This window comes from Microcebus murinus, chromosome 9 (assembly GCF_040939455.1).
Source record: "Microcebus murinus isolate Inina chromosome 9, M.murinus_Inina_mat1.0, whole genome shotgun sequence".
NCBI lineage: Eukaryota > Metazoa > Chordata > Mammalia > Primates > Cheirogaleidae > Microcebus > Microcebus murinus.
This window is the reverse complement of record NC_134112.1, coordinates 63,672,992-63,745,080: the sequence shown is the minus strand read 5'-3', so window position 1 is coordinate 63,745,080 and position 72,089 is coordinate 63,672,992. Positions and strand designations below refer to the sequence as shown.

At 38.4% G+C, this 72,089-nt stretch overlaps 2 protein-coding genes and 1 long non-coding RNA gene across 3 annotated transcripts; 2 read left to right on the top strand and 1 right to left on the bottom strand.

Annotated features, from left to right (window-relative positions):
* Positions 1–1,079: 1,079 nt before the first annotated feature.
* Positions 1,080–27,863, top strand: SLC26A3 (solute carrier family 26 member 3). Its single transcript, XM_012746065.3, has 20 exons — positions 1,080–1,280; positions 1,778–1,917; positions 3,245–3,355; positions 3,608–3,780; positions 5,093–5,257; positions 6,469–6,621; positions 7,300–7,382; positions 10,791–10,938; positions 11,050–11,163; positions 11,270–11,347; positions 15,025–15,120; positions 16,154–16,260; positions 17,380–17,449; positions 17,539–17,631; positions 18,906–19,001; positions 19,325–19,558; positions 20,974–21,028; positions 25,442–25,584; positions 25,716–25,781; positions 27,840–27,863. Exons 1-20 carry the CDS (start codon positions 1,150–1,152, stop codon positions 27,861–27,863), a joined length of 2,280 nt encoding a protein of 759 aa, XP_012601519.2. The 5' UTR covers positions 1,080–1,149.
* Positions 27,864–32,277: 4,414 nt separating this feature from the next.
* Positions 32,278–50,771, bottom strand: CBLL1 (Cbl proto-oncogene like 1). The gene is made up of 6 exons (XM_012746097.3): positions 50,657–50,771; positions 45,318–45,485; positions 41,422–41,522; positions 40,926–41,009; positions 39,711–39,784; positions 32,278–36,553 (listed from the first exon to the last, which is right to left on the bottom strand). Exons 1-6 carry the CDS (start codon positions 50,667–50,669, stop codon positions 35,518–35,520), a joined length of 1,476 nt encoding a protein of 491 aa, XP_012601551.1. The 5' UTR covers positions 50,670–50,771; the 3' UTR covers positions 32,278–35,517.
* A 99-nt stretch (positions 50,772–50,870) lies between these two features.
* On the top strand, positions 50,871–71,248 carry LOC105860948 (uncharacterized). Its single transcript, XR_001149289.3, has 3 exons — positions 50,871–51,004; positions 69,936–70,019; positions 70,949–71,248. It is a non-coding gene; the product is annotated as an uncharacterized LOC105860948 (long non-coding RNA).
* The last annotated feature ends 841 nt before the right edge of the window (positions 71,249–72,089 follow it).

Genomic DNA, 72,089 nt, shown 5'->3' with positions numbered 1-72,089 from the left:
AAAAAATAGCAAAGAAGTCTGAAAATGCAGGTCCCATTTCAGACACTTTACTAGCTATATGACCTGAGAAAAAGTACTTGGATTTTGCTGGGGGCTGGGGGTGTGCATGATTATTTTCTCATTTGTAAGAAGAAAATAATAGTAATAATAGTAATAATATAGTAACAGTAAGTACATCAAAGAATTATAAAGACTAAATTGGCAACATGCATAAAAATGTTTTGTAAAATTGATCCTTTAAGTATAATAGAAGCAGGATTGAGATAAGAATAAAAAATTAAACATCTTGTGCAGAAAACACTAATAGTTAAAGTAATAAGTACCATTTATGAAGTGCCTATTGTGTGCTAGACACAATGCTAGATGCTTTGAAAACATCGCCATTTAATCTTCATATTCACCTTGAAACTTGGGTATCTTTACCCCGATTATACAGGTGAGGCTAACAGAGGTGAAGTAACTCGCCCAAGATTTTTCCTTACAAAAGACCTTATCACTTATGAACTAAGTAACCAAATAATATCCAGTTTGTGCCACAGTTTTTCCAACTATAAATTGTAAAACAATCTAACTCCCAGAAATAATAAGAAAATAACTGAAACAGACAGTATTTCTGAATTTCACAAATTAAAAGCATTTTATAAGATATTATAAAAATTCTAATAGATAAATTGGAACAGCCTTGACTGAAGTTAGAGGCAATAAATAGACTTAAAACTTAAACTGTCTCTGGATTCCAATGCTGTAACTTTAGAAATGTTTCTAGGAAAAACATTGATGAGAAGATCTTACTTCACAAGTAAAAAATGGACTCACTGATTAGTAAATTGAGTTGATTTTTGTTACTTTTTGGCAACCTTTTAAAAAAATTAAAGTCCTTCTTTACTTATCCAGCTCATTGGAGTAAAAAGTGGTATCACTGTCGCAAAACACAATCTAGGTCCCTTAATCCTGCCTTTTTTGATCTCAAACGGTGGTAACGTTCAGTTCAGAGCTCACTCATCTGTAAATTGCATCACATTATCTCTGAGTTATTTAAGAAGCAAGCTCTGTTTGGTTTCAGGCATTTTAACCTGCTAAAGCCAAGAAGAAGGGTTCACCACATAGTTCCAAAGGTCTTCAACTTGCCACAGCCCCAGAGAAAGCAAAATGATCGAACCCATTGGGAATCAGTACGTTGTGGCCAGGCCAGTGTATTCTTCAAATACTTTTGGGGAAGAACATAAGAAGAAAGACAGACATCATAAGACACTTCTGGATCATCTCAAATCATGTTGTAGGTAAGATATATCTTAAAGTGCTGGCATTAGGAATAAATGAAGCACTTTCTCCTAAATTTTCTAGCTTTCAAGCTCTCCTTTCTATAGAGTCTTTCATCCTTGATTTCCGAACCTCCTACTCTCTGCCAGAGTTGGAAAGGTAGTGTCTAAAACGAACACCATCTCAGCTCTCAACACAGTCTTTCCAAATCAGACAGCTAACAGATGGGAACAGAGGTAAATTCTCCAGTGGAATATTGCACAGTTCAAGCTGACCATGACAGACAGGCTTTATTAGGGTTAAGTAAAGCAGGTATTTTTTATTTTATTTATTTTGTATTCCTTTGGTGGTGACCAGGGAGCGGCTGATACAGGTAAAGAGGGGAATGATAGTGAAAGTGAAATTACTAATTTCATCTTTAATATATTATCATCTTTACCAATCTCCCACCTACAATTAAGTACTGAACTTAAAGTCTGATGTGAATTGACTGACCTGTGGTTTCCCATGTTTTCAGCTGTTCCACACGAAAGGCCAAGGGAATTGTCGTCTCTTTGTTCCCCATATTATCTTGGTTACCTACATATCGGCTAAAGGAATGGCTGCTCAGTGACATCGTTTCTGGTATCAGCACAGGGCTGGTGTCTGTACTACAAGGTAACTTTTTAAAGATATAGTCCTTGTACCATACAATTCATCCTTTTAATGTGTACAATTCAGTGGTTTTTATATATCTGCTAGGCTGTACCTCTAATATCTATTAATAATCCCAGAACATTTTCACCACCACCACTCCACGGTAATCTGTAACCCATTAACAGTCACTTCATGTCCCCCCCTCCACCCACCCCTCTGGCAATGACTTTCTGCCTCTATGGATTTGCCTATTCTGGGTATTTTATATAGAAGGAATTGTACAATCTGTGTCACGTGTCCAGTTTCTTTCACTTAGCATTATATTTTCAAGGTGGATGCATATTGTAGCATATATGGTACTTCATTCCATTTTATGGACAAATAACATTCCATTGTATGGGTAGACCACATTCTGTTTATCCATTCATCAGTTGATGGACATTCGAGTTGTTTCCACTTGGAGGCTATTATAAATAATGCTATTTTGAACATTTGTATGAAAGTTTTTGTGTGAATATGTTTCAGTTTTCTTGAATATATCCCTAGAAGTGTAATTGCTGGGTCATATGGTAACTCTATGTTTAATTATTTGTAGAACTGCTAAATTATTTTCTAAAGTAGCTGCACCATTTTACATTTTAACTAGGAATATAAGGGAGTTTGAATATCTCTGCATCCTCAACACTTGTTATTGTCCATCTTTTTTATTTTAGCTATCCTAGTGGGTGTGAAGTGGTATCCCATTGTACTTTTGATTTGTATTTCTATAATGGCTAATGATGTCGAGCACTTTTTTTTCATGTGCTCTTTGGCCATTTGTATACCTTTGGAGAAATGTCTATGAAAATCTTTACTCACTTTTAAATTGGGTTATTTGTCTTTTTATTGTGGAATTGCATGTGTTATTTTTGTATTCTAAGTACTAGACCCTCATGAGATATGCGATTTGCAAATAATTTCTTCCATTCTGCCAGTTATCAGTTCACTTTCTTGATAGTATCTTTTAAACTTTAAATGTGATCTTTTAGTATCACATTTTTTAATTGTGATGAAGTCCAATTTGTCTGTTTTTTCTTTGATTGCTTATACTCTAGGTGTCATTTCTAAGAAACCATTGTCTAATCCAAAGTCACAAAGACTAGTACCTATGTTTTATTTTCTAAGGCTTTTTATAGTTTCAGTTCTTACAGTTCCATCTTTGATACATTTTGAGTTAATAAAGAAACTTATTGTTAAAGGTCCAATCTTAAATACCAGAACCTAAAAAAAAAAAAATACCAGAACCTGATGAAAACTTCTATGGTTCCTCCTGTACAAAATAAGGACCCTGCTGCTTGTGTGTTTACAGGGTTAGCATTTGCTCTGCTGGTCAACATCTCTCCAATCTACGGGTTGTATGCGGCCTTTTTCCCAGGCATAGTCTACTTTTTCTTGGGTACTTCAAGACACTTATCTGTGGGTAAGTCAGTTACTGGGCTGATTAATGCTCACATTGCTTTTTCTCTATGAATTGTATTAGCCATACATTGTATCAATTCCAAACTGCATAACCCAGGAGAAGAGTCATAGTCTCCTGTAAGAATTAGGACTGGGGGTTTGGGAAAGAGGGCAGGGCCGGAGATGGCAGCCTTTTTATATGCCACTCTGTGGTTGAAAGACAATATACTTTAGGGAGGCACTTGTTGACTACGATTCACCTGCTGTTAATCAGGTCCATTTCCAATTCTGAGTACGATGTTGGGAGCAGTAGTTTCGAGACTAGCCATAGATGCCACTACAACTACTATGGACTCCTCGAATAGTTCAGCAAGTAATAGTTCGTCATCGATGGAGCACAAGGTGATGGTGGCTGCAACAGTCACAGTGCTTTCTGGAATCATCCAGGTGAGCAGTTTCTCATGTAACCTGTCGCCCCAATCTGCTGGTACACATCTTTCTGTTTTTTCTACCTCCTGCTTCCCCTCTCCATCTTCCCTTTGGTTTGTGACCCTCTTTCAGTGGCCCATAGGAAATCATTTAAGAAGGGTCACTCATCACAACCAAATGGAGAATGGTGGATACACGTTGCAAATAGGAGTGAATGTCAGTCTAGATAGAAAGAAAAATGGGAACAGGAGATACAAGTGGTGAGAAATGAAATTATTATTGCTTAATTCAATAAAATGCCTGGGAATTGATAGAGTCAAGAAACATAACCATGTGCAAGTAATAGTGACATTTATGGCTTTGAAATTTTTTTCTTTCTAATTCCTCAGAGGCTATAATCTAGTTGGGAGGGGTGGGGGCTTTGCACTTCAAGCTGTTCACATCAAAGATGTGAGGAAAGCTGAAGAAGATTATAGTGAGGCCCAAAGCCTCACTCCTAAGCCATACCCTGACACCATTGCTGAATGGACTTTTCAAGATGTTGCCTAAGCTTACAATTAATGATATTATGGGTTAAGACCATTTCTTAAAGAAAGGAAAGTCAATTTCTACAAGGATGTATGTGTGTGTCTTATTGACAACTTCATTAGTTCCTAATACATTTCTACACCTAGTATAGGAATGGAACCCAGCTGGACTTTGTGTACCCACAGCTCTGGCTGCATTCTGGAGACATAAGTGGAAAGTCAGACAAAATATTCAAGAGAAGGAGAATACATCCAATTCAGTTTATTGAATTGGATGGATTCAATGATGCTTTGGGGAAGGAATTAACAACCCTTAACCCCCAGCTAAAATTGAGCACTTCTGATGTCCAATGTGCACTTAGGTATTTCTTAATCAAGTTGAGTAATTTTTTGATGAAATGTGAATAGACATTCGTACAGCAACTAGAAAGTGTAACTTAAAATTACATCTACAATTTTATGAGGGCTGATGCTAGATAGGATTCTGCTGTAAAAGGTATATGAGTGATTCTTTCCTAAAAATATGGGTGGGGGGATAAAAAGGCATACTAGACTTGGGGACATACTAGACTTAACATCCTATTTGAACACGATGTAACAGTCAACTTGGGGGTGGGGTGGAAGGGAAGGAGAGGGAGGAACCCAGGGTGGGAGGCATTCAGGAGGCAGGGACATCTGCTTCTCAAAGGCATATACCTACAGGTTGAGCCTTTACATTTTGAATCATTTCAATGCTGATCCTTTAGTTTGCTGAGGTATACTCCTATCTGCACTAACAAAGGCTTTTGTTCTTCTTTTTCCAGTTGATCCTGGGGGTTCTGCGGATAGGATTTGTAGTGATATACTTATCTGAGTCCCTAATCAGTGGCTTCACCACTGCTGCTGCCATTCATGTTTTGGTTTCCCAGCTCAAATTCATTCTTCAGCTGTCAGTCCCACCACACACGGATCCATTTTCACTTTTCAAAGTAAGTATTTCTTTTGCTTAAAAAATATTGAAATGCATGAAACTTACTATTGTGTTTCTTGGAGAACTTTCCTTTAGTGCCTTTGCCATCAACTACAGGTTGTAAAATTTATTCCCATTAAGAAAAAGTAGCAAAGAGAATGACACCAAAAATTGACCACATCTACCATATAAGTAACATTAACAATAAAAATTAAATAATACTTTGCTTAGATTTGACTCAAGTATTTTCAAAAAGAAAAAAAAAAGTCTATTATCAAAAGCTTTACTATTTTGTCCCAAATTTTTTAAATGTTTTCAAAATCTTACTTTGAGAGAAATTTGCTAATTGAGTTATAATGTTTTCTTATTTCTCAAAAAGTAGGTCTTGTTGTTTTAGAATTGCAGCTCTTCGGCCTTTGATGCATCCATTTTTAGAAAGCAAAAGGAAATTGACCAATATGTCATTAGGACAGTGTTTCTCCCCTCCTCCAGAGATGCAAAGTAGAACAGATAGTGTTCTTAGTTCTTCTATCAAGACAGTCCTTGGGAATCTGAGACAGAACTTGCTCCAAATTGGAACCAATGCTCTCTCATTCCCCTCTAGAACTATTCCAAAAGTGGAATGTTCTAGATGCAACTTGGGATCCAGCTGGGGCCTGCTCGACCTGTCTTGGGCTCATAGATATGGAACCCAACTGGCTTCAAGAAGTAAGACCATGCACAGGGTACGGTTTCCTAGTTAGCCAGGAAACAGTTTTCCAAAAGTGACATGGAGAGTCAGCTAAGAAATGTGAGATGTCTAAGCCCCTCAAAAAGGCCAGGAATTAAGGTGATACATTCTAAGAAAAAATATCAAAGATTAGAAGTTATTCCCTGGACACAATAGTAGGAATGATTGTGAAATAAAAAAACAATGGCCAAAGAGTCCTAGACACAGAAAAGACCTGTTGTATCCAACAAAATTTGACACTAGCCAGAGATTCACAGCAAAAATGCTGGAAGCCTCCCCAAACCGGTGTGTCACCTACACTATGCTAACTTCTCCCTCTCATATCTCCCCGCTAGTCTCTACAATTTCATATTCATGGTTAACATGAACAGAACTGCAAACCGCCATCACTCTATGTCAGTCCTTTTGCTCCAATGTTTATTACCTATTTGCAGATAAGTGTTGTAGCCAAATTATACATTAATACAGGACTTCGGCTTTTTCTGTTTTTATAACTATAGGTACTAGAGTCCATATTCACACAAATAGAAAATACTAATATTGCTGACCTTGTGACATCCCTGCTTGTCCTGTTTATCGTATTTGTGGCTAAAGAAATAAATCAGCGCTTCCGAGACAAACTTCCAGTGCCTATCCCAATTGAATTCATCGTGGTAAATGATCATTTTAAGAATTTCTTTTCTTTTCTTTTCTTTTCTTTTCTTTTCTTTCTTTTTTTCTTTCTTTTTTTTTTTTTTTTTTAGACAGACTCTTACTCTGTCGCCCAGGCCAGGCTACAGTGCCATGGTGTCAGCCTAGCTCACAGCAAACTCAAACTCCTGACCTCAAGTGATCCTCCCTCTTTCGCTGCCCAGAGTGCTAAGATTACAGGCATGAGCCACCTTGTCCGGCCCATTTTACAATTTTCCTTCATAGCTAGTCTAGTGTTTATATGTTGCATCCCCTTCACCACCTGTAGATCAGGAGGTTTGGGTGGGGCAGAGGCCACCTCTGCAGTTTCTGGACATAATGTTTAGTATGATTTTCTATTCATTCAGAATTTAATAACTTCCTCTTGTGATTTGGGGTTTATTCTTTTCACGTAAGACAAGGAGAGTGCAGAGTGCAAGACCTTTAGCAAGATGTGGCGATAGACCTATTTGAATTACAGCTGTGATTCCCACCCCTGGTGGCATGTTAGAATTCCTCAGAACTTCTTTAAAAGTAACAGAGCCTGGGCTGGAGATTCTTAGTTAACAGGTCCAAGGTTGGGTTTTGGCGATTGTTTGTTTGTTTTCCCCAAAGCAAGTTGCATCTCATATTTCTAACTTGGGCAATTTATAACTTTGCAGACTGTGATTGCAACGGGTGTATCCTATGGCTGTGACTTCCAAACCAGGTTTAATGTGTCCGTAGTTGGGGACATGCAAGTAGGGTAAGTGGATCTCCTACAATGGTATTTTTCAAGCACTAAGCAGAGAGTAAGCAGTAGCTACAGGAGATGTACAATCTGAAATGCATTAGCCCTCGTCAGAACCCTGCCTGCACACTGCACCCGTGAGGAAGGCTAGCTGCTCTCCTTCTAGGAAGGTGCTACAGAGAACGTCAAGGTCCACAGTTCTTAATATCAGAAAGTTTCTTCCTGTAGAAGATCTCACAAACCAGACAAGCAGGGACTGAGAGCAGCAGGAACTCACAGGAAAGTAAAAGTTAGCAAAGTAGTGAGAGTAGAAAAATAGGCAAACTAAACCACTTCTCCTCATTAAGAAGCACCAAGTGAAACCAGATTTCCTTGTCCATAAATTACTATAAACAATATGTAGTGCTTTGTTTGAGGTTCCTGGAGCCAAGTTTCAAAAGTTCAAAAGAGACACCGAAGGAATACCGGCATGCCGCTTGAGCAATCCAGATAGGCACACTCTGTCCTTTATCGTGATCAAATTCAAAACAAGGCCAGAGCAACTTTTACCTCTGCAAAAGGAGGGGAAGTCCAGATTGTACAAGGAATTTTAAATATATTTCATTTAGTAGATTGAGAAAGAAGATCCAGTTTTGTGCTCTCTTTCCCCTAACCGTAATATCAGCTTCTTCCAACTTACTTACCAAGGAAACGTTGTTTTCCTGTTTGTTTTTTTAAAAAAAATACCTCTCTCCCTCTCCATGCTTAATAAGTATTTGAGAATTCCAGAAATCAGTTATATGTATTACTGACTTAAAAACAGCCAAATTCTTCTAAAGCCAAATATACATATATCTTTTTTAAAGCAAAAGAAATTTTCTTATTACCAGATCTTCATGTGTTATGCTTAATGACTCTCAAACATCACTTTTACTTTAAAAACTTTTAAAGTGGAAATTAGGCTGAAACTGAAAGACCAGTTCTATGGGTTCCTTCCATCCTGCACCTTTTAAGTGATTATACTTTATTTAAATGTCTTGATAGACAAAAACCAATATAGAAAAATAAATAAATGCAAAATCAAAGAGAATCTTGACAGAAGGGTTTGTTTTTGTTTTTGTTTTTGTTTTAGGAGACAGAGTTTCACTCTGTTGCCCAGGCTGATATAGTATGATCATAGCTCACTGGAGCCTCAAACTCCTGGGCTCAAGTGATCCTCTTGCCTCAGCCTCCCTCAGCTACTACATTATGGCAGCTGGAACTATAAGTGTTAGTTAGCCACCACACCCGGTTTCTTAGAAGTATTTTCAAAATAGAAGATAAATTTAAGATCACTGAATTAAATCTTACAGACCTAAATAATAAGCTTCTTTAGTAAATACATTTTAAATGTCAATGGTTTAAACACCACAAGGCATGTGGGGTAGGGGAGGGGGCACCCCAAATTTATTAAGCATTACACTTAAGTGAGAGGCAGCATAACCTGCCTGTTCTAGAGGCAGAGTGCCTGAGATTTGATTCTGACTCGCTCCTGGAACTTGGACAAATTTCTAAACTCTGTGGCTCAATGTCTTTGGCTGTAAAAATCGGGCTAAAGATAATAGCAATCACATAGTATTCTTTAAGAGTTAAGTGAGTCAAGAGTGTGGCTTCCTTAAGCATCTGGCTTACATTGAGTATTCAAACTACACCACCCTTATTATAACTTAACACCTAAGAAGTGAGGTACTAGGCATTTAACATGCTTTTCACGCTTTCATTTTTTTCTGGGTGATGATTGAGCAGGCCTCTTAGATTCCTGTTGATTGCAAATAGAATATAATTGGAAGGTATGGTTCTTAATTATTGCTAATCTGTTGTTAATGAGTATGTCACCTTCGAAGTTATTTTGTGAAGTCTCACACACTAAATGCAAATAACGTGGCTGAAGAGAAGTGCTCCTTGAAACGGGAGAGGAAACACAAACGTTGTATTCAGAGTCCGCAGGGATCCTATAATCATAGCTAACGGACACTTTGTGCTTTACGGTGTATAAATAGTATTCACATGTATTATTATATTTGAGCCTACAACAAAACTATGAAGGAGAAAGAACAAGTATTCTTATCCTCACTTTACAAATGGGAAAACTGTGGCTCAGAGAAGAGGATAAGTGGCAGAGCCAGGAAATGAACCCTGAATTTGATAAAAGATTGCAAATTCAATCCAATGATAGTCATTGATTCGATGTGATTTTGCCAGTGTAACCACATTATAATGTGCGTGTATATTCCTGTAAACTTCATGCAAAGTGTCTTAGATTCTACTTGTATTGTTACACTGGGTTGCAAAGCATCACTTACAATGCCTCCAGCAGTTATCCATGGATGGAGGCTCTTTGAGCAAACACAATTCTGACACAAGGAAAGCAAAAAAGTCTTTTTTTTTTTTTGCTGATTTACAGTCAGGCTGTACATCTCCATCACATCACTCTGTCTATGGTGTTGAGAGGCCAGACCAAAAGAATAATAGGGTCCCAGTTATTAAGAAATAAAGCAAGATTCTCAGCTAACTTTTGGATTTATAATGGCAACAGAGTGTGATATAATAGTACTTCTTCAAAATTAGAGCTGAAAATGTACTACCGTAGATATTCACAAAACATGGGGGCAGCAATTCAGAAAAAGTTGATTGGCTCCAATGAACCCACTTGCAGTAAGTTGAAGGTCAGAAACAGATGTCCATAGCAGCTGAGTGTCTCAGTAAATTGATACTGACTTTGAGATACATGAACCTGGCAATTAGTAAATGTAATTTAACTGCTCTGAGTTCATGAGGCATAAGCACAGAAGACTTCTGTGTTGAAAGTTGAAAGTTTCTCTGACACTGTATCACTTTAAAGTGAAACCCACTCCCCATTGGGGCCACGGTCGGCTCTAGCAGTTCTGAGGCGTGCAGGGCAGAGTCCAGGGCCCATCTGTTTGCCAGGGGTGTTCCAGGAAAGGTTATTGTTATCAATGGGGAGAAGACTTTTTTGCTTTCCTTGTGTCAGAATTGTGTTTGCTCAAAGAGCCTCCATCCATGGATAACTGTTGGAGGCATTGTAAGTGATGCTTTGCAACCCAGTGTAACAATACAAGTAGAATCTAAGACACTTTGCGTGAAGTTTACAGGAATATACACACACATTATAACGTGGTTACACTGGCAAAATCACATCGAATCAATGACTATCATTGGATTGAATTTGCAATCTTTTATCAAATTCAGGCAGTATTGCTTTTCAACAAGATAGCAGATTCCAAAGTTTTCAGTGGGGCTAAATTCTTGTAAATCATACTTCAAAGTGAGGCACAGCTCAGCCTAGATTGCCTTCATTCATTGATTTAACCAACAATTTTAATATATGAGTTTCTAAGCAGGTTGGTGATATTCAGATCTAAAATTGTTTAATTTCAATTTTAGATTTCAGGCCCCTATTACACCTGACCCGACGATTTTCCCATCAACCATAGGAGATAGCTTCGGCATTGCAATCGTTGCCTTTGCAGTGGCATTTTCGGTTGCCAGCGTCTACTCCCTCAAACACGATTACCAGCTTGATGGCAGTCAGGCAAGTATATGACCTACCCTGGGTTTAATTAGGCAATTTTAAATAATATTTTGTGCACATAATATCGATGGTGCCATTTCTAACAAAGGTTCCTCTTTCTTCTGCTGTCAGGAGTTAATAGCCTTGGGACTAGGGAACATAGTCAGCGGAGCATTCAGAGGGTTTGCGGGCAGTACCGCCCTCTCCAGATCAGCGATTCAGGAGAGCACAGGAGGCAAAACGCAGGTATTTCAAGATCTCTGCTGCAAGGGCCATCCTAGCATCAGTAACTGAGAAATCCAAGCCAGGGGAAAAGTCGAGTTTGTGATGAGAATTTTTTTTATCTTTACAGATTGCTGGACTTGTCTCTATTATTGTTGTGCTGATAGTCGTTGTAGGCATTGGATTTCTTCTGGAGCCACTACAAAAGGTAACACTACTGTCTCCTTGGATAACATCTCTCCTTTGGGTGATGATCAAGGACTTGGTTCTTAAACTCTGAAAGCACAAACTAAACTAGGGAAAAATGAGGTAACTACAAACTCTTCCATACTCTTCTTAGCCAGTACGCTGCGGATCAAAAATGTTTCTTTTCCCCTGGCAGCATGTTATGAACGTTAGGAATGCAAATGCCAGACTGGTCTTATCTACTCTGCTCGTTGCATGGGTGTAGCCCCGAGTATAATTAATGTTGAAACAGGAAGGCACCCTGGCACTCCGGCGTCAACAGGGATGGACTGAAGTGAAGATTTTCTTGCAGGTCAAGATAATCAGGTCCCCTCTATCTAATTCAGAGAGTGGTGCTGCCAGCCACACAAACTGTTCTTAGGAATACGCCCTACAGCTCCTAGAGCTTTGGTTTGACTCCAAGACCAACCCCGTCAGATTGTCGGATGGGGTGAACAGCCAGACACAGACCTCCCATCCTCTTCCTCATACTCCTCTGGCCATCATTTTAAGGGTTTGGTTTAAAGCTTTGTAAACTGCTGCCGCACCCGAATTTAAAAAGCACTGGACCCTGGAAAATATAGGATCTCTAGGAAACAAGATGATGGTAGTAAATACATCGTCCACTGAGGCTTTTATATGATTTTGAGGTGGTACTTGGAGCATTGGTGCTGGAGCTGTGTTGACCTACTTCTAATCCTGGCTCTGCCACTTTTTATCTGTGTGTTTTGGGGCAAATTAGTTTATCTCTCTGAGCCTCAAGAGCACCTTTTATAAAAACCGGAGGGGATCTGGGCTCCTGAGGTATACAATAAAATAAATAAATAAATAAATAAATAAATAAATAAATAAATAAAATTTAAAAAAATAAAAAGGAGAAGGAAATAGTACCTGCCACACAGTGGCTGTGAAAATTAAATGAGATAATGATGTGAAGTACTTAGCCAGGGGCCCGGCAGATGATAAGCACTTGATAAATGATGGGCATTATTGTTAATATTATCATTGTTATTATCATTCTACAAACTGTTACACTTCTGACTACAAAGGACTTAGAGGCATGATACAGCCCACCAGTGTCTATTGGCTGTTGTCTAGGACTTTTCTCTCTGTTGGTTGGTAGCCAAAATGTGAATTTGGCCCCAAGTTTCTGGACTGTCAGCATGGTCATCCCAAAGAGCCTCACATCTGTCTTCCAGCAGGCAGAATACTGTTTGCAAAAAAGATGCTAATCTACTGATTTCAAAATGAATGGCATAAAGGAGTCAAGAAGTCACCACTAAAGAAACAGAAGCATGTATATCTCAATAAGAATAAACACACACACTCACCCCTATATAGAGGAGAATTCTGCCCTACTGTGCTGCTGCCGAAGCAGGTATGGGCTCCACCTCCCCACAAGAATTTGAAGACACTGCAGAAATAATTACCACGTAAAATCCCTGTCTCTTTCTCCTGAATAAACCACACTCCAGTACATTGTCCAAGATGTTAATTCAAGTCCCTTCTATAAAGGATCATATGAGAAGTTCTCTTTAGGCCACTGTGTCAGGAATGTCTTTATTTCACCTGAAGAACTACTTTGCTTCTTCTTATCATGTGAAAGCAAAATAATGCATAATAATAGCTAACAATAAATATCTGTTGAGTGTTTCTAAGCATCAGCAGAGTTCTAAGCATTTTATAAATACTTAATTATTTATATTAAATGCAGGATGAATACCAAGTTCCTGGGAAAATTATCCTCCTTTACTTTTTATGGTTTCTCAACTTTCTGTAGTCTTTGCTTTAAAAAGTACTCTATAGGCTGGGTGCGGTGGCTCACGCCTGTAATCCTAGGACTCTGGGAGGCCAAGGGGAGGATCCTTGAGCTCAGGAATTTGAGACCAGCCTGAGCAAGAGTGAGACTCGTCTCTACTAAAAATAGAAAAAATTAGCTGGGCTTGGTGACATATGCCTATAGTCCCAGCTTCTTGGGAGGCTGAGGCAGGAGGATTGCTTGAGCCCAGGAGTTTGAGGTTGCTGTGAGCTAGGCTGATACCACGGCACTCTAACCAGGCTGACGCCACGGCACTCTACCCCAGGCAACAGAGTGAGCCTCTGTTTCAAAATAAATAAATAAATAAAAATAAAAAGTACTCTATTGTGTATGTAAATTATTTCAAATTATTTTTCCATGGAGTACTGATCAGGTAGGAAATAATGCCTAATAATGCCTCTATGAAACAAATATGAGTATGTCTCTTTTGAAAGGTGTCCCTTGATATATTTTATACTTACATAAGAGTCCTGCAAAAGGGGAGCCTATTGTATAGAATCCTCTGAACCCTTCATTCAGCTACTGCAATGGTGACATCTTATATAGCTATAGTACAAAATCAAGACCACTACACTGACATTTGTATGGTATGGTTAAGTAAATGACAGACTTTAGACAGTTTTCACCATTTTTTAACTGTCATTCACTAGTGTGCCATTTCTTTTTTAAAGTCACTTCAGACCACATTTCTTCTAAACAATGACCTCTATTCTCAGTGAGTGAAACTAACTGCTTTGATATAAAATTATAAAAGTTACTTGTAAAAATTAAAAATACCCAGATTAGTGCAACTGTCTTCAAGACATGAAAATAAAAACTATATTTGGCTTTTCTTTGTACACTGTACTTTCATGGTATGAAAGTAGTCAGTGTACAAACTCCATACTCATTTAGAATGAACAGCTCAAACTGGGGGTGTTCGGGAGAAGGGCATGATCCTACCACTGTGTTAAAATCCAAAGAAGGAAGAGAGTACACTTAACTATTCAGCATTTTTCACCATAACTACCATCATTCCCTCAAGACAAACAGTCACATTCTGGTGTGTGAAGAATCAGAAGCCGGAAACGTGGCTATGGCAGAGCCAGGTTTACAGCCCGCAGAGCACTCAGTGACTCCACCGTGGTGGAGGGTGTTGACACCAGGGCTGCTTAAAAGATTCTGTGTTCTGAGTGGCTAGTACTGGCTTGGGCAATATTAATTCATTAGTTCATTGACTAATTATTAAGCCCTTCCTATGTGCATTTGCCCCCGTGGGTTCTGGGGATACAGCAGGTAACAAGATGGATATGGTTCATGCTGTCCTAGAGAGTCCGTCACAAGTCATTGTCAACCTTTGTGATCTTAGGCTTCCTCTTTACAAAATGGCATGATTGCTAGTAATCATAAAAGGTTTGAATTCTCATTTTGGGACCTCAAGATCCCCAAGCTATTTTGTTTTATAAAGAGCAACCCCCATCTCCTGGACTCCAATAAACAGACACACATGAGACTGTCTCTGCCTGGGAAGAATTGTTACAGTGATTTTCTGTCATAGATCTGAAGATCTGCCTTTCTTTGTCCCAAGGTGCAGGTTAAGTGCCATCAGATCATCCATGGCATAATCACAAAGAGCAGTCTAGCCCTTGTCACTTTGGTGTGGACAAAGTCATGAATGAGGATAAGTAGTAGGCCCAGTTCCGGAGTGTCTAGCATGATGGCATCACACACCGGAAGAGGGTGTATCCCTTGATATGCTTTGAGGCCCTTTAAAGCACCCACTTATCTACAGCCTTCACCTTTGCTTCTACATGGTTTATTTGATTAACTTAAAGTACATCTGGTTTTTATGTTTTTCACAGTCCGTCCTGGCAGCTTTGGCACTCGGAAACTTAAAGGGAATGCTGATGCAGTTTGCTGAAATAGGCAGATTGTGGAAAAAGGATAAATATGATTGTGTAAGTAGACAAAATGGTATTTGAAAGAGCAATAAATCACAATGACATTTTAATGCTGATGTGGAATGCATATTTATAATGTAAACTAGGTGAAATTTTGTTTTTAGATATCTATTCAAACTAACATTAGTTTATTTGCTATCTTTAAATTGCATACTGTAATGATTGTTCTCTGGGATTTTAACTTTAAAAGATGGGCTATTGCAAGCAGGAAGTGCTCCATGAAACACTAATGCGGAACTTCCTTAGATCTGATCTAAAAGTTCATGCAGCCATCCCAAATGCTGCAGAAACTCTCTGAATTTTAGGGTATGCATGGTTTCTGTTCTTCATTACATAATGCATTAGTTTCTAGAGAATCTGCGAAGAATTTAAATTCTTAACATTTCTTTTGGAAATACTCTTTTTTGGGGGAAAGGCTCCCCTTGTTCTCAACCTGCCTTGCTGTGAGAAGCAGAGTTCATAATTTTTTCAGGGTCAAAGTCTGTGGTGTAAAATGCTTGTTAACATACTCTATGGTATGGTAAGAGCATAAACCAGCAAACTACACTGGTTCACTTTTGTTCCCGATAGATAATTGTGGGGAATTTTAATACCCTTTTGGCATGCTAAAATTCTTATAGAGATAGTAGCCATTAACTAAATCAATAGACCAAGAGTAAAAGATTAGTATGGGCTCTCCTAGTTCATTTGCTACTTTTAACGAATAGCAGCTGGTTCTGAAATTTTTCTTGGGGTAGAGAGACATAATCCCACTTCCTTGACTGGTTCAGGGATGGGATTAGAAATGGATACAGTCTCTTTGGATTTTTTTATATTTACTCATGTTTCTGTGGCCCAGAACCTGAGCCAACAGAAATGACCCCTTTGGGACAAGTGTCTTCTCCTGTGCTCTTTGCTGCCTGGCCCAAGATGACAACTTCCCACCTCCGATTTTGGCCCTAGAAGTTCATGCTTTCTCATAGCTCTGAATCTAAGCCATTGTACTTTAATCAAAGTAAATTGTAATATATGTGTTGCTTTCTTTTCACAGCTAATTTGGATCGTAACCTTCATCCTTGTCATCGTCCTAGGACTCGGGTTGGGTCTGGCAGCTAGCATAGCATTTCAGCTGCTAACCATCGTGTTCAGGACCCAATTGTGAGTGCTTGTCATGCATTCTGGTGGGCTTTGACCTCCCCAAATCAGAAAAGAAAAAAAAAATCAACACTGGTTAAGAGAAGATAGGCGTGCATATCTACCAGGATTAGCCTGTACATCCTTCTTCAGGTTGCTCCCTAGGGCCGGAAGGGCAATAGAATGGCCCAGTTTTAGTGTATCAGCCCAGGGAGGGAGCCTGCTGTTGGTTTGCTCCTTGCTTTGAGGCCAATTCAAAGAAATCATATAAATCTCTAAGTCTGTTTGCCCAGCTGTAAACCAAAAGTAATTCTATTCTTAGCAGGTTTAATGTCTTTGCCTTAGACTTGTTAAACATGGGAATGTGTTAGTGGAGGGCTCGCCCTTTCCATGGATTGTTAGATTGTACTCCCACCTTAAAAGCATGGAGCTGAATCAGAGAACATCTTAAAATCCCCTCTCCCCCTAAAATTCCACAAAAGTCATTTGGAATCCTTGATTCTTAAGAGTCATCCAGTCCAAGCATCATTCTGATTTTTAAATCTCTGCCATATAATAATATCACCACCATGGGGTCACTCAGCCTATTTCGGATTACATGGCGTGACAGAGGAATAAAGCTCCTTGGGAACTAAGCCGTTCTGGAGCAGGAGTTGTTGTCATAGTTAAAGTTAATCCCAGACTGATGGAATACCTCGGTATTGAAATGCTGCCTCACTCTTTCATTTATATTTTCACTCGATTCTTTACTGAGGACCCAACAAACACAGAGACAAACTGAATGGTCATAGGCGAGTCATGTTGCTTCTCCTCGTCCTCATCCATTCCCTGGGTGGTCCTATCTGCCTTTCCTCACCAAAGAATCGTGATATTCAGAATCAAAGTAGCAAAATCATATGGAAGTGATTTGTAAACTGTGATACGGCAACTGACAGGCACAGTTTTAGCAGCTTTGGGAAGACACAAAGATAAGTAAAACAAGGTGTTTGCCTTCCAGGGTCTCTGATGGCATGATGCTTCCCCAACCTTTTAAATTCTGAAAAGTGAGCCTGCTTTGGTGTGCTAGAAGAAAATCAGTGTTAGCCTTATAGGGCTAATAGACATGCAGAGTGATTTCCTTGGTGTTGTTTGTTTTCTCTACAGTCCCAAATGCAGCACACTGGCTAATGTTGGAAGGAGCAACATCTATAAGAATAGAAAAGATTATTCTGACGTAAGGAAGATTCATTTTTCCTTGACTTGCTAAATGATATTAGTATCAATCTAATGGGCACCATCTGATATTATTTCTCTGCCTTATAGATGTATGAGCCAGAAGGAGTGAAAATTTTCAGATGTCCATCTCCCATCTACTTTGCGAACATTGGTTTCTTTAAGCAGAAACTTCTCGATGCTGTAAGGTTTGGGGTTATTTGACTTTTTAAAAAATAATCTACTGAGTATCTGGGGATCGAATGTTTCTTCTTTAATAAGAAGGCCATTGACTTTATGTATGGTGTCGAATCTGGGTTGTCTTAGTGTTTTTGTTCCCCATGTCCCAGAGGAGGTGAAACTACCTTATAGGGGGTCTCTTACTATGTGGGGAAAATAAGCCTCTTTGAATGAGTTCCAATATAGAATCCTTTTATCAAATCTATTATACAGTACAAAGATTTACCATAAGGTTTTTGGGCTACTGATTTTGAATAGATATCACCCTGCAGATTTTCTTTGGGCATCAACTTCAGAAACAAGGAGCATTTACTATTTAACTGCATAATTAAAGAGATTCATGATAGCAGTAGTGAATGAATATTTAACACTAAATAACAGTAAATACTGAGGGTCCCTGGAAAATTGGAGTGAAGATGACAAGGAAGCAGTCTTTAAGGGTAAGAAACAAAAAAGCTCAGTATTCACTTTTAAATGCCTTTTGATCTACTCTATATCTTGCATAGAACTTCTGCCTTTAGGACCTATTATTATCAGTTGATATGCATCAGATATTTTTCTATTCAACAGGGTTTTTTTTACAAAAATTGGATCATATTGTATATATGGCTTTCTACACTACCCTTTTCACTTAATCTAGTATTTTTCCATCTAACTATAATTTTTTGTCAAAGATTTTTTTTATTACATAACTTGATCCTCCTTTCTTATTACTGGGGAGCTAAATATTGCAGTAATATGAACACATTTATGTTGAAAAGAGGAACATAAGGCTTAGCCCCAAATATAGTGCTAAAATTATAAAATAAAATTATATAATAATAAATATCATAAAATCATATAAATTTTAATAACATAAAAATTGTATAGAAGCAGAATACCATGTAGGTGCTACCCACACTCAACAGATAGAAAACATAAAATAAAATCCCCTAAGTTATGTAGGCTCAAAACACAAAAAGATTCAAATAGGGTTTATATCCATTCATGGAGGATTTATGGATAAATTCTGGACTATACAGAGGTTTTTGAATGTTGATAACTGCATACAGACTGAGCAGACCATGGGTATGACACAACATCGTTGCTGATTTAGTTTAAACCACTTCTAAATTATATCACAAATATCTTAATTTTCTGTCCCAATCCCTCAATTCATCCCAGTGAACGATATTAGAATCATGCTATATAACCAGCAGAATATTCAGTGCTCTTGTAACACAGCAATGGTTTCTCAGGTTGGCTTTAGTCCACTTCGCATCCTACGCAAGCGCAACAAAGCTTTGAAGAAAATACGAAAACTGCAGAAGCAAGGCCTGCTGCAAGTGACACCAGTAAGTTTCTTGACTACGTTTAAGCCCAGTAGAGCCAAAAGCTTAGGAAAGTATAATCCAAGGTGTTAGTTCCATTCTTTTCAATGAAATGCCAGACAAACAAGTTCTTTCATGTGTGAGGTAATGTGATATTTTTAAATGCCATCTGTGAGGGTCTCCCTAAAATCTTAATTCTCCTGGGGAAAGTACCAAAGACAAATGTCTACAATCCCTCTCTGTCTGACCCAACTTTGAATCTGTGCTTCAGAAGCTCGCTGGCTATCCTCGACATACACAATGTATTTCTCGCTCAGAGTTGCAGTGTTTGTTATCCTTCCCCGCAGAAAGGAGTTATATGTACCATGGACAGCATAAAAGACTCCGACGAAGAGCTGGACAACAACCATATAGAAGAACTGGATCAGCCCATCAATACCACAGACCTGCCCTTCCAGATTGACTGGAATGGCGATCTTCCAGTCAACATTAAGGTCCCCAGAATCAGCCTCCACAGCCTCATTCTCGATTTTTCAGCAGTATCCTTTCTCGACGTTTCTTCAATGAGGGGTCTCAAAAAGGTAATTTCTTTTTTCTTAATGGAAACAACCATGACCAAAGGTAAAAACTGTATTTGTGGAAAGATGCTCCTTTAGATAAGACATACTTAATTAGAAATCAAGTATCAATATAATCTTAGAGTATATTAAGACTGGGTAGACAACTGCACTCAGTCTCCTATCAAATTTCAGTTGTATGGTGCTTTCAAGTCCTCATGGGCATTTTATCTAAATTATCCTGAAATCAGAAAAGATCGGGAAAGGTCCTGGGGAAAAAAATGGAATAGTGGAGCCTTTTGTTTTTATCATCATCCATTATAAGCTGATGAAATTTCATTCAGCCATTAAAAATATGTCTCAACAACAAAAAACCCAAGTAGACATTGGGAAGAATAAATGTCACATGTGATTTAAAAACAGGACTGAAACAGATTGCCATCTATTTTCTTTCCATAGTTTTGTCAGCATTTCTAAAATAAATTAGTTTCTAACATAAATGCAGACACACATATAAAGAAAGTTTAAGAAATTCGACATGTATCTCTTTTTCTTGGAGTTTTACAAAAATCTCCCTGTATGAGAGCTGCCCTGAGATAAGACCTATTCAGTAAGGGTGAGCTCATACAAAATTAGAAAATGGGATCAATTTAGTTTCCTTCAAACTCATCTTTAAAAATTTTTTTAATGTCACGTAACTCTCAAGTCTGCTTGCTTTTTCTTTTCTTTCTTGGTCTTTGTTTTTGTTTATTTTAGCTTAGGAGAAACACACACACAATTTTTTGATCCTAGCAGTATAGCATGAAGGACAGGGACTCTGACTAGGGTTTCTTTAAAGCCTGAATTCTTAGTTCAGCGCCCAGCTGAGGTTCTAAAAGTATTCAATGATAATGGTAATGATATTAATGACCACCTAATTTGATCAACAGTATAAGCTATTTTTCTTACCTTATATGATCTTACTCATATCACTACTGGTATTTGTTCTTAGCCTAGAGACCAGGAAAACGGGTAAAGAGTCCAGTCACTGTGGACAGGAATAATCAACAACTTAGGGGCCTTAGGAATTTTTTGTTTGTTTGTTGTTGTTTTACTTTTTATAGCTAGAAAGCTCTAGATGACATCACTCATAGAAGATACTGTTTTAAAATTAAATCAGAATTGTTCTTGTGAGTTTGAGGCAGAACATTTTCCCATAATTCCTTCAAGAGTGATCACTTTTAGCTTCTCAGGAGGAGGGCTCTTTTATTTGGGTATATTTCTTTCTATCACAGAGCCTTGCATTTAACTTTGGTATCTGTTTATACTATTATCTCTTTTCAAAATGTAAAAGGTTATAAAAGCAATATACCACCTGTCAGATATAGTTATGATAGTTTTCTTTACATTTCTGACAAGTAAAAATGTTCCCTAAGGGAAATGTACTTTCTTTTTGACAGATATTGCAAGAATTTATCAGGATCAAGGTAGACGTGTATATTGTTGGAACTGATGGTAAGTTGTTTTATTTTTACTTTATGTTCTGACAACCACTTCGGGCTCACTGCCAACGCTCAATCTAGACAGCCTCTCCAAACAACAGGGATTTAATTTCATTAAGAAGGGAGCCTAATTTGCATCCAGGCCTATAGAAACCCTTATGGACACAGTGGCTCATGCCTGTAATCCTAGCACTCTGGGTAGGCTGAGGCAGGAGGATCACTTGAGCTCAGGAGTTCAAGACCAGCCTAAGCAAGAGCGAAACTCCATCTCTACTGAAAATAGAAAAATTAGATGGGCATTGCAGAACAAGCCTGTAGTCCCAGCTACTCAGGAGGCTGAGGCAGGAGGATCACTTGAGCCCAGGAGTTGCGTTGCAGTGAGCTATGATGATGCCACTGCACTTTAGCTAGGTTGACAGACAAGATTCTGTCTCAAAAAAAAAAAAAAAAAGAAAGAAAGAAAGAAAGAAAGAAAGAAAGAAAGAAAGAAAGAAAAAAAGAAAAAAGAAAGAAACTCTTATGGAAACAGAATCTTTATATTTTAGTTGTGTTGAGATGTAATTAAATGGATTTTACAATTTGAATCCTAATTTAATACACAGCAAAGGTGTGAATATGTTAACCAGTTTTTACTCTAAACTTCCTAAAAAAGTAGCCTGTTTTCTCTCTCCTTCTCCTCCCTTGCACTCCTCAGCCCATAACAACTTGGTTTCTGCTTTACCTTGCTAATGAGGTAGCCCTTATAGAGGTTATCAGTGATATTCAGATTGTCAATAATTTTTGTGGTGGGGAGACCCAGTGGCTCTCTCTGTCACCCAGACTGGAGTGCAGTGGCAGAACCATAACTCGTAGCAACCTCCAACACCCAGGCTCAAGCAATCCTCCTGCTTCTGCCTCCCTCCCCAGTAGCTGGGACTACAGGTACATGCCACCACACCTGGCTAATTTTTTTCATTTTTTGTAGAGAGGGGGTCTCATTCTTGCTCAGGCTGTTCTCAAACTCTAGCCTCAAGCAATCCTCCCATCTCACCTCCCATAGTGCTAGGATTACAGGCTTGAGCCAGTGCCTGATCAGACTGTCAAGATTAACTGCCTCCATGTCAGCCTCCTTCGGTTGGAGCTTACTTTAGCATTTGCTCCTTTCTTTGGCATTTGTCTTTGAAACTCTCTCCCTCCCTGATTTCTGCAGGACCATTCTTCTGCTGCACCTCCTACCTCTCAAAGAACTCCTCAATTTCTGACATTGGCTCTTCTCCCATGCCCTGGACCAGTCAGTCTTCCCCAAGCTTCAACCTTAAACTCCATTCAGTAGTTCTAATTCCATGGACTCTTTCTAGTCAATGTCCTCCGTGCTTATGACTTCAAGTGTACTGTGTTTCCACGAAAATAAGACCTACCCATAAAATAAACCCTAGCAGGATTTCTAAGCATTTGCACAATATAAGCCCTACCCCGAAAATAAGACCTAGCAATGGACGTGGCTACGCAGCATACCTGCACAGCCCATGCATTTTGTTGCAGAGCAGTAAAGAAGACGAGCAGCCCTTCTCATCTCCCCCATGAGAGCTCTATTGCTGGATATGAAACATTGGGGCCAATCGTTTAAAGGAAATAGAGTTGCAAGAAATTCAGGATGGAATTCGGGGTTTGGAGAGTTATGATGATGTTCCAGAAGAAGACGACTTAACTATATTTGAATAAATGTAGATTGTTGTACCGTACTTAAAAAAAATAACACATCCCCTAAAAATAAGCCCTAGGGTGTCTTCTTGAGGAAAAATAAATATAAAACCCTGTCTTATTTTCGGGGAAACACGGTATCTACATGTTAATGAATCCCCAAACTATACCTCCAGCCCAGACCTTTCTTCTGAGCTGCAGACCCATGTACTCAACTGTCTGGATGGCCCCCAGGCATCTCAGAGACACATAATTGAAACTACTCCTGCTCCTTTCCTATCTCAGTCACTGCATCACTACGCACTCAGTTGCCCAAAGTAGAAACTCCAAAGCCATCTTTAATTTCTCCCTCTCTCCTTCCCTCTATCTTCAATGGGCCACCAGGTCCTATAAATATTTCCTCTTAAATCAGTCTCTTCTTCTCCATGTCCACCCAGGCCCCCTGGAAGGACTTTCTAATTAGTGTTGTTATCCATCCCTATAATGTCCTCCCATCTCATTTACTGACTAGAAAGTTCCTTCCAGAATTTTTCCTATAATAACTGAAGACTTCCTTGCTTCCTCAGGCAGAGCACTGGGTCTTCATACTGTTTGCATCTACAGAATACACACAGATCACACCATTCTGCACCTCTGTGTTTATCTCATAATAAGCAGGTATTAGTCTTGTTCACCTGCTTATTCCTTGTCTCTTGCCTAGTTCCTAGGATGTCACAGTCAGTAAAGACTTTGGGAGCACCTACTATTTATCAGGCACTGTTCTGGGTGCTGGAGATACAGCAGTGAATCTGACAAAGCCCCTGCCCTCATAAAGCTTATAGTCTCATAGGAAAGCCACACAATAAGCAAATAAAATCATATTTCAGGTAGCGCTAAGTGCTGTGAAGAAAAAGCAGGGTTAAGAAACAGAGCAATGGGCTGGGCGTGGTGGCTCACGCCTGTAATCCTAGCACTTTGGGAGGCCGAGGCGGGCGGATTGCTCAAGATCAGGAGTTCGAAACCAGCCTGAGCGAGACCCCGTCTCTACCAAAAATAGAAATAAATTAATTGACCAACTAAAAATATATATACAAAAAATTAGCTGGGCCTGGTGGCGCATGCCTGTAGTCCCAGCTACTCGGGAGGCTGAGGCAGTAGGATCGCTGAGCCCCGGAGTTTGAGGTTGCTGTGAGCCAGGCTGACGCCATGGCACTCACTCTAGCCTGGGCAACAAAGTGAGACTCTGTCTCAAAAAAAAAAAAAAAAGAAAAGAAACAGAGCAATGGAGATGGTGCTGTTGTGGGCTGGCAATCAAGGATGTCCACAGAGTGACATTTGCACAGAGACTGGAATGAAGTGAGGGCAGCAACCCTGACAGTATCTTAGGGGGGAGCATTTTAAGGAGGAGGGACAACTGGTACACAGGTCCTCAGGAGGGCAGAAATTGGCATCTTTAATCTCTCCCTCTCTGCTGGCTCCTATCCCTAAAATCTCCAGAGATCCTCCAGTTCAAGACTTCTTTATAAGTAAAAATATTCTCTTGATCCAAATAACCTTTCAGTCTACCAAACAATTTTACTCCTTCCCCGTCATGGGCAAGCATCTATTCCTGCCGTCTCTGCTGCCCGGCATCCTTCTCAGTCTTTAAGAAGCATCATGACCTTCCTTCCCATTGCATGCCACCCACCTCCCTCCCAGGTTCTGGTGACAATGCGCCTCCTCTCTCCCTCTCTCTGTCACTGGGAGGGCCTGTCTATGTTGAAAGCTTGCCTGTGAACAAACTCTCTCACCTCTGTGCTTCAGTACCTTCTCTGTCTCCACCTTTCTCCAAATCCTAGGCACCTTTAAATAGTATCTACTTGGTTCAGTTTTCCTAGATACACACCAAGAGGAAACGGTCTTTACCTACTTTCCCAGAATACCCATAGTCCATGATCTACATCTCTTATTCATTCAACAAAAGGAGAAACTACTATGTGTTAAGAGGTACATTAAAACTAATAAACCAATAAAGGAAAACACTAGATTGTTCCTTGCCCTCATTGTTACACAACACTCTCCCTTTCAGTGCTATAGTTATACATAAATGTTCTGTCTTCCTTGAGGGCAAGATTCAGGTCTTATTTATCTTTTAATTATTCTTATTACCCAGGCAGTTTTACACATAGTAGACATCAGATATGATTTGGTTGAGTGATTTAAGCAAACTAATGCTGATTAGTGCCTACAAAAATGAGATTTCTGAAGTGACTGGAGAGGTAATGTAGGTGCTAAAGAAGATGTTTTCTGATAAAACCCAGGGCTACAGTTAAGTCGCTGGTAAATAATAGGCCTGGCAGTCAAGAACCACAGCATATCACTGGTCCATAAGCATATGTTCTATTTTGGTAGAAGCCCAAATTTTAATAAGAAACCACACTTGACATTCCAAATCATTAAGTAGGGAGATTAGGTCACTAGGCTCCTCCCCAAATGAAAACAGATTAATTTTCTTCTAGGAACAACTTAAATTTTTCCTATTTGAACCTTTTCCTTCTTCGTTTTCACATTAGCACATTCAATATATTTTTATTAGATAGGCAGCCATTAGTTCCAGAAGACAACACACTAATGATACACCAGTATTATACCATCACAATCCACAAACACTTAACCAAACATCAATGAAATGCATATTTGCAAATGGAAGTTCCAATTACCAGCCTCAACGGGAAACTCGTGGCCAATTACTTCTTCCTAAGGGTTATCGTTTCTTTTCCCTCTTCAGATGATTTCATTGAGAAGCTTACTCGCTGTCAATTTTTTGATGATGAAGTCCAGAGCTCAATGTTTTTCTTAACAATCCATGATGCTATTTTGCATATTTTGATGAAGAAAGACTACAGTACTTCAAAGTTTAATTCCATTCAGGTACCAGCTCTTTGATGATTTTCACATTTGTATAACCGATCATTTATACTTCCTAAATTTCCCTTTATTTTTCAACACCTAAGAAAAAACAAATTGGTCCCTAATCCATCGTTCCATTCTCTTTTTCTCAGGAAAAAGAAATGCAATCTGATTTTACCATAAATACAAATGGAGGATTACGTAAACGGGACTTTCAGGTAAGACTATTCAACAGGGTTATCTTCACCTAGACATCACAGCAAACAAGTGTAGAAGTAGGAGGCCTCTCCCAGCACGCTGCAGAACGTCTCTTGCCTGTGCAGGCCTCTGGGCCTCACCCCCAGAAAGCCAGCCTCACAGGGGATTTTTGAGGAAAGTAAACTCAGACCATAACAAAAAAAGATGAAAAATAGTGATAGATTTCTATTAATGCAATAGTGAGCATATCTTTTTATTTTTTCAAAGTACTTACAACAGTGCTCTTATTCTGGCCTTGTAATCATCAATGAGGCAGGTGAGGTGTTGATCTATTTCCATTTACAGACAAATTAGTGGAAGAGGTGAGACGCTCACACACACCTCCTGCGGTGCGAGGGCAGTCCCTAGCACAGTGACAGCTCAGCAATGAAAGTGAAGTTTCTTTCCTTCCTTACTAGAATGAGTTGCCAATTTGTCATTTAACTAGTTTCGTTTCAGTCTAGAACACTCATTTCTAGAACATTCAACCCTTTAAGGCAAGATCTCTAGTTTGGAAAAAGCGGAATCACAAATCAAAATGGGTTTCTGCTGTAGGCCACGTATGTGGTAGTAGGTGCATTACATTCATTATTTTAATTTTTGTAACAATATACAAAAAAGATACCTTCATTTTACAAATGAGGAAGCTGGGAAAGAGGCTCAGAGAACTTAAGTCATTTGCTGGAGGTCACACGCCAAGTGAGCCCAACAGGATTTGAACAGAATAAGATCTGCCTGATGACAATACCTATCTTCCGTCACTATAGTATACCCCCTCTATCTTTTGGTGAAAGATTAAGGGATTGAGGAACCAAGAAATAATCTAATGATTGTCTTAAAGTATGGGAGGTGGCTGGTGGTATTTCTCTTAGTTGAAGAAAGGTCTAAGAACAGCAAAAAAAAGAATTTAGGTTAGAAATAAAAAAGAGGCCGGGCATGGTGGTTCACGCCTGTAACCCTAGCACTCTGGGAGGCTGAGGCAGGAGAATCGCTTGAGGCCAGGAGTTCGAGACAGGCTCTGAGTAAGAAAGAGCAAGACTCCGTCCCCAAAAATAAAAATAGAAAAAATTAGCCAGGCATAGTAGCACATACCTGTAGTCCCAGGTACTCAGGAGGCTAAGGCAGGAGGATGGCTTGAGCCCAGGAGTTTGAGGTTGCAGTGAGCCATGATGATGTCACTGCATTTAGTCTGGGTGACAGAGTGAGACCCTGTCTCAAAAAAAAAAAAAAAAAAAAGAAAGGAAAAGAAAAAAGAAATGTATAGCATAAGATAAACCTGGGACATTATTAAGAGTGATATCAAGTAGCAAAGGTCAGATGAAAAGGTCATTCCAAAAAGATGGATAGACTTGAAATGAGAAGAGAGCCTTGAGCACCAGGATTCTGTTTCCCAGGACTGAATTCCAGAGAAACCCAAATCAGTCACCTTGCCCGAGTACCTTATGAAAGCCCCATAACAGCAACCCTCTCCACAGTAGTTGGATTCAGAATTGTCACCAAGTATTATTAAAGGATAAAAAGCACAGAATAGCCTGATGTCTTATGAATAGCATGAACAAATTTAATGTCTGATTCAAGTTTAGAACTGATCATCTAACAGAATGTATTCAGCACAATGCCATAGTTGGCTTCCCCATATGAAATAAAAATAAACATTTAACACCAGCTTCTTGCCTTAAGGAAGATAAATCAGCAGCTGTAGATAGGCCACCAGTGGTGATTGGGGTAAAAGCTGAACGTGCCAGGCCAGCACACATAGCCCTTTGGAACAAATGTGAAGTAATATATCGCTACAACACTTTGTACTGTTATATTATTTTGATTAAGTGAAATTAAGCCTTTGAAAGACACACTATTACAACATGGTATTCCACGGATCTATCACTGTTAACCAAGTAGCGATGGAAGGTATTTGATCATTAAAATTCAAAACAAAAAAATGTGTTGATGACTCTGGTAAATTCTAGCTCCTAAGATGTGATTATTGAAAGCAACAGAACTTAACAAACATAAAACAAAAACTTTCTGTCTTCTTCCAGGTACCAATTGAAACAAGATTCTAATCAAAGTATAATTCAGAGAGATCCTCATCTATCACATAAAGAACAACTTTATACTCAAAAAGTTATCGATAAGTTCATACATTGTATGAAGAATATTTTTGACAGAATTATGTTTCAAACTTTGGAACGAGATTGTTCTAGCATTGTATATTTTTCACATCTAGTATGAAATTATGTAAATATTCTTAATTTTATATCTTGTAGATTTATCAAAGGAGGAAAATTATTTTGTTTATATGTATATGCAGCACTGACAGAGTTCCATCCAAGTCACTGCCTTCATGCACATGTTTTACAGTGTACTGACACCACTGTTTTGAATCTCTTAATTTATACAGGTCATACTAATATATCTCATTTTTCAAAATTCAGTTGTACAGTAGATGTGTCTTGTTTTGTTAAATGTCTTATTAGCTTTCTGAAACATACTTGCTGTGGCCCTCTTTTATAGTGGTCTGGCCGGAAACCTGCTACATGAGAGTCTGGTAATAAAACCCCCGTAACAGGGCTTCTTTGCCCAGATTTTACAATTTTCAATCCAGCTTTTTAAAGCACTCAACCTCCTATCCAAATTTAAACACAATCCGTCTTATGTAATACCTGTAACTATACAAACTTAGTATGAAAACTGCATAAACTTAATGGAAGCAATACAATAAGGTGAAGAAGGTGAAAAGTAAAGAGAAACCATGATGGGTAGCCCATTCTTCCTGGAATCACTGGGAGGAAAGAACACAAATGGTAGGAAAAATTATGACTTTTCTTTTTTCACTGCTGGTCCTTGTAACTCACAGGGCAAAGTAACAATTCTAGAGTTCAATTTAGCTGAAGAATGAGATTCAGCGCCCTGCTTTTCTTTTTCACTAACATTGTTCTTGGTGAAAATTGTATTTATTCATGTAACAGAAATTAAACATCAGCACCAACAGAAAAGGATTCAGTGTCCTCTATTAAACATCAAACCACTTTGTCAATGGGAAAAGCTGTCCCAATTGTTTTAGATCCTGCCTTTGAATGTTTATTGTCAAAGTACCCTTCCATCCTTTGTTACTGCCAGGGCTTGTCTGTTGGACTTAAAATCAAATACAGAAAGGTAAAGTAAAGGTAATTTACATAGCTAATCTTAAAAACTAGAATATCAACACTCTTTATAGCAGCTTTTTGAGTCATGAACATCTCAGTTTCATGCACCCTGTGGACTTTAGAAGGAAAAAACACATATACATACATATATTTATAGATATTGCCCCATAAATCTCAGGTTAAGAGCTTTTCTTTTATAGAGGACAGGAAGTAGAAATTGAAAACAGGAGCCTATTTAATTAATCATTTGGATTGAGGGTGAAGCAAATGCTTCATATAGGATTGTCTGCATCCTAGATGTCTGCATCCTCCCAAGGATAGGTGCCCTGTGCATTGTTCTAACCAAAAAAAAAAAAAAAAAGGAACCCCCCCCAAAAAAAAAAAACCCAGAAAAAAGGTACAAGCACTCGAATTCTTGTGCCTACATCACAATATGCTCAACCTTAACATCTTGAAGGTTCACTTATCCTCATCCATAAATGTTTTTTTTTTACTTAGGCCTTTAAGGTGGATAATGCTTTGAATAATGGGAGTACGTGAGGACAGGCCTCTACTCACCTGCCTCAGAGCAAATATTTGATATTGACTAGTACAAAGCTCTGATCCCCGATTTAGGAAGAGGTCAAGAGACCAGATAAACCAGAGCAAGATTGAAGGGGAGAGGATACAACTGGGAGACAGAAAGGTTGAAGCTAATATATGTTCAGCAGTTTATCTTTAAAATCATTTTATAAAATTATAAGCATTTGCTACATGTTCTTGTCTAAACACTGTACCTTATCACTTAGGAACATAAAATGAAATGTTTTAAATGCAAGTCTGACCCTACACTGCATGAACAAGAATAGAGAAGAGGGATATTTAAACCATTTTTCTAGCATCTCCAACTACATTTCAACATGTCAGAACTGATCAACTGATCTTTTCCATCTCAGTTAATGACAACTCCATTCTTCCTGAAAAATCTCAGGAATTCCTATTGACTCTACTTTTAAAGTATATGATCATTTAACTCTAAAAATAGCCCCCAACAGGTACTATGATTACACACATTTTAGAAAAGCAAAGTAAATCAAGACTCAAAGAGGGTAAGTAACTAGTCTAAGTTATATAGTTACTGGTAGTAGAGCCAGAAATCTGTCTAGACAGTCTAACTCCAGAGCCCACGCTTTTAATTAATCGGAAACATTACCTCCTAAAAGAAATTAAGACCTGTCTAAAAACTGTTACAAGGCAAGACTAAACTCAGGAATAATATAGGCACATTCTACAGATTTGTTCCAAAGTCACTAATTTAGCATTGTACAATAAAATATATCCAGAATTGCTATTAGGAAATATATTATTAACACTCAGAATTAAATACATTTAATATTTCCCTCTCATTATGGCTATGCATTTGGGTAATACATTTTTTTTTTTTTGAGACAGAGTCTCGCTTTGTTGCCCGGGCTAGAGTGAGTGCCGTGGCGTCAGCCTAGCTCACAGCAACCTCAAACTCCTGGGCTCGAGTGATCCTTCTGCCTCAGCCTCCCGGGTAGCTGGGACTACAGGCATGCGCCACCATGCCCGGCTAATTTTATATATATATATCAGTTGGCCAATTAATTTCTTTCTATTTATAGTAGAGACGGGGTCTCGCTCAGGCTGGTTTTGAACTCCTGACCTTGAGCAATCCGCCCGCCTCGGCCTCCCAAGAGCTAGGATTACAGGCGTGAGCCACAGCGCCCGGCCTTGGGTAATACATTTTTAAAAATAAAATTTTTTTCCTGGCCACTATACTTTGAAAAATATAAGAAAATATTTTGAAGAAAATTTAGGGATGACTAGAAAGAACAATTTCTAGAGAAGTTAGAGTGTAAGCTCCTAGGGGACAGGAACCGTATCTATTTGGTTATTATACACCCATATCTAACATACAATAGGTGTTTAGTTTTATAGATATTTCACATACACACACATACACACACACACATATATATATATCCACCCACAAGTCACCCACTTCCCACTTCTTGATACCTATAATGTTGCCATCTCTTGTGTAAATTATTAAAACACTCTTCTTCCTGGTCTCTCTGCTTCCATCTTTGCCTCCCTAGTCTCTTCTCAACACACCAGAATACAAAGAGCCAGATCATTCCATTCCTTTGCTAAGAACACAATGGCTTCCCAAGCCCATCAGAGTAAGGTCAAAGTCTTTTCCATGGCCAGGGCTCTGATCTCCCCATTCCCTGTTATTACTTCTGATCTCCTCTCACTACTCTTCCTTCATTTGTTCCAGTCCAGTATCCCAATTTATTCCTCATGCATGACAGGCACAATCCCACTCTAAGGCCTTTGCAGACTGTGCCCTCTACTGGGAAAGCTCTGCCCCACATTATCTGTATGGCTTTCACCTAGTCATTTTTTCAACGAGTTCTACCCTGCCCACTTTATTTAAAATTGCAAACCTACCATTACCTCAATTATCCATACTTTTCCTTTTTTCCATAGGATTTTATCACACTTCTAACATGGTATATAATTTAATGATGTTTATGGATCATCTGTCTCTAAAAACTGGTGTACCTCGAATGCTCAGAACTGTATCTAACATATAAATGCCTCAATGAATCTTTACATCCCACGATACTCACTATATAATTACTGCATATAGGTCATGAAATACTACACTTAGTATGGATGAAGATGCTTACCAGCACATAGAGCCTATTTGGTTAACAGATCCGTGACTAAGACGACTTGATATCCACACCAAAGATGTAACAGCACTTACCTCCAAGGAGGAAACTCTTCATTGGAATAGCAGTCAAGGGGACCTTTACCTTTATTGTAATATTACAGTTTTTCCCACAAGATTTAATACACAATTGAAAATGAGTACAAATTTAAAAACAAAATAGTAATGAAAAGTTTTGATTGTAACGGAAGTGAAAGGGAGCAGGATTTTTCAATCTGAATGGAGAAAAATTTTAAAGGCAGAGGCAATAGGAAAGGGGCTTAAATACAGTATGTAAGTTAGTGTTGACAACTACTTAGAATAAACTGGGATATTCTTAGGTCATAGAATAAAATAGTCTAACAATTTTAAATGAATGGATTTTTTTTTTTATCAATAAGATGGTCCTACCCATGTGTGAGAACTAAATCCATAACTTACACTATTGTTCATTTCAATCCTGATTCTGTAGTGCCTAGAAATTCACAATTATTAAAGACAGAGACATGGGAAAAATAAACTTTAACATTGTGTTATTTTAAAAATTCTGCCTTAAAATTTTTTTCCTCAGTGATGGAAAACTGAAAGGTCATGAATCAAAACAAGGTGTTCAAACTTCCAAGTCCGTTTTTATTAGCATCACTACCAAGTATTTTACCTGGCTTACTCCTTCACCTGAAGCCTAGTATAACCAATACTGCTTTATTACGTTGTGCATATATTGAATAAGTAAACTTGGTTTCTAGGCCATAATTGAACAAATTAGTTACAAACCAGTGAAGATAAATAAATCCACTTCAATCAGAATATAGTATGTTTACAATACGAGTGGATTATGTCAAACTTCATTTAGCATCAGTGTATTAGTTTGATGACTAACCTAATAGAGAAATGTCTTTTGGGTACTCATGCATTGTTTTCATGTACTTATAGGGCATTTTCAAAAAATTTATGAAAGGTGGAACCATGGAGCTTTTCCACAAAATTTATGAAAAATACTCTTCCAATATATTAGTCAGAACAAAGCCTAAAGCAGTTCATACAGTAAAGAGCCACTTATTACGAGCTTAAAAAATGTTCAAGTATCTTTTTCATTTACATTTCAGAGGTATCTCATTAGCATTATACAGTAATTTTGAGCAAGTGGTTTTTACAGGGCAAAATGGATATAGTTTCTTACGGTCTTTGCAATAGATCTTTCCCCAAATACCACATTACACTCTAAACAAACATGCTACTGAAGAAATATAACAATTCAATTTGCTGGTCTTAATCTTTAAAAAAAGTGAATGTATTTTACTATAGAATGTGGTATTAACTCAAATATGGAAAATTCTGCATTCTCACAGTGTCATCATTAGGTAAAAATTCATCTAGGCAAAATAGTATTTATGCTTCCATTTTATTGTTTTTAAGAATTAAACTGCCACCTCAGTAGTCTTAAGAGCAATATAATGAAACATACATACATTTAATTTAGACTTATGTCCATCATAGCTTCAAAGGCTTCCCTGAAATAAGGCTGGGATTCACATCTTTTTCCTTAAGGAAAGAAACACTAACAGTAATTTTGTTATCCTTCTCCCCACCCACCCTCATTCAAACAATTATAACTGATGAATTCAAGTCTAACACCATTTTAAAATTGTCTGCTACAAGACATTCATCTAATCTGCCTCCCTGCATAACAAATATTTCTTACATCTAACTGAAAATAAATCATTTTTTAAAAGCCTAAAAGATTTCTCCTAACATGAAAGTTTATCATGATACTGACTTTTTTTGTCCAATACATAGGCTAAGTGGTTTCTTACCACATTCAACTCTAGTGAATTTCAGTAAAAGCATGAGAGCTCTTCATAAATAGTTGAGAAGCTTGAAAGTGAATTTGGTTATTTTCTTATTACATGAAACAATGGCTTGGATTTTTATCAGTAATATTTTAAAAGCTCCTAAACAGGGGCTTGAAAAGGAATCAAGTTTGTACCAGTCCAAGTACCTACAGTAATATGATAGATGCACTCACCACCAACATTTCACACTATTTCACTCCCATGCTTTTAATAACAAGCATTTCTCACTAGAAAAATTGCATTAACACGGAACTTTTTCAAAATAAGTGTAAAAAAAGTCACTTGCTTAAAAGAAAAAAGTATATTAGTTATTTTCGGCCAGTCAAGGTTGAAATGGCCATTTATATTATTTCTAACTTCTGCTCTAAGTTCAGAAATGATTTGCATCTGATCATCCAAGATGGGAATTTGTTTTGCCTGTACCTGACAGAATAAAATGGTTAATTAGCAATCAGTTCACCCTTTGTCAAAAAGATGTTCTAAATTTATACACTACAATCTATCTAATAAATGATATCTGCATACTACACATTTCATGTTTATATTATGCACCATTTTAGGGGGGAGGAAAAACTTCACAGGGATTAATTCAAAGGATATAGAATAATATCCTAAGAAGGTTGATTTATACATGAGTTCTGTATAAATTGTAAGTGGTCATCTTAGTTGGACTGTAACAAGCCCCTATAATGCAAAAGCTGACTCGAAAGGCACCGTATAAAGCACTGAAATTCAGAATTTAGCCATTGCTTTTCTCTTGTCCAATACAAAATTATCTGGTAGTCTTTGCTGTTGTCTCTCTACTAAAATGTTCCAAGTTCAGATTATTTTACCAACAAAAGGAATAGGAAATAATAGCTTTTAAATTTCAAGTTAGAGGAAAAATCTCATCACACAGCAATGAAACCTGAGTAAATGGAAGTTTGTGATTACAGAATATGTCCTTCATTAATACATTATTCAAATTCCTCCATGGCATCAAACTGTAGTTTAAAATTCAATAAACAAGAGCCACTTAAACACAGGATCAAATTCTACCATGAAATGAGGAATTACATAAAGCCTATTCAGCCCTAAATATTTAGTTTAAGACAATGAACAGAACACATTTCATCTAAATAACACCATTTAAACAGTTCTACAAAATAATGTTACTTAAGCTTAATATGTATGGTGCATCATGTGATTCCAACCATTCAGTAAAAAAGCATTAATGAGTAACAGCATCCTCCACCAGCTTGAAGCCTGTAGAATTGATTACTTTGGCCGTATCTTTCCAAATAATTAGTAATGCCTTTTAATATTACAAACATATCTCAGTACTAGAATCCAATATATTTTGGTGCTCCTGAGGCTGCCTAAAAATGAAAAGGCATCCAAGTGAAGTGCATTAGATACTTACTAGACCTCAAAATTTCAGTGCCTAAAATGTGAAATAGTTCTCTATCATTTAACAGTCTGCCTTATAGCAAATTCTAGTAGATTTTTACTTTTAGGATTTTATTGTAACTTTGGGAAATTAGTGGTAAAACATATGGTTTTAAAAAACAGTATGTGGCTGCACTTAAATTCACATAAAAATAGCATTTTTACAACCATATTGAAATTTAATCCTTTTACACAGGTTAACAAAATGTATCACAAGAAAAACTAAACATTGGGTTTAACAAAAGCAATACTTTTGAAAGTGGAACAATGAAAATTTTTTTCAAATTTTTTACAAATGGTCACCTCTGGGTCAATTTACCACACTAGGGGAACAAAGGTGTTAAAATATAGCTGTGCTCAACTGAGCCACTTAATCTGCACTATAGTATAGTACTTGAAATCAATCCTAAAGTCAAGATTTAAAAGCATTTTAAGAGACAAGACCCTATGTGTTTTATAGCCACCTCAGTAAGAGGTACTTTTCCTTCCCAAAAGTCAAAGCTTAATTAAAAGATTGACTATACATAAGTTTTTTTCCTCATCATATCTTCAGTTCAAAACACTATTATCATTGGTAATACGGTCTATATCTTGTCTGATCTGGATGATGTGGTCCAGGAAGTGGGGTTTGAGAAGGCGGACCCTGCATTCGTGGAGGAGGAGGTGGCCCTCTTGGTACGGGCCATATACCAGGACTCATTCCCCCTGGTTGTGTAAATGGAGGGCTCAGAGTTCCTTGATCTTCAGTGAACTGGGGTAAAGAGTTAGGATTATAATGGTGAGGAGGGGGTGCAGTTACAGGTGGACCACCATGTTGAGGTGGGGGAGGTCCTGGAGGAGGATGATTCATATAAGGTGGCATCTGGGCAATAATATGTCCAGGGGGAGGGGTTATTGGTGGTGGAGCAGAGGTCATTGGTGGAGGTGGAGCTTGGCTATATACCAAGTGAGGAGTACCTGCAGCCTGGGGAGGATGTGGCATTGGATGGCTTATTGGTGGTGGAGGAGGTGGGGGTGGTGCATAATGTTGCTGTGGAGGCATAATATGATGAGGGTGCGATACCACTGGTTGGCCCTGATATTCAGGATGATGGTGAGCAGGTGCTGGGGCAGGAGGTGGTGGTTCTCTAGCACCTGAATTTGAGTCATCCTGAATAGGGACAGTTATTAAATTGCTGTGTTTTCTTGTTGAAATACGAAAGGTTTCCTGACTGACCGAACGAGGTGGAGGTGGAGCCATAGACAATTCTGCTGGAGGAGCACGAATATCCTCATGTGGCTGATTATAGTGCTCATGTGGCACATGTTGCAAAGGAGGTGGTGGCATCATGATGTGCTGCTTTGGCGGAATATGGCTCATATGATGCTTGTCTGGTGGCATTATAAAACGATCAGGGATTTCAGTTGGTGGTGGGGCAATAGGAGGATGAACATTTTCAAGCGAAGCACAGGTAACAGGTTTTTCAGCTCTCATATGGCGATGGTTGATATGAGCCTGTAAGTCTCTCTGAGACAAATATGTTCTCTTGCACCCTTGAACAATGCTACACATGAAGAGAGAACCTCGTGTACACTGCTCAATTCGCTGCACAGGATCACTACAGCTAAATTAGAAAGGAAAAAAATTTTGATTTACTAAAATAAGACTATAAAAATAATGCACTAATTTTCAAAACTATTTTCAAAAATTGCTACATAAAATATAGCAAAAAAAGGTCACAATTAAAAATTTCTCTACATGAACCTGTAATTGTCCCTACCTTTTTGTCCATTGGCCATTAAGTATCAGCATTTCTGTCAACCTCCAAACCCTTAATATCAAACTTATGTTTTAAGAAGAGACCTTATTTCTCCTAAGACCTAGAATTTATCTAGTTTTCTAAAACAATTCTATGCCTTGTATCCATGTGCAAAAAAATCCAACAAGGACAGACCAAAAGATTACTTATAATCATGGAATTCAAACTTATACAGTATTATTAAGCAGTAAGTATTTGTTCAACAAATACTACTAAGTGGAAGACACTAGATGCTGCAAGGACTACCACAATGAGTAAGATCAGCCTAATCATCAGAGTTCTTAATCTTAAACAACATAAACAATTTCAAACCTTGACTATCTAAGAGTCTCTTAAGCAAGGGGTTTGCCGAATTGTCAGACAATTTACTACTACGAAGGAGTATTTTTTTGCCTTCCTAAATTGTGAGCACTGAATTTACCTTAACATTTTCTTAATGATTCAGGATCAAAACTATAGCTATTCTTCATTTTACTATATTTAACCCATTCTTGCCTTTAAAGTCTTCTTGACATAGTGGAAAGAGGACTGAACTAGGAATACAAAGATCTGGGATCTAGTATTAGCTCTGTAATTTGCAGTAGTCACTTAACTGTTTTCAAGTTTGTTTCTTCACTTGTAAAATGTGGTTTAAATATCCACTATACCTAACTCACAATGATTTTTTATCTGTTTGCCTTACTTAAGAGAGTATTCTTAAGATCAAATGAAACAATGAAAGTGACAATATTTAGTCACTAGTTAAGCACTATATATATAAGCTATTATCACTGGCTATGTGTGTGAGGTCATTTGCACTATACTAAATGGCTCTATTTTTTGGGTTTGTTTCATTTTTTCTTTTTGAGACAGAGTCTCACTCAGGGACCCTGGGTTGAGTGCAGTGGCATAATAGCTCATTACAACCTTGAACTCCTGGGCTAAAGCAATCCTTCCACCTCAGTCTCCCAAGTAGTTGGGACTATAGGCATGCACCACCACACCCAGCTAATTTTTTCATTTTTAGTAGAGATAGGGTCTCGCTCTTGCTTAGGCTGGTTTTGACCTCCTGACCTCAAAAGATCCTCTCACCTTGGCCTCCCGGAGTGTTAGGATTATAGGCGTGAGCCACCAAGCCTGGCCTATATTCTTGATTTTGAGTTGTGCCTATTTTTCATTCTTGTTATATGGCTGGCATTCCTTATTGATACTACTATGCTTCCCTTCATTGGCCATGTGACACACTTCTCATGATTTGCTTCTGATTCACTGTAAACTCAGAAAGATCTTCACATTAACAGGATGTGAGGCACTTTCTTTTGGGTGATGCTTAAAAGTAGCAGTATACGATATTTACATTAACTTTGGTTGCCATTTCTTCACTTCCTGATCTGGGTCTGTTAATCCAGATAGGCTTCTGTCCTAAAATAGCCAAGGACCACACAAGTAAGGTGCTTACTAGAGTTACATTTAGTAACTTGAAAACAAATTCCTTTTAAACATTAACATTAGAACACTTACGACAAGTCTTCTACATAATGTTTTGTTACTTTCTTTTGAGACAGTGTCCCACTTTTTTGCCCAGGCTAGAGTGAGTGCCATGGATCAGCCTAGCTCACAGCAACCTCAAACTCCTGGGCTCCAGCAATCCTGCTGCCTCAGCCTCCCAAGTAGCTAGGACTACAGGCATGCGCCACCATGCCCGGCTAATTTTTTCTATATATTTTTAGTTGGCCAATTAATTTCTTTCCATTTATAGTAGAGATGGGGTCTCACTCTTGCTCAGGCTGGTTTCTAACTCCTGACCTTGAGCAATCCGCCTGCCTTGGCCTCCCAGAGTGCCAGGATTACAGGCGTGAGCCACCGCACCGGCCCTACATAATGTTTTATCACATCTGAAATCCTTTATTCCAATGAAGCAACCAAATTTACTATATAATTTAAAGTGAATGTACATCATGTTGGAAAATTAGGCATGAGAAAACACCCAAAAAACAAGTGATATATACTTCTAATTTCCTAACTTTTCTGAATTATAATTCTATAGAAGAAATATTCTTTACACTCACAGTACAGATTTTATAATTGGTTACTTTAAAAACCTAATAAAAGCATGCCCAAATAATTAGTTGTCTTTGGGTTGTCAATAAATCATCCTTTCTCTCCCAGTGATATCAATTTCCCCATAGTGTAAAAGAAAACCATCCCTTACAATTGTCTATAGCTTTGTTATCAACTGATAACTATAAATCTTGAGTAGCTTCAAGCACAGGATTATAAGAACCCTATGGCTGGTTCAAAGAAGTTTCTCTCACAGCCTTTCTTGAGCCTTCCTTTTTAAATTGATAATAAAAATTCCTAATTTATTCTGGTTTCTTCAAAACCATCCCAAAATGGATCTAGCTAGCTCTTTATAACTTGTTTGAGTCTATGTCATGATGGTGTTCTAAGATATACTCAACACATAATGATCAGATTTGAAGGTAATAAATAAGAGCTTATACTTAAATAGTGCTTACTATATACTGGCTACTAACTATCTATAATCCAAGGAGGTAAGTATTAATAGCTTCATTTTATAGATTAAAAAAACAGCTTAAGTCATATAGCTAATAAATGGCAAAACCCTGGAATTCTAATTCTGTAGTCTTTGTTCTCAATCAATACACCATACTACTACTTTCTCTAGTGTCCCATCAAAATAAATAAATAAATAAATAAATAACTGTTTTCAATGTGTACTAATTCTATGATGGCAAATAGATTTCTTCCCTTTGGCCAATTTGAACTGACTGATAGTGGCTATGTAGCGTTATATTTTTTTTAAAAGGCTAAAACCAACTCCTCGCTCACAGAAAAAGACTGGCCATGCCTACATATCTGATTTCCTGCCTGGTTTACATCATCCCCTAATCTTTAATCTAATTTATAAATCATTATTCTACAAAGTTTACCATTTAAAAATACGATGATCTTATCTTACCCTGGACACATTTTATCTCCTTTTTTTTCATGTAAAATAGCACAATCATAGCAAAAAACATGCTTGCATGGAATCTGTAAACAAAGACATTATAATTAAGTATACTAAAACAAATTATTTTTTCCATAAAAAAATAACAGTAAGTTTAGTGACTTAGAAGGCACTTGATAACTATTTGGTTAAAATGAACACTAAACACTAATTATATAAAACTAATAACTTTTTTCAATCACAAAGCTTTCTGAGAATGCTATGCCTTTTTCCCAATAAATGTATACATGCATATTTGCTTATACTTTCCAGAGGTGTAAACCTTATAAATTGCCACTCATAGTCCCTGCAGGTTAAAAGCTCCTGAAGAACACTGTAATTATGTTTTATCTTATCCTGTTTCTCCTGAAACTATTCCAAAGCAACAAAATAACAAGTATCTCCTACATTTAATATAATTAGTATTTTCCTCTGGTAGTCTTAAGTTAATAAACTCATAAAAATCTAAAAATAAATCAGAAGAACAGAGTAAAATGACTTTAAAAACACATTTTTAAACTCACAGCCCATTATTATTACTTTGCTATGATATACAGCAAAGCAACTGTGCACAATCCATGCCCTCTATCATCACAAACATATTAAAATCAGTTCTTTTCAAAGACAAATGCAAGACTACCTTTTCTTTTTTCCTTTTTTTCTTTGAGACAGAGTCTCAACTCTGTTGCCCGGGCTAAAGTTAAAACTACCTTTTCTTGAGCAATGACATGTTAAAATTACTATAAAATTACAGTTAGGATTGTAAATTTTTTTTTAATGATTAGAATTCAATTTTTAGAAATTATAAGTATTATTTATTCAGTTTTATATAAAAATTATGGCCATCAGAAATGAGTAACTGATTTTATTCTATTCTATTAGGAAAAATATCTTCCTTAATAAACTAGGACAAATGTAGACTAGCTGGTATCAAATAGCCCAAGAAATTATTCAGTTTTCAGAATTGGTATCCTTAATAAAGTGATATTTTATAAGAATTCAAGAATTTGTCAAGATATTAAATTCATAGTATTCTAATACTTCCCTTAATTATTTCATACTTATTTAAAATGTCACAAACTTAGTCATTACATAATGATAAACCTATGTAGATAAATTTCAGAATCCTACCACTATGCAAATGCTTACATTTACAAAAACAATATTTTATTTATTTAGACTTACCATTCGCCCATAGATTTTAATAGGCAATCCACATTTGTCACAGAAGTGAACTGGGGTATCATCTTTTTCACCTAAGATGTTAATCTGTTGAAACAATATAATTAAAATTTCCTCCTTAGGCAATTCTAAGACTGTATCTATAATTTACACAATAAATTCGTGTTTTATAAAAGTTAAAACAGTAAGAAATAGAGGGTTCTTGGTATAATTCCCACATATTCCCCACCATTATAGCTGTACTACCATCAGTTTATTTTTCTTCTTAGAGTTAATGATTATTGATTTTACTGAAAATTACTTCCAATAATTTTTGGAAATAGAGCTATAATAAACAAATGTGTGTGCTAAATATCATAGCTGTAATAAAAGTTCATTCCAGACATTCTTTATGTATCTTGCATTGCTCCAATAAAACATTTTAAGTATCGAATACTTAAAATATTTAATACTTAAAATATTTTATTGTCCTAATAACATTTTTCATTTTAAGCTATACCTGAAAGTCCCAAAAAAGGTGTCCAGGAAATCTTCGCTGATTTCCAAACAGTTCGCCCCCTTTACAGTCATACCGTTCTTCTTCATTATAATCAAATCCTTCTAAAAAAAGAAAATGTTACTCATTAACTTTTAAAATCTCAAATTTCATTTTGGAAATACATGTACATGGCAAAATAGGCCTATTCACTGAAAAGCCCATCTAATGCCCTTTAAAGTTCTTCTAAGAACAAGATAATCAAGGCTAATTTAAAACAACTAGAAGTGATCTTATGATCTAGTCCAAATCTTTTACAACATAATTGATAATATTACTATATGGAGACTCATAATAACTCAAAAGATTAGAAGATTTGTGACAAAGTCAGGAACAGAACTCAGATCTCTTGATGCTTATTCAAGTACACTTATCAATTCATCCAACTATCTCTAGTATAAAATTTTACTGATTATCATCATGCTTATACAATTTTTTAAGATATTGATTATCATTTATTCTAGTCTATCTACAAAAGTGTTATCATGTTGCAAGAGAAAGATTTTATTGCCAAAAGAATATAAGGAAAACATAAAGCATTCTGTAGATTTTCTTCTTAGGCCTTAGTAAATCGGATATCCTCTTCTGATTATGTGTGATTTTAGAAACATTTAACATATTCATACTTTATCCTGTCAGTTCAAACCTCTCCCCAGTTAATCACCCAAGCAGCAAAAGCCATATCTTATCTTCTCAGGTATATGCTCTCCTACACTGTATATATCAATAAACTTAAGTTAATATGAAGATCAAATAAGCTTAATTTCTCTGGCCTAATTAAAAAGTTGATGCCAATCTTCTCATCTCATACAAAAGAACAGAAAACCAATGAACAGTCTAATGGGAATTCTAGGTAGAATCCAATTACCTAAAGTAAAGCTGAGAAGACAAATATATCCCCTCCAAGGTGCCAGGCTTCTCACGACTCTTTTGGCCCTAGATCTGGTAAACAGAGTAGCCAAGCACACAGGTTTTAACTTTACCCACATGGCTAAATTACACCACCCATACACAGAGACACACTCACAAACAAGGATGCAAGAATTTTTTGAAGCTGACAGACACTCTAGTGTACTGCTATTTAATTATCTCCAATACACATGTAATTCAAAATAATACACATGTAGTTCAAAGTCAGGGTACTCTTTTAAGGTATACCTAAGTGTCCTTAGGCTCCTATATTGTCCATTTATACCTTATAAAAGCTAGTGTGATCTAAAAGTCAAAATAAGGAAAATCAATTTTTCAACCCCAGAAAATTATTGAGGTCAACAGCCAAAGAAATCAGGAAGACATTATCATTTTTCAGAGTAGTTCAAATTGTACTCTCATCATTAAACTATATATATTTGTACAGATACCATACTGGCACCCAAAATTCAACATTTTGATTAATGCCTAGGAAAAAAAACAATTTTTTTAAAACTCTATAGGTGACTCTAAAGTATCCAGTAATTATCTTTAACCTCAGTTTGCTCTATTGATAGAAAATAGTAACAGTAGTTCTGTCTGTGGGCTTAGGGGCAGGGGGAGGGAATACCTCAGAAGAAAAGGATAGAAGAGGATTTTGGCTTTTTCTCATTGTTTGGATTATTACAATAAGAATGTATCTGTAAATTACTGTGTAGTTTGTTTAAAAAGCCAAAAGGGGGTGGGGAGCCCAAATAAAGAGAGTGTGGCAGTTGCCCTAGGTTATTACTACTACAATTTATAACACTTTGACTTCGAACATACTTGTTTAGATGGGAAGAGAAACACTACAATAAAAGAAACCATAATATAAGGCATGTTACAGCATGATTCTAAAAAAGAAACATAGACAAATTGCTGGAAAAGAATAGAAAGTCTAGAAATACACACAAATACTTCTAGAACTTTAATTCATATATGATAGTAGTGGAACTCCTATTCAATGGTTGGGACAATGGCTGTTTTGAAGAAAAAATAAAGCCAGACTCCATTTTTTATTTTTCTTAATAACCAAATATATACCCATAAATGTTCCAAAACAGCATCAGCAAACTTTTTCTGTAAAAGGCCAGACAGTGAATATTTTAGGCTTTGTGGGCTATATGGTCTGAATCACAATGACTAAACTCTGCCATTAAAGTGTGAAAGCCACATATAATACTTAAATGAATAGGCATAGCCATGTTCCAATAAAATTTTATAAATAAAAAGAAGGCGAGATTTGGCCCACAAGCCATAGTTTGCTGATCTATACTGAAGGGTAAGATGAAAAAACTGTTTTATACTCATGGAAAAGTGAAGCCTTTCTAAGAATGTCATAAAACTCCAAAGTCATAACAGCAAACACTGGATATCTATCTGACTACATTGAATCTTCAAACTTCTCTACAGTAAAAGTTTTATATATAAAATTCAAAAGATAAATGGGGAATATATACAATTTATAATAAAAAGCCAATTTTATTAATTTACAAGGAGCTCATAAAAATCAAGAGAAAGACAACCAAACAGAAAAATGGAGAAATGATATGAACACAAAGATTTTAGGCAAAACAAATGACCAATACTATGAAAAGGTATACAAATTCACTTATAATTAAACAAACATATCAAAACAAAACTTGTAAAAGGTCACTAATAGTAGTACTCCATATTCGTTGTGGCCATATACATTAATATACCTTTTTTGAAGAGCAATTTGACAGTATTAAATTCTAAGATGCATAATATCCATCAAGTTTCAAATGTCCAAATTTGTGCAAAGTTATAAATTCTACAAAGTATACATACTAAACTATATGTATATTTACTGTAAAATTGTTCATAACAAACTAGAAAAATTGCTAAATTATGGTATATATCCATAAATGAAATACCTAAACCCATTTTTTTAATGAGGTATATTTGTATGTACTGATAAGACAAAATCTAAAATGCATATTACATACAAAAGGGATTTATACACAAAAAATTAATATTTCTGTATAAAATGTCTTAAAAGAGACTATCTTTGGAAAGATGGATTGTTCAGAGAGAGGGGCAAATTTTACTTTTATTTTTTGTTGTTGTTATTTTTTTAAATAAAGTTAACCATTAGCCATTATATTTTATTTTATTTTTTGAGACAGAGTCTTGCTTTGTTGCCAACGCTAGAGAGTGAGTGCCATGGCTTTAGCCTAGCTCACAGCAACTCAAACTCCTGGGCTTAGGCAATCATCCTTCTGCCTCAGCCTTCCAAGTAGCTGGGACTACAGGCATGCACCACCATGCCTGGCTAATTTTTTCCATATATATTAGTTGGCCAATTAATTTATTTCTATTTATAGTAGAGACAGGGTCTCGCTCTTGCTCAGGCTGGTTTCGAACTCCTGACCTCGAGCAATCTACCCACCTCAGCTTCCCAGAGTGCTAGGATTACAGGCGTGAACCACCCAAATTTTATTTTTAATGTTATGTTTTTTGGCAATACCGGTTAGATTTTTTTCTAAACAATAGACAGTGTTACTTTCAATAACAAAAGAAATAAAACCCTGCTGGGCGTGGTGGCTCAAGCCTGTAATCCTAGCACTTTGGGAGGCTGAGGCAGGAGGACTACTTGAGCCCAGGAGTTTAAGGTTGCAGTGAGCTATGATGACACAACTGCATTCTAGCTGGATTGACAGAGTGAGACTTTGTCTCGAAGATAAAATAAATAAATAAAACCCAAAATATTTATAAAGGAAGAAAAAAGTACAACCTGCCAAAAGAAATAGAAAAAAAAAAGTTAAAGAATGAAAAGAGTATGTAAGTTAAAGAAAAAAGAGATGGCTACAAGTAAATAGGATTACACAGATAATTTGGTGCAATCAGATATAACAAGACTGTTGGAGCTATTAGTTTAAATAAATTACCTTCATCACCAGGTGGAGCCTTTGCAGGCATCCTGTTTATAGTCCTTTGAGTTCGAGGTGCAGGTTTGGCTTTGTTAGCTTGTTTGGAGATGAGCTTTATAGGAATTCGTCTGCGAACATCAAGACCACCCAAGGATCCAGAACTATTAGTGCCTTGTAACTCATTGTCTATGTTAGGAAAAGAGTTGTAATTTTAGTTTTCTTTTTTGAAGATTATTCTGCCACAGATACTAAACAACATACTCAACATTATCAATAGTTAAAGATCTGAGCTCTGATTTTAAAGATCATATTGACTTAAGTTTAATGGCTAATTTTCTCTATCTTGGATAAACCCTTAAAGCAATACTTTTTAACCCTTTCTGAGACATGGAATCCTTTAAGAAATTGATGAAAGTTATAGAACCTCTCCCTAGAAAAGTGAACAATAAAATTTCCCATAGAATTCCAGAGGAGTTTACAGAAACAAAATCATTCATGAACCCAAGATAACAACCACTGTCTTGAAGTAACTACAAAAGATTTAAAAACAAAAATGAAAAGAAACAAAACCATCCTTATCTCCATGTCTAATCATAAAGTATGCAAAGTGGGCACTCAATAAATTTATTAAGTGTAACTTACGTTAGCACAAACAAAACTGAAAGCACAAAGCTAACACTGATAAGGCAAAATTAAATAATGCATTTGAAAATTAAGTTAGGTTTAAGCAAAGTGTTCTCTTAAGTGTCAAACAGTTATTCTAAAAAGCATTCAGGAATACAGCAAAAATTAGTATAATATTTAGTAGTAGAAATATGTAATAATGTATTTGTGCTATAACATTTCTAGAGACACACAATTGACTGAGTTATTCTTCGTCAGCATTGTAATGGAAAATTATAATTTAGGATACATAGTTTCTGTGCTTCAAATAGGTCTAAACAACTGATGCCTTCTAGTACCTTTGCTTATTATTACATCTATGAAATAAATTAACTCCTGTCCCATGTGGAATAGGAGCATTATTTCAAAGAACTGACTCCACTAAAGCTTAAGAGTTACCTTTTTCAAATATAGGAATCCAGAAAATAATCAAATTTCCCCACTAAAGGCAAAAGAGAAAATGCTCTGATATAGGAAATGCAAACAACATAATAATTTTTAAAAAATTGTAATGTTTTAGACATGACAAGTTATTGAAGGCAGCTATGTGACTGCACCTGCAGGAAATACTATAATCAAGATTCATAGCTAAACTGTCCACATTAAATTCAGTAAAGACAAATTTTGAAGTAATAAGTTAAGCCCTAATAACCTCCAAGGCTACTAGGGTTACACATTAAATTCACATTCATTTGCATTTTTTCTGAACAACATATAAAACAAAATTCAAAATGGGTCCTTAATGATTACTTTAAATATCTTTCAGTCTACATTCCACTTTTATAACAGCTAATCCTCAAAAAAAAAAAAATCATGGAAAAGGGATTACACGGATAGCTAAAATCTTGAGTTAGGATAAACTCAACTTGACCAACTTTCAACATTTCACTAAATGGACCAACAAGTTGATTAATGTATTTCATCTGCTTTCATTGTAGTTGCGTATCTATGTAAAAATACTTACAATCAATGCAATGGCAAAAAGATAGATATGACAGAATGACCTGTCTTGCTTAAAAAGTATTCCTGACTTTTCAACGAAGTAAAAGTTGTTGTAGACAGATATTTAACAGTTCAATGCTGTCCTTCAGATATTACAAGGACTTGTAATGATTTTTCCTTTGAACAATGAAAATACCTACATTTCATTACTGTAAACCCTTTTTACACCACCCAGAAGTCTTGAGGTCTCTACTTTGCTTGGACAGCCTACTACTTTCAAGAGTCTGCTGCTCCTTATTACTTTGCTGTTTGCCCCACTAATTGCAAGTTCATAGAGTACAGCATTTAACAGTGATAATATTCTGATTTTGTTTGGGGCTTTTTTGTTGTTTCATAATTAAGAAGCAGACCATATAGCACAATTTCCTTTTGAATACACCGTGTTTCCCCGAAAATAAGACCTACCCATAAAATAAGCCCTAGCAGGATTTCTAAGCATTTTTGCACAACATAAGCCCTACCCCAAAAATAAGACCTAGTAATGGGCGTGGCTACGCAGGGTATCTGCACAATCCATGCATTTCGTCGCAGAGCCGTAAAGATGAGCAGCCCTTCTCATCTGCCCCATCATGACAGCTACTATTCCAGAGGTGACCAGAAAGGTGCAGGCAGCCCCACCAACAAGGTCGGCTCCCCCTGTCAGGTCCTGGCCATCCTGTGAGTGCTGCAAGCTGAGGCTTTGAGGGGAAAATAACACATCCCCTGAAAATAAGCCCTAGGGTGTCTTCTGGAGGAACAATAAATGTAAGACCCTGTCTTATTTTCAGGGAAACACAGCAATAACAAAACATAAAGCCCATAACAAAAAGTTCTTGGATATTACACAGAAAGTGCTAATGACAACTGGCCATTCACGGTGAATTCACATTAAAAAAAAGAGTGACACTCTTAGTTTTTAAAAATATTTATTTAGGATTTTATCTTATATAAAAGGAACCAAGAAATATTTTACCAAGTTTAGGTTGCAGTTAGAAAAGTGCTAATTCTTAGAATGACCAAACAATGAATCTGACATTAACCAGAAGATTCTTGGAGTTTTTCTAGCAAAATTCTATTAGAATATCTTTATTTTATGTATGAATTTTTCAGCATGATCATAATATGGGTCATATTTGCATAATGTTCACAAGTTTTATCAATTTTCCCAAGGACTTCTTAATTTTTTGATGTTAAAATAATTCTTTAGAGATGTGTAACTTGCTGTCTTCAATTAACTACCTAACTGGTATTTCCTCATTTGCCAAAGGCTTTGTAATTCAAATAGTTATCAAATTCATGTTTATGAATTTCACGAAAACCTAAATCTTTTGCCAATTTTCTATTTTACCTCATAATCAATGCACAGTATTTGATACTGTCTTCTGATATAAAACATCAAGGAGACTGACTCATAAACAAATTAAAAGAATAGATAAGAAGCTAGTGTTAAGCACTAGCTTATGGTGGGGATAAGGGATATGAATGGGAACTAATGGTAACTATTTTTTTTAAGTGGTTAGCTCATTAGTAAATATTTTCACGTTAGGATGACTTACTTCCTTAGGCAACTTTTTCACTTTGAGAATGAAGATTAATAATCTTTACATACCCACTCATATTATGATTTCCTAACATAACAGCCTCTAACCTGTGGCAGGGACTTGACTCCCAATTCCAGTAACAGACTCAAATGAGAAATATTTTTTTAGAGTTGATTGTTTGCTACTATACCATGAAGATCGAAGAGTTTCAACACTGTAAAATTTCCAAACACTGGAGTTCCTTAGAGTCTGGTTCTAGGCCCTCTTCTCTGTATCACTCTCCTTAAGTGATCATATCCATCCTCATGCTTTAAATCACCAGCTATAAGATACTAACTCCCAAATATGTATTTTCTGTCCAGATCTTTCCTCTGATCTCCACTTGACATCTTCCCTCTTTTGACTCAATACATATCTCATACTCAGCAGTCCAAAACCAAACTCTTGTTCCCAAATTCTTGTGTCCCACCTCTACCAAAAAAGACTGTTTTCTTCCAAGTTTTCCCCAACTCAGTAATGAGCATTACTCAGCTACTCAAACCAAAAACCTAGGCATTTCTCCTTTCTCTCACATAACTCCAAACCAATCCATCAGTAAAATATGAGTTCTAACACCAAAATACTTATTGAATCTTCCCATTCCCCTTCATTTTCACTAAACCAAGCCTCCCTACAGGTCTACTGCAATCACCTTCTAAACTGGCTATTTACCATTATTCTTGCCTCCCTCTCTTACACCATTCTCCATAGAAGAGTGTATTATATATTTTTAAGAGACACTACTGTTCTACTTCTGTTCAATGGCTTCATATTCACTTAAGTTAAAATTCAAATCTTTAGCATAGCTTTCAATGTCCTGAACAATGTGACAGCTGCCTTCCTTTCCAATCTCATTTTAGGGCTCTACCCTCTGGCTGTAACAAGGCCGCAGGTGACTGTCCTCGACATTTTCCTACCTCAGTGCTTTGTACTTGCTGGAAATACTCTTCCTCCTACTTGAATCCATGGCTGGATTCTTCTTATCCAACAGATCTCATCTTAATGTGACCTTTCCAGAAATACATTCCCTGACCACCCTTTCTGAAATTTCCTATTAGTCTCTCCACAATACTCATTTATTTTCTTCAAAGCACTCATCATAATCTGTTAACATTAAGTTTTTTAAAAAACCTGTTTATTGCCTGTCTTCCCCAAAAGAATGTAAGGTCCATCAGGTCAGAGACTCAGTCTGTCTCGTTTACCATTCCACTTCCAAGCCTACATATATCTGTAGGTATCTGGAATAAATAAATAAATATATATCTCTCCTTATGTAATTAAGGAGATATTTGATAAATGAGGACATCTCCAACAATACTTAAGAAAAAACCCTTTTTCTCTACTTGTGATGCGGTCGATATAGCAGTCAGAGCATTTTTTAACTCCAAGTGCACTCATTCAATATCCAAGAACCACAAGGAAGCAAAAGCCAAGGCACAAAACAAATGGTGGAGCCACTCTTACTTGGAGAAAGGGCTGAGAACGTCTTGACTTTAAACTCTTCTTCCTTTCTAAATACCCTCAAATGATGGTGAGTTAAGGACCACGGCCGAAGCGCGGGGCACGCTTCGGGCTTAGGTAGAACAGTTGCTCTGAGTTTGGTCCCCAAAACTATATCCGATTCTCTTCTCTCACCTCTAGTCCATGAAGAACCGGAGAGAGAGACAACAAGAGGTGACCACTGTAGCACCCGCCCAAAGCTGACTGAGAAAGCAGTATGTCTCCAACCCACTCTCGCCCATCCACTTCCAGGGTAACGAGGTTTCCCCAACTCGGAGACTGGAATCTACTCGCCAGCCCCATAACGTAGGGCAGAGAAGCTGGGTCAAAAAAAAGAGCCGAAGCTCTCCCATTCCCACGAGGCCTGCACCGCCCACCGTCCCGGCTCGAAGCGAACAGAACCAGGGAAGAAGCGGCTGTTGCCGGCTCCGAGGAGGTAGGTACCGCACCGAAGGGTAGGCCGGGAAGCAGCAGGCCCCAGCCGAGTACAAGAAGGGGTCTGTGAGATTCCTTTCTCACTGCCACACCCCAGTGTTGTAGAGCAAGCACAATTCCTTTTGCCCGCTGGGCGACCAGCCCCATACCGGCCAAGGGGGCATGGAACCGGGACCCCCACTGCCTCCGCCTCCTTACCAGTGTGATCCATGATTCGGCTCGCAGAGCACAGTGGGAGCGGAAGTCAACCGCGCCGGAGTCGCAGCAAGCGCGTGCGCGCTACCTTCCGGAGCCCGGGAGGCGGAAGTGCGACCAGGTCGCCCCAGCCTAGGCCTGCAAAGACTTCCTCCTTTCGCCTCCACTTTCCCACTCCAGTAAGGGAGTCAGGCATAGTTCGGGCAAAAGCAGAAAGAGCGAGTACGCGAAGAGCTTCACCGTTAAGGTTGCTGAGGCTTCTCATGTGCTTCAAGAGAAAGTAGCTTTTAACAGTGGAAAGGACACGGGAGGGGGAGAGCGGTGGAAGCCAAAGGAATAAGCTCCCGGCAGGTAAGGGCCGCCGGCCCCGCGGAGCGATGCCTTCTGGGACTTGTAGTGCGCCGGCGCCCTGGAGCCAGCCAGGCCCAACTGCGCAGGCTCGGCCGTTGCGCTGGCCCCACCCCGGCGGGCGGAGTAACGGTTTGGAATCCCCCGGGGTCCGGGACCAGCTCGCGTCTCCTCCGCCCGGTCTAGGAAAAGTGTAAACACGCGCGCTCTGGAAGGCGTCCTCCAGTGGGAGGTTGCCCGGGGGATGGCTGAGCTCTGGGAAGCCCCCAGCTAGAGAGAAAGGCTCTGTGGTTATTGTCTAAATTTTGCTTTGTCGTGACGGAGCTTCCTAGACTCACGCACAGCAGACCTGGTATATGCCTCCGTTCCCCGCTCTTAAGTTCGTAGCAGTTGAAACGTTATGCTTGGCCACCGCTTTGCAGAGAAAACGCTTGTGGCGCTACGAACCCTGCGAGCACCTCTCCTAAGGACTGGACGCGAGGGCCAGGTGTAGGGCGCGTGCGGCGCAGCTGCCGCCTCTTACGGGGACACCTGGCACCGCCGTGCAGAGTGGGGTTGAAGAAGGGGAGATAGAAACCGGAGGAGGTGAGGGGAGCGCCAGGGCTTGGCCGGAAGGGAGGGGTTGAAAAGGAAAAGCCGACAATGAGGAAGAGAGAGTTACCACAACAGGCGGTACCTAGTTCCAGTTCTTGGTCCCCGGGGTTTGTGGTTGCTGCTGCTTTCATCTTCTTCAGCCAAAACAAAAGGAAAGTGCCAAAGGGCGATTCCTTAGGACCTTCAGTGCAGTCCACACCTCGCAGACTTGGCTCATTTGTGTCCACTCCCCTCTCCAAACCTTTACACTTGATGTTCACAGATGAGTAGACAGGAGCACAATTAGTGGAAAACACAAGCTTGGGAGTCGAGGGATTTGGGTTCTATTCTTGCTGTCCCTTGGTGACGACATCATTACCTTGGTTTATTCACGCTTTCAGTGCCAGAGTTCCTAGATCAATAGAAGATTATTGACCTCTTACAGAAATGTTTCACGGTACAGAATTCCAAATAAAGTATGTGTAGCCATGTGTTATATCTGCCTAGTTGTACAGTAACAGCTCTGAATAATACTGTGATGATCAATACTATTTAAATGTGCCATGTTATTTGGTGATTATTGTACTGGGATCTTTTAAAAGACTTTACCACCATATATGCAGCTTTATAAACAAGTTTTTAGGTATATTCACAACAAAGGACTTTTTTTCCCTTGGCTCAAGAGTGAACTAAAGACATTCTTGAATCAAAATTATCCTTGCTTTGTTACAATGTATAGTTATGTATTACTAAGTAGTTTTCAAGATTCTTTCGATTGCTAAGAGATTATTGTTGTTTGGGGGTTGGGGAAAGCTCAACCTTTCTCCCATAACTCTCCCTGTTTCTTTAAATACAGTGCTGATATGGTCAGACATTTTTTTTTTTTTTTTTTACCAATTTGGGGATATAACAGAGGATAGTTTTCGCCTAGGAAGTGCTTTTTTTTTTTAAATCACGCTTAGCCTATCAGCTAAACTTCAGATAGATCCAGATAAGGTTCAGAATATTATTAGTGTCAACTGATGCTAATATTTAAATAATTAGAATTAAAAAGAACATTCCAATTGTATTTTATATAATTTAATCTGTAAGTCAGAAGTTTTGTCAGCCTTTTATGTTGCATCAAGTTATGGAAATTTACTGAAAGAAGATTCACTTATTTTAGATTTGATAAAATGTTAAGCATGTATCATTTGATTTGACATCTATTACTTCCATGCATTGCTTTAACATCTGTGCTCTATATTCATTTTCCCTCTTAATTGTGGTTACTTCACGTTACCAATGCAGTAGCAGTGTGACAAATTAATCTCTTTATCTAAATTGATATGTGAGACTATACATAGATTATTTTATTACTATGTTCTAGTATCCCTTATTAGTGACCTGTGTGCTGCAACCAGTCACATTTTTTAATGAAGAGTCACCATTAATATTTATACAGCATGTTACTGACCTAAGGTTTATAAAAATGAAAAGTCATAATGAACAAACTGGAGCACTGAGGTGTATACTTTTATCTTACTAACAGACCTCAACCAGCCTGTGAATTATAAGCTAATGGCCTTCAAGATGTTTTGCTAGCCTTCCATTTACATGTTTATGCTGTGAGAAAAGTAAGATACATATCAGCTTGTTTACCCAAGAGCTTCTTTCAGACTCCTCAGTATTAGATCAGGACAATAAATAACCTTCATCTCCTAATGCGCTTTCAACTCTATCCCACTGAGTGCCTAAGACTGCAGAAGGCAAGAGCTGTCTAAATAACAGCCCCCTACCTCAAGGACCATACAGGCTAGCATTTATAGAAATGCTTAAAGATCCATGTAATTAGGTTCTAAGTGTTTAGAGGGAATGCAGTGTTACCTTCATTCAGAGAAAGTAATGAGCAGTGGGACTGAGGGTAGTTAGATAGGCTTTATGAAGGGATTTAAGCTGAACCTTGATGAACAGATAAAATATGGAAAGGAGCAGAGCTGCGAAGGAGGTATATCAAACAGAGAAGAGCAAGGACACAGATGTGAGACTTGTATGGCTCTTATAGAGGACAATGATCAGCTTTACCTGTACTGTTGATCCATGTTTGGGATATGAACTAAGGTATGGTTGTAAATAACCTTGAAAAAGTAAGATTTCACAGTAACACTTGAGAAATAGAGCCTGTAACAAAACTTAGTGTGATATATTCATGTAAACAATGAAATCCAGCAAGATATATTCAAAAACAATGAGCACATCTTAAATTTGGGGAGAATAAATACTGTTACACCTAAGAGAAGAATACCAAGAAGCAAGATATACCTATGATGGCCAAAATGCCAGAAAGTATGAATGAATTGTTCATTTAAAAAAACTGATTTTAATAGTGTTCACTATATGTTAATAAGTTTGGTAAGTAGAAATGGATGGAAAAGGCAGTAGAATATACTAGTTAGATATATGCCTTATCAAGTTATGATGGCCAGCTTTTCAAATACCATCAAAAACTAGGCAAGGGACTGATTCATGGAATCCGAAGGAAATAAAGACTCTAAGGACTGAACATTGCTGATTGAAGGCATTTTCCCACTCAACTCTTTAAGATCACATCCTTTGAGGCCTGACAATATACATATCCATTTGAAAAGAAGCCCTTTGATCTAGAGAGTTCCTGCAAATTTCCTTCCTTCTTTCTTTGTTTTTTTCTTCCTTCTTTTATAAGAAGGAAAATTTTGCAGTGTATATCCTTTGAGCTGGGTATGCCTGCTCCTCCCTACAGCTTCTTTGCTAAGAAGTAATTGCTTTGTTTTTTTCTCTCTCTCTTCTATTCAGCTTACTCCTGAAAGAATGCTTAGGGTATTAAACTGCTCTCTGGCTATGGCATTACATTATAGGCAAGTAATCTGTGATACTGTTTCCTAGACTTAAGAAAGCTTTCATCTCTGGGTACCCTGACCCAAAATTCATATGTTGGAATTTAAACCATTTGTTAGTTTTAAGAGGTGGGGCCTCTGTGGAAGTTATTAAGTCATGAGGGTTCTGCCCTCATGAATGGAATTAATGCCCTTATAAAAGAGTCCTTAGAGAGCTGCCTGGCCCTTTTGTCCTTCCACCAGGTGAGGATACAGCAACAAGGTGTCATGTTGGAAGCAGAGAGGCCTCATCAGATACCAGATTACTAACATCTTGATCTTGGACTTTCCAGCCTCTGGAACTATGAGAAATAATTTTTTTGTTGTTTTTAAATTACCCAGTCTCAGATATTTTGTTAAAGCAGCACAAACAGACTAACACACCTGGTTTATTTGGTTTGTAAATAGACCTTGTTACTGTTTAAATAAATGTATCTCTATGTGTTACATCATAGCCCAGTGTAAAACACAAACTCACACAAATATATATGTAAGTGACATGAAACTATACTTACCCTTGCTATATGCAGTGCTCTCTGCAATTTCTATTCTGCCCTTCTAAAAAATGTGCTATAACACACTGAAATGATGTCAGAGTACACTGATGAGTTGCAATTTAAGTTTGAAAACCACTGCTTTATATCTACCATAGTGTTTTGAAGAGCTGATACTATTCTAGAAACATCTGAAAGGAAGGATCAATCTTAGCGATGAGAGGACTTATCCCTTAAACATCTGTGCAAAGGGGTGAAGAGGAGGAAGATAGTTATCCAAGGCCAAAGAATGCCAGGTAACCTAAAACACAGCTACTTGGAGTTTATTTCTTATAATTGAGAGTGGCTACCTCCAGAACTCCAAAGGAGCAAAAACATGGGTGTGAGCTAAAAACATGGGTGTGAGCTATGGCGCCCGGCCTCAAGTGGCTTTTAAACAGGAGTCTGCTCTCCACTTCTATTTTTTTTTTTTTTTTTTTTTTTTGAGACAGAGTCTCACTTTGTTGCTCAGGCTAGAGTGAGTGTTGTGGCGTCAGCCTAGCTCACAGCAACCTCAAACTCCTGGGCTCAAGCAATCCTACTGTCTCAGTCTCCCGAGTAGCTGAGACTACAGGCATGAGCCACCATGCCCGGCTAATTTTATTTTATATATATATATATGTATATATATATATATATATATATATTTTTTTTTTTTTAGTTGGCCAATTACTTTCTTTCTACTTTTAGTAGAGATGGGGTCTCACTCTTGCTCAGGCTGGTTTCGAACTCCTGAGCTCAAACGATCCACCCAACTCGGCCTCCCAGAGTGCTAGGATTATAGGCGTGAGCCACCCAGCCCGGCCAATGTTCATTTCTTTTATTCCTCTTGATAATTACTCCACCTTCAGAACACCCAGGCACTGTTTCTTTTAAGATACCACTTTCTACTTTGTATTGTGTCAACATGCTTATTTTATCCACCCTACAAGTAAAGCTCCTTAAGAATAGGGTCCATTGTTCTTCATATTTGTATGACAGACAGAACTGAGCAGAAGCTACTCACAAAATATTTGTTGACCTACTAAAGAATGTCATCAAAGATATGGCCATGTCAAAATTTAAAAACATTTATAAATTGTACATGAATGTGGAAAATAACTGGCTAAAAAATAAAACATTTATGATGTGAAGGCACTAATAACTAGGATTGTAAAGAACTAGTAACAATTTATAACACCAATATTCAGAGTTCACTCAATAAAATGAGCAAAGAGCATCTAATGCCAGAAGATGGCCCAGGTGTATAGAGGTTCTGTTGGGGGACATACAGCCAAAAAATATGGCCAGTGAGGATGTTATTCAAGCGTACAGGCAAAGATAGTCATTTTCAATCATGAAGGGTCTCAAGTAACACAACATGCCTGAGCTTTCTTGGGAGTGGTGGATGGAGGTACACTGTGTATATGTGTGTGTTTTTTTATACATGTATGTACATACAACAATCAAATCTAGTTAATTAGAGAAATTAAAATTTAAAACTCAGGAAGTGAAAAACTGGTAAAGTAATTTATTCAAGCATTTATTAGTGCCTACTATGTGTCAGACACTCTTCTAGGCACTACAGATGTATGAGTGAACAAAGCAAATAACTTACTTTGCCTGTGAAAAACTTAAATTCTAATAAAGTATAGCTGGTTTAAATATTCAACTTTCCTAATACTAAGCAATTATGGAAATTTTGGTTATAGAATAGAAGGTAAATATTATAAACCTGGACAAAACAAATATAACAGGAAAATTGTAAAAAGCAGAGGGGATAGAAAGCATGTAAGTACTAATTTTTTGAAAATCATCTACCTTCACTGGTTAGAATTTAAAAGTAGTTTAAAATACAGTCATGTTCCACATAGTGATGTTTTGGGCTACCATGGACCACATATGCAGTGGTGGTCCGATAAGATTATAATGGATCTGAAAAATTCCTATTGCTTAGTGATGTCACAGCCAGCCTAACAACATAGCACAATACATTACTCGTGTTTGTGGTGATGCTGGTGTAAACAAACCTACTGCACTGCCAGTCATGTGAAATTATAGCATATACGGTTATGTACCGTACATAATACTTGATAAGAAACGACTACATTATTGGCTTATGTAGTTACTATATCATTATTTTAGAGTATACTTTTGCTCATAAAAAAAAAAAAGTTAAGGCCGGGCGCGGTGGCTCACGCCTGTAATCCTAGCACTCTGGGAGGCCGAGGCGGGCGGATTGCTCGAGGTTGGGAGTTCGAAACCATCCTGAGCGAGACCCCGTCTCTACTAAAAATAGAAAGAAATTAATTGACCAACTAAAAATATATATACAAAAAACTAGCCGGGCATGGTGGCACATGCCTGTAGTCCCAGCTACTTGGGAGGCTGAGGCAGGAGGATCGTTTGAGCCCAGGAGTTTGAGGTTGCTGTGAGCTAGGCTGACGCCATGGCACTCACTCTAGCCTGGGCAACAAAAGTGAGACTCTGTCTCAAAAAAAAATAAAATAAAATAAAAAAAAAAAAAAAAAAAAAAAGTTAACTGTAAAATAGCCTCAGGCAAGCCCTTCAGGAGGTATTTCAGAAGAAGGCATTGTTATCAAAGGAGATAACAGGTCCAGGCCTGCTGAAGACCTTTCCCTGGGACAAGATATGCAGGTAGAAGACTGGGATATTGATGATCCTGACTGTGTGTAGGCTATGCTAATGTGTGTTTGTGTCTTAATTTTTAACAAAAAAGTTTAAAAAGTAAAAAATTAAAAATTTTTAAAGAAAAAGGCTTATCTAATAAGGAAACATATTTTTGTACAACTGTACAATGTGTTTGTGTTTTAAGCTAAGTTTTATTACAATAATCAAAAAGTTAAAAAAAATTGGCTAGTCCTAGTACAGTGGTGTTTACAACTAATTGAGCACAACCAGTTAGAGATTTCTTTGTTTCTTCTTCACTTGGCTAGCCTTTAAAAAAAAATTTTTTTTAATTTACTATTGATGGAAGAGAAATTTTTTTATATAAATTTAATTGTAGTTGGGCATCGTGGCTCATGCCTGTAATCCTAGCACTCTGGGAGGCCAAGGTGGGAGGATTGCTTGAGCTCAGCAGTTGGAGACCAGCCTGAGCAAGAGCGAGACTCCATCTCTACTGAAAATATAAAAATTAGCTGGGTGTCACGTGGTGTGCACCTGTAAAGTCCCAGCTACAGGGGAAGCTGAGGCAGAAATCGCTTAAGCCCAGGAGTTTGAGGTTGCTGTGAGCTAGGCTGATGCCACGGTACTCTACTTAGGGAAACAGAGTGAGACTCTGTCTAAAAATAAATAAATAAATTTAGTGTAGCCTAAGTATACAGTGTTTATAAAGTCTACAGTAGTATACAATAATGTCCTAGGCCTTCACATTCACTCACCATTCAGTGACTCACCCAGAGCAACTTCCAGTCCTGCAAGTTCCATTCATTGTAATTCCCTATACAGTTGTACTCATTTTTTTGTCTTTTGTACCATATTATTACTGTGCCTGTTCTATGTTCATATATACAAATACTTATCATTGTGTTGCAATTGCCTACAATATTCAATAGAGTAACATGCTGTACAGGTTCATAGCCTAGGAGCAATAGGCTATACCATATAGACCAGGTGTGTAGTAAGCTATACCATCTAGGTTTGTGTAAGTATACTTTACAATGTTTGTACAACAACATAATGCATTTCTCCAAACATACTCTGCCAATAAGCAATGCTTAACTATATTAAGAATAACAAATTCAACTTCTTGGAGGTTTCATTAATTTCTTAACCTGGCAAGACCTTTTAGAAAAGAATACCTCTCACATTAAAGAAAAAAAAATGTTTTTACTTCATGTCTTTTTGTTGTACCAACTTCAAATAAAATTAGTTAAAATTAGAACTTTTCCATTAAAGATAGCATCTATTGTAGAGCAGTCAGAGTCTATATAGAAACTGCTTCAAGTGTTTTTGGTGAGGGAATTTTTTTGTGTGTGTGTGTGCTGTCTCTTAGTTTACAGTTTATTTTTCTGGCATATTATGGGGGTACTGAATTTGAGGTTTCAATAAATGCCCTTTTGGTGAGGGAATTTAATACATGGAATTAGTTATTCAGGTTATAGAAGAGCTGAGAAGTCAAACATGACAGTAAGGTAACCCAGTGATTAGTAAGAGCCAGAAGCCACTCAGTTCTTAGGCTGAAGGGACAAAGGGAGAAAGCAGTGTTTCCGGAACCACAGGCAGCCAAAGGAAACACAGCTCCTGTGAAGAATATACCCCTGGCTTCTCCCTTTCTCATGCCTTTCAATTTCCCACCAGTCTCCCATTGATTGATTCCAGCCAGATGTCAGCTGGTGCAGGAGCCAGGGAAATGCAGACTGTAGGGATCAACCCCCTTGAAGTACTGATAGAGTAAAAGCAAGCCTTGCATTGAATATGGGCTACTATAGAAGTTCTGTTACCTATCTATCCATGTAGAGATAGCTGGGTGTGCTCTTCCCTATTGTTACTGATAGTTGTCTCCAGTCGGGCTGCTATAACAAAATATCATAGACTGGGTGTCTTATAAACAACAAAACTTTATTTCTCACAATACTGAAGACTAAGAAATCTAAGATTAGAGTGCTGGCAGATTCAGTTATCTGGTGAGAACCCATTTCCTTGTTCCCTAGATGGTCTTCTAATTGTGGTAGAAAGCAGGGAAGGCAGCTCTCTGGAGCCTCTTCTATTAAGGCACTAATCCCATTCATGAGGGCTCTTTCCTGAATCACCTCTCAACAGCACCACTCCCTAATGCCATCACATTGGGGGTTAGATTTCAACATATGAATTTGGAGGGGACACAGACATTCAGACCATAGCAAAAGTTATTTCTGAATAAAGTGATTTGGGTTAATTCTTAGAATTTATTCTTGTAGTGTTCTGCATCATTTGAGGAGTTTTTTTTACCTATGTATTTTGTTGAGCTAAAAACTACTAATGAACTTAAATTTAAAAGTATTCTAAACTTAGGCAGAGTTCTAGAATTAACCCAGTGTTAATATGTGCAATTGATAAAGCTTTCTGATTCCACTAAAGTAAAAAGTTTAAATTAAATATGAGGCCAATTAATTATACAGCATATTTTTGTAACTTTCCCCCCATATTTTGTAGCTTTCCCCCCATTTCATTGGTAAATATGTCAGTATGAATCTTTATAGTCACAATGCCATTGTCACACCATAGTCTCTTCAGAAAGTCAATATCATGGGGAGGGAAGGACTGGGAGGATTTTTGTACATTAATAAGACTAAAGAGGTTTAACGACCAAATGCAGTGCTTGACACTTGATTGGATTCAAATTCAGTTGAAACATCTATAAAAAATTGGGGGGAAATTTTAATATATTAAATAGATGGGCTAGAAGATAACATGAGGGAATTGTTTTAAGTGTAATAATGGTATTTGGGTAGGAGATGAATGCTGCCTTGGTGAAGGGTAAAATATCATGATGCCAGCAAGTTACTTTCAAAAAATATATATAAATAGATAAGCAGATAAGGCAAATATGGCAAAATGTTAACAGTGAATCTTGGTGGTGGGTGTACTACTGCATCCTTCTTTCAACTTTCCGGTGTTTAAAATATGTATAATAAAAAGTTGGAAGAAACTTGAGACAGACTCATTTATAACATAAATAAATATTTAAAAAGAAAAAAAAGGATATCTTGTGTTATGGACTGAATATTTATGTCCCTTCTAAAATCCATATTTTGAAGCCCTAACCCCCAATGTTTATGATGTTTAGAAATGGGCCTTTGGGAAGTAATTAGGATTAGATGAGGTCATGACAGTGAAGCCTTCTTGATGAGATTAGTGCCCTTATAAAAAGAGACACTGAAGAGCTCATTTGCTCTCTCTCTTCACACACATTCATCGAGGGAAGGCCATGTGAACACACGACAAGAAGGCAGTAGCTGTGTGCAAGCCAGGAAGAGAACCCTAACCAGAACCCAGCGTGCTGGCACCCTGATCTCAGACTTCCAGCTTTGGAACTGTAAGAAAATAAGTTTCTGTTGTTTATACTACCCAGTCTATGGTATTTTGTTGTGGCAGCCAAAGCTAATACAGATTTTGGTACCAAGAAGTGGGATGCTGCTGTAACAAATACCTAAGTATGTGGCAGTGGCTTTGAAACTGGATAATAAGTAAAGGCTGGAGGGATTTTGAGGTCCATGCTAGAAATACAGGCATTAAGGACAATTCCGGTGAGATCTCAGGCAAAAATGAGGAAAATACCATTGAAGGAATATGATAACCGGAGGAAAGTCGATCCTTATTATAAAATGGCAAAGCACTTGGCTGGCCTGTGCTCTAGTATTTGTGAAACGCAGAACCTGTGAGGCTGAAATTGGATATTTAACTAAGGAGATTTCTAAGCAAAGTGTTGAAGGAGAAGGTTGGTTCCTCCTGACTGCTTATAGTAAAATGTGAAAGGTAGGAGATGAACTGAAGAAGGAATTGTTATTCAAAAAGAAACCAGAAATTGAATATTTGGAAAAATCTTAGCCTATCCATATTGTGAAAAACGAGACAGATTGTTCTGAAGAGAATGCTAATAAACATGTGTCTGGTTTGATTAAAAGATCATGGTGCTATTCATGGACTTAAGCAGCCATTTCAGCAGAAACCAGGAACAGAGATGGCATTATACCAGCAGAGACACTGCCAGGTTGATCTAAAGGGGACAAAGAAGGAGGCACAAAATGAAGGAAGTCATTTGGACTTATTGGATTTTACAGGACAGGGCTATAGAGCTATTCAGCTGTAAACATGTGCTATCCTTCAAGAAAAAGAAGGACTTCAACAGTAATTCAGAGATCATCAGAACTGCCCCTCCCACCACAGGCCCAAAGTGCAGGAGTGGGGGGGCGGGGGAGGGCAAGACTGCTTCCACCTTAGATTCAAGGGGATCCATGGGCAGGGCCCTCTCAGCAGAGAGCCACGTGGTTGGGGCTGCCCCATCAGCAATGGGAGTGATGCTGCCATCTCAGTGAGCCTAGAGGGCAGAGCACCAAGCCAAAGAGGAATTTTCCCAACCTTAAGATCTAATGGAATTTGCCTTGCCAAGTTTTGGACTTGCCTGGAACTGATTACTCCTTCATTCTTTCCTATTTCTCCCTTTTGGAACAGGAATGTTTATTCTATGCCTGCCCCATCATTGTATTTGGGAAACACAAAACTTTTCTGGTTTCACGGGTTCATAACCAGAGAGGAATTTTGCCTCAGGATGAATCATACCTCAAGTCTCTTCCATATCTGACTGAGGTGATATTTAGATGAGTCTGAATTTTTTATTTTCCTTTTTTTTTTTTCCTTTCTTAGCAGCTGATTAACTACACTCCGTGGGATCTAGAGAGACTTTGGACTTTAGATTTCAGAGTTGATACTAGAATGAGTTAAGACTTTTTGGGGTGTGGGAGATGAAATAAATATATTTTGCATGCAATAAGGACATGAATTTTAGGGGGCCAGAGGTCAGAATATTATGGGCTGAATGTTTGTATCCCTCCAAAATTCATGTTGAAGCCCTAACCCCCAATGTAGTAGTATTTGGATATGGGGTCTTGGGGAGGTGATTAGCATTAGATGAGGTTATGATGGTAGGGCCCTCATGGTGGGTTTGTTTAGTGCCCTTATAAGAAGGGACACCAGAGAGCTTGCAGGTACATGCACTGAGAAAAGGCCTTGTGAGCACACAGCAAGAAGGCAGTTGACTGCAAGCCAGGGAGGGAGCTCTCACCAGAACCCATCCATGCCAGCACCCTGACCTTGGACTTCCAGCCTCCAGAATTGTGAGAAAATAAATTTCTGTTGTTTATACCACCCAGTCTATGGTATTGTGTTACAGCAGCCCAAGCTGACTAATACATACAGGAATGACTTAATTTTTCCCAGTTACACAGAAAGTCCTTGACAGCACCATAAAGATAGCTATAAAGTTTACAGAGAAAAAATAGGCACTCGAGTGCAATGAACTTCTCATGGAGAGGCTAGAGAATGTCTGCTTTCTAATTTGCTATAGAGGGAGGAGAGTGTCGGTCTTCACTCAACTTGAGCTATTCGATTTACTGTTACTGTTTGCTTATCTCCTGCAATAAGAGACAATAAAAATGATAGCCTAGTCCTCCTTAACACTTGGCCAAGGCACCAGAGGAATTCAGAATGAATCTTGTTTACCCAGCGTCCAGTGCGGGACATTTTTTGGCCCCTTCCTAATGCCCCAAGGGACAATCAAGCTGCTTTCTTGGAACCTGTTTCTACTTGTTTTCAACCATCTCTGGCATGCTAACCACACCATCAACATTCACTCACCTCCCAGTATACAAACACATTACAATGGTTTCTTTAATTATAGAATTGGCTCCATGTTATAGTATAGTAGTTAAAGGTTTTGGTCTGTGGAATTTTAGCTATGCCATTTACTTCCTGATTGGCCTTCCTTAGGGAACTCACTTAACCTTTCCTTGTCTCAGTTCCAATTATCTGTAAAATGGGGATAGTTGTTCCCACCTGTAATGAGTTTTTTAAGAATAAATTAGCCAACGAATGTAAATAGATTAGCATCACACCTTACACAGTGCCTAAGAAATAATGAATGTTAGTCATCTTCATCTTCCTCACCATCTTTTCCAGATAGGTAAAAATCCTAAACTCAAACCTGTTTAGGAGATGATGTCCACTAGGTGGCACCAGCCACAGCTAAATAAAATCTCCCCTTTTATCAAAAGTTCAGAAGTCAGGAAGAGACAGAAATAAAATACAGTGGCAATATGCAGTGTACGTATATGGATATATCCATACTGTAGCCCCCAACCTAAGCATTTCATCCATAATAATTACCTAAAGCATGTCTTACCAAACATGTTCTGGTTTGTGACTCCCAGACCCCAAGAGATTCTGATGTGGAAGCGTCAGCAGACAAACTGAGAAACCCTTCTATTCTGTTTCTGGGTGTGGTATGTGATACTAACCTTCACCATCTCAGGAGTGTAGTTAAGGTGGTCAGGTTTTGCTGACAGCTAGAGCTTTTGTTTTGCATAAATCTGTTCCTCCTACTTATGTCATAGCACGGTGTGATTTGGAGAAGGACTCTGTTGGAGGTCAGAAATTTTGTGCCTAATACGCTATGGGAGGAAACTTTTGGGGGGCCAAGGAGAAGGGAGCAGTCAGCTGACATAGGGACAGCAAGTTGGTTGGAAGAGCAAACATGTTCAAATAAGGTTTTTATAAGTTTTTCTATGTGATAAGTAAGATCAACAGTGCTCTTGCAATTAGATGTTTTTCTGATATCTGAGAATTCATAGTAAAGCAAGAACAAAACGGGCTGGACATTTCGGTTACAAGACTTTTTACTTTTCTGTCTTATGATTCTTTTCTGTTGTCCCTAAGCCTTCAAGTAAAATCTTATTAAATATATCCTAGTTATGTCTTAAGGAAATAAAGGATAGGGCTATGTCCATCTTTGGGATGGATTATTATTATTAATTCAGTTGGAACTGAATTATAGAATTAAGGTGATACATTGTTTTAAATTGTGAAAGCACTTGTTAATACAGATGAATTGGATAAAAGCCTGGGATTCCTACAGTTTCATGGCATAAACTGTTTTGTCATTTGGATATCAAAGGGCAGAGTGATCCCAGAAGACTAGAGCCAGCTAAATTTCTAGGGGCTGGCGATGGATCCAGAACAGAGAGGAGTTGACATTAAAAAAGCATAAAAGGGCAAAAGCGGGCCGGGCGCGGTGGCTCACGCCTGTAATCCTAGCACTTTGGGAGGCGGAGGCGGGAGGATTGCTCAAGGTCAGGAGTTCGAAACCAGCCTGAGCGAGACACCCCCCCCCCCCCCCGTCTCTACCAAAAATAGAAATAAATTAATTGACCAACTAAAATTATATATACAAAAAATTAGCCGGGCATGGTGGCTCATGCCTGTAGTCCCAGCTACTCGGGAGGCTGAGGCAGGAGGATCGCTGAGCCCCGGAGATTGAGGTTGCTGTGAGCTAGGCTGACGCCACGGCACTCACTCTAGCCTGGGCAACAAAGCGAGACTCTGTCTCAAAAAAAAAAAAAAAAGGGCAAAAGCGAAGAGGAGATGTAAACAAATGCAGGACAGAATTAAACTGGGTAAGAAAGGAAGTTGAAAACAACAGTCTGGAAAGTCAATCTAGGCTAAGCTTTCTATTTTAGAAAAGAGAGGCAGGGTCAGGACTACTCCTTCAGCCTCTCCACCCCCTCCCCCAACCCATCCTTACCTCCTTTTCTCAGAGGAAGGGAGGTTTTTGTCCCATCCATGTTAAATCCTTTCTTGTCTTTTGTTCACACGCCATCAGTTACCTATTCCCTTTTGTACATTTTGGATTCTTCTATTACTGGCTTTACTGTATAAGCATATAAAAGAAGTTGAAGTCTCTGCCTTTTAAAACAAGTCAAAACTCTCCCTTCATTTTGCATATTGTAGTTACTGTCCTGTTATTTCTCCCCTTTGCAGCCAAGCTTCTAGAAAGAGCAGTCTCCCTGGCTCCATGTTCTTTCTTCTCTTTCTACTCCCTCCTCAACTCCCCACAGTCTGGCTGTTTTGCCAATACTCAACTGAAAATGTCCCTGCTGAGGTTACCAATGAACTCCTTCATGTCAAAATCATTGGTGGTTTTCAGTGCAAATGTAGCTAAACTGCCTGCAACATTTACAACCATTGTCTTCATAGACCTTTATTTTTTTATTCAGTCATTTATTCAATAATTGTTGAGCACTGGCCGGGCGCGGTGGCTCACGCCTGTAATCCTAGCATTCTGGGAGGCCGAGGCAGGCGGATTGCTCAAGGTCAGGAGTTCGAAACCAGCCTGAGCAAGAGTGAGACCCCGTCTCTACTAAAAATAGAAAGAAATTAATTGGACAACTAATATATATATATATATGTATATATATATATATAAATTAGCCGGGCATAGTGGTGCATGCCTGTAGTCCCAGCTACTCGGGAGGCTGAGGCAGGAGGATTGCTTGAGCCCAGGAGTTTGAGGTTGCTGTGAGCCAGGCTAACGCACGGCACTCACTCTAGCCTGGGCAACAAAGTGAGACTCTGTCTCAAAAAAAAAAAAAATTATTAAGCACCTACTATACATTGGACACTGTTCTAGGCACTGTGCTGTATAGACAGATGAGGTGTTACTCCAAGGGTGTAACCAGATTATAACAGCAGAGTTATCTGGCCTGGGGCCAGGACAAGGGGCATAGTGAGCCCCACAACATTGGCTGGTGGGACAGCAAGCCCTTATTAAGGGCCACACTTTGACTAACTTCTGTGCTTGTGTGACAATCTGGATTTCAGATTGCTTACTCAAAAGTTATTTTCATCATAGTATCAACTCTCCTATAAACATATTATCTTAAAGAGTGGGTACAGTGGCTCACACCTGTAATCCCAGTACTTTAAGAGGCCTAGGCAGGAGGACTGCTTGAGGCCAGGAGTTCAAGACCAGCCTAGCAAGACCTTATCTCTACAAAAAAATTTTTTTTTTTTTTTTGAGACAGAGTCTCACTTTGTTGCCCAGGCTAGAGTGAGTGCCGTGGCATCAGCCTCGCTCACAGCAACCTCAAACTCCTGGGCTCAAGCGATCCTCCTGCCTCAGCCTCCCGAGTAGCTGGGACTACAGGCATGCGCCACCATGCCCGGCTAATTTTTTATATATATATCAGTTGGCCAATTAATTTCTTTCTATTTATAGTAGAGACAGGGTCTCGCTCTTGCTCAGGCTGGTTTTGAACTCCTGACCTTGAGCAATCCGCCCGCCTCGGCCTCCCAAGAGCTAGGATTACAGGCGTGAGCCACAGCGCCCGGCCTACAAAAAATTTTTAAAAAGCTATGATCATGCCACTGTACTCCAGCCTGGGCAACACAGTGAAATCTTGTCTCTAAAAAATTAAAAATTAAAAAAAAAAATCAGTCAGGTTTGGTAGCACACACCTGTAATCCTAGCTACTCTGGAGGCTGAGGCAGGAAGATCACTAGAGCCCAGGCATTCAAGGCTGTGGTGAGCTATGGTCATGCCACTGCATTTCAGCCTGGGCAACACAGCAAGACCCTATCTCTTTAAAAAAAAAAAAAAAAAAGCATTATCTTCAAATTGCTGAAAAGGTGACACTTTGGGAAGAAATGACCACTCCTTATGCTCCCCAACCTTCATCCCCCTTCCTCAACTAAGCTTTCCTTATATCCTCTTGGAACTTGTTTCTAGTGGGGTGAGACTGACATATAAATAATTAAACAATAATTTCAAAGAATTGTAAATGCTATGAAGGAAATAGAGCAGGGCAATGTGATATGAAGCCCCCGTGGGTCTGGTGGGGGGGTGGAGAACTGGGTTATATAGTGTGGTGGAAGAAGCCCTCTTTGGAAGATGATATTTAAGCTGAGACCTGAAAGATGGGAAAGAGTTAACTTTAGTCTAACCTGGGGGGAAAACCAGGCAGAGGGAAGAGTAAGTGCAAAGGTGCTAAATAACTTGGAACATTGGAGCAACTGAGAGGGTACCCATGTGCCTAGAGCTTTGTAATACAATGCTAGTTAGAAAGAAGGAAAGAGGTGGGTCTTGTTTTATAAGATGGGAGATGTCACTAGCACATGTTTAAGTGCTAATAAAAATGATTCTGTAGAGAACGAGGAGTTGAGATGCAAAAAAGAAGGGGATCCATTACACAAGTAGAGGGTCTGCTTTCTGCTTGGATAAGAACAGAAACACACATACCTTTTAAAGCTCTTTTCCCTTAGTTTTAATAATGTTGCTCGATTCTCCCTGTCCATCTCTCATTTTTCCCTTCCAAACCGCTGTTTAACTTTGTTTGTCTGCAGGGCTCCGTCCATAGCACTCTCCTTTATTTTTTTTTTTAATTGGCAAAATTAAAAGGGTAAATCTCTTCTAATTATTCTCTAAACATTTCCCTTGGCAATCTTATCCCTAACCATACCAGCCTAGAGCACTCTTGTTGGGCTTCACTTTCCACTGTCCAACTGTAGATATATATTCTATCAAATTTATATTTTCAGTTTAGATCTGGCCTCTGACCTTCTGATTTAACTGGTTATTCAGTACCTCTACTTGGATGGAAACATCTTGAATTCAGCATGTCCATGGGATTCTTGGGTTCCCTGGCCCACCCCCACCCTCCCACAAAACACAACACTGAACAGAAGGGGTGCTCACTGATGGTCCAAGCTCCACCTCTCTCCCATGACCTTTACCCTGTTCTTTGATGCAAACATTTGAATTTTTTTCATTCTTATATAAAGTGTCATGGTAAACATTATTAGTGTTCATCTATATTTTCCCTTCCTAGTCATTTGAGAATATTTGTCTACCTCTTTTGCTTTGGCCACTGAAATGTGAGTGAAAGTTACCCATTGCTTCTGGGTAGAAATATTTTAAAGCAGATTCACAATTCTCCTTGTTTTCTTTTTTTTTTTCCCTTTGGCTTCTTTTGTACCACGGTGATCATGTTTGAGATGTAAGATTGAAGCAGCCTGGAATGCTGAGCCATTGCATGGAGAAAAATTGCCTTGACCCACAGCAAACATTGAGCAATAAAAAAAAAAAAACAAAAAAACCAAACAAAAACCTTTTCTTGTATAAGTCACTAAGGTTTTTACTTTTTTTAGTTCTGAGGTGTATGCACACACATGTGAGCATGTGTGTGTTTTAGGCCACTGCACTATGATTAAATTTATCCTGAGTGATACAAATGCTATGCAAGTACATATTTAAAACAAATTTCTTTCAGCCCCTACTTCCAACTAGCTGGCCACCCATAAGCCTTCCTAAATAGAAACTCTGGGGCTTACAAATGAAGCTTTGCTCAAAAAAAAAAAGAAAAAAAAAAAAGAAACTCTGGGGCTGCCAATGTTCCCAAACTGTCCCTCTTCAACTGTCCCCAATTTCAGTAATTATCATCACCATCCTCTTAGTTGCTCAGTCCAGAATCAAAAAGCAGGAACTATCATAATCCTTCCCTTTTCTTTTCTCACACAGTCTGATCACGAAATTTTCCTATGTATGTCTCAAATATGTCCTGGACCTCTGCAATAGCCTTCTTCCTATTCCTGCTTCTGGTCTTGGGATACATATAATGCCATCTTACGGTACAAAATCAGAAGTTAATAAAGCATCTATAGTAAAAATTCTGCCTCCTGCCCCTGTCCCCCAGCTACCCTGTTCGTTCTTGTAGGCAACCAGAAAGACCCGTTCCTTGTATATCCTTGGAGAGATATACTCTGCACATAAAACAAGTCTACATTCCTCTCAGAATAATATTGTTTTGTTTTTTTGGGGGGTGGGGGGGAGACAGAGTCTGGCTCTGTTGCCCAGGCTAGAGTGCCATGGCGTCAGCCTAGCTCACAGCAACCTCAAACTCCTGGGCTCAAGCAATCCTTCTGCCTCGGCCTCCCGAGTAGCTGGGACTACAGGCATGCGCCACCATGCCCGGCTACTTTTTTCTCTATATATTTTTAGTTGGACAATTAATTTCTTTCTATTTTTAGCAGAGATTGGGTCTCACTCTTGCTCAGGCTGGTTTCAAACTTCTGACCTTGAGCGATCCGCCTGCCTCGGCCTCCCAGAGTGCTAGGATTGTAGGTGTGAGCCACCACGCCTGGCCTGAATAATATTTTAAAAATACAAATCTGACCATATTTTTCCCAGTTTAAAGCTTTTCGGTGCCTTTCCATTACAGACTTTTGAATGCGTAGGGCCCTGCTTTGGCGACCTGCTCCCCTTCCCTCTCTCCCACTATGCTCCAGCCCCACCAAGCTGAGCTCTCTGCCACCTCAGGGTGTTTAACCTGCACTGTTCCCTTTGCTTGAGAGCATCTTCCCCAGATCTGCACGTGCTAACACCTTCCTTAAATATTATCTCCTCAGAGAGCGCCAGCCTGTTCCTCTCCATCATCGTCTTCCACTTGTCACCTTGGAAGTGTCTACTGCAAGCAGTCATCATGTTTATTGGTATGTGTACTTCATTGATCGTCTCCCACCTTAGACTGTAAGTTCCGTGAGAGCAGAAACTGTGTTTTGTTTACCACTCACAGGATACTCAGCCCCTAGTTCTGTGCCTGTTGTAAAATAGGCACACAGTAAACATTTGGTAAATGAAGGAAGAAAGGAATGGGAGAGAAACTGATGGAAAAACCTGTGCCTCAGAGTGGGAGTGGGGGTGGGGTGGGCGGAAGCAGATGAAACTAAAAAGAGAAACTAGGCCGGGAGGGGTGGCTCACGCGTGTAATCCTAGCACTCTGGGAGGCTAAGGCAGGCGTGTTGCTGGAGGTCAGGAGTTTGAGACCAGCCTGAGCAAGAGTGAGACCCTGTCTCTACTATAAATAGAAAGAAATTAATTGGCCAACTAATATATAGAGATAAAATTAGCTGGGCATGGTGGCACATGTAGTCCCAGTCACTAGGGAGGCTGAGGCAGAAGGATCGCTTGAGCCCAGGAGTTTGAGGTTGCTGTGAGCTAGGCTGACACCATGGCACTCACTCTAGCCTGGGCAACAAAGCGAGACTCTGTCTCAAAAAAAAAAAAAAAAAAAAAAAGAGAAACTAGCTTCAGCTATTTAAGCAGGCAAGTTTGGCCTCCATATTGCCTGCCCCCGCCCCGCATGGGGTTCCAGCCCAAGCTTCCTCACACTGGTGGCTGGCGGTGTCTCTGGTCAACCCAACCAGAAGAAGAGGGCTGAGGAAAAAGGAGAGCAGAGCTTCACTCCCTTTAATTACCACCACCTTCTCCCAAACAGTTAAAGGTTCAAGCCCTTTAACTGTTTGGGAGAAGGTGGCAGTAAGCACAGATCACTCCTTTGCCAGAACTTGTATTTTGTTACAGATGTTTAATAACTGATTTAAACAGAAATGTTAAACAATCACCTCTTCCTTTGTTTTAGGGACCAAAAAGTTCCTGTATTACAACCAAGTACAGCCAGAAGAAAAGACAGTGATTCTCACATAGAAACAGCAACATGTTTATAAGGAAATATTAATGCCACAATCTTCAATCAGTATCGGCTTCTGCCTTATATGTTTTATTTTTTTTTTCTTTTAATGTGACCTCTGGACTGAACACCTTATATGTTTTAAAATAGCACGTTATTCTTTTCCTAATCCAAAGAGTAATGCCTCATATAATTATAAATAATAGAATACTAAAATAATCTTAAAAGGATAAACTATGGAAGTAAAAACCACATCCATGGAGCAAGCCTTTTATTTCTAAATCGCAGAAGCGCTAATACATCTGCTTTCATCTCTCACTCTCTCCTTGGAAACAAAAAAACAAAAGCCTCATTCATCTCTACTTTAATTGCGCCTTCTGAGTTTATTTCTAGATACCTGGATCACGTGATTGGATTAGCTAGGTAACATAACCCAGCCGTTTCGCTTTTATCTCTTACCAGACTAGAGGAGAAAATCCAAACTCCTTAATGCCGTATACAAGGCTCCTGTTTATCTGGCTCCCGTCCACCTTCCAGCGTCATTTCTCACCACTTCCTTCCCTTACACACTTAACTGAGAACTTGCTGGAGAAAGGTCAGGGCTCATCTTTGTGTTCTGATGGTCTAGACCTCTCCTACTTACCCAAATACTTCTGGACCAGGATATAGAAGGATGCCCAGGCCTCCTGGTTTTGGACATGGTATAGCCTTGAGAGAATGGGTTAAAGGAGCCCGCTGTGCTGATTTACCACAAATTGATAAGCTAGGAAGTGAATTCAGCTGGAGAGGGTAGGCTTGACTACTTTGATCAACACATGGAGATAAGAACTGTCAAGTGTTGGGCAGTGTCACTAGTTCACAGGTGCCTTGAAGAGACCCATAGCTGGTCTTCCTTCTAAACAGTCTCCAACTTGTAGCACTGGTTGGCCAGGGACTTGGAACATTCTTTAACATCATCTAAAGGGTGACCTTTAGATGCTCCTCCTGCACTGCCTAGAGCTCCTCCCTGACTGGGATGGCCGTGGGTAAAAATGAAGTTGCAGAGAAAGAATATGTTCTTACTGGAGGCTCACTGAAAGTCAGTGCAAACAAA

Bases quoted from the DNA above. Each gene is read 5' to 3' on its own strand.
- SLC26A3 (XM_012746065.3), top strand. From the start codon at position 1,150: ATGATCGAACCCATTGGGAATCAGTACGTTGTGGCCAGGCCAGTGTAT. The intron at 19,002-19,324 runs GTAAGTTTCTTG...CCTTCCCCGCAG, and splicing joins GCCTGCTGCAAGTGACACCA to AAAGGAGTTATATGTACCAT. The intron at 25,782-27,839 runs GTAAGACTATTC...GTCTTCTTCCAG, and splicing joins TACGTAAACGGGACTTTCAG to GTACCAATTGAAACAAGATT.
- CBLL1 (XM_012746097.3), bottom strand. The intron at 41,523-45,317 runs GTAATTTATTTA...TTCTTTTTTTAG, and splicing joins GGCTCCACCTGGTGATGAAG to AAGGATTTGATTATAATGAA. The intron at 39,785-40,925 runs GTAAGTCTAAAT...CTTTGTTTACAG, and splicing joins TTAAAATCTATGGGCGAATG to ATTCCATGCAAGCATGTTTT.